The 72,089-nt window shown below is 33.0% G+C and overlaps 3 protein-coding genes across 3 annotated transcripts; 2 read left to right on the top strand and 1 right to left on the bottom strand.

The window, feature by feature from the left end:
- Positions 1 to 12,810: 12,810 nt before the first annotated feature.
- Positions 12,811 to 16,135, bottom strand: LOC114256126 (uncharacterized). The gene is made up of 4 exons (XM_028195722.2): positions 15,782 to 16,135; positions 14,831 to 15,637; positions 13,548 to 13,631; positions 12,811 to 13,439 (listed from the first exon to the last, which is right to left on the bottom strand). Exons 1-4 carry the CDS (start codon positions 15,896 to 15,898, stop codon positions 13,272 to 13,274), a joined length of 1,176 nt encoding a protein of 391 aa, XP_028051523.2. The 5' UTR covers positions 15,899 to 16,135; the 3' UTR covers positions 12,811 to 13,271.
- Positions 16,136 to 45,234: 29,099 nt separating this feature from the next.
- Positions 45,235 to 53,002, top strand: LOC114256127 (mitogen-activated protein kinase 9). Its single transcript, XM_028195723.2, has 11 exons — positions 45,235 to 45,725; positions 47,212 to 47,620; positions 47,715 to 47,842; positions 47,961 to 48,020; positions 48,526 to 48,675; positions 49,326 to 49,481; positions 49,613 to 49,753; positions 49,850 to 49,923; positions 51,003 to 51,104; positions 51,371 to 51,614; positions 52,581 to 53,002. Exons 1-11 carry the CDS (start codon positions 45,495 to 45,497, stop codon positions 52,647 to 52,649), a joined length of 1,764 nt encoding a protein of 587 aa, XP_028051524.1. The 5' UTR covers positions 45,235 to 45,494; the 3' UTR covers positions 52,650 to 53,002.
- A 6,840-nt stretch (positions 53,003 to 59,842) lies between these two features.
- Positions 59,843 to 63,133, top strand: LOC114256165 (double-stranded RNA-binding protein 4). Its single transcript, XM_028195774.2, has 6 exons — positions 59,843 to 60,172; positions 61,103 to 61,368; positions 61,744 to 61,954; positions 62,416 to 62,526; positions 62,615 to 62,646; positions 62,747 to 63,133. Exons 1-6 carry the CDS (start codon positions 60,148 to 60,150, stop codon positions 62,861 to 62,863), a joined length of 762 nt encoding a protein of 253 aa, XP_028051575.2. The 5' UTR covers positions 59,843 to 60,147; the 3' UTR covers positions 62,864 to 63,133.
- Positions 63,134 to 72,089: the final 8,956 nt, after the last annotated feature.

Genomic DNA, 72,089 nt, shown 5'->3' with positions numbered 1-72,089 from the left:
TTTGTTATTGAAAGTTTTTGTTGTGAACGTACACTTATTTGTATGACATGTATGTATATATGTATTGAACATTAGTTGATAGTAGAACAACAAACAATTTAGCAATTTTTTCTTAGCAAATGTAAAGCCATATATATTAGAAAATTAAAGTATTCGATGGTAATATAGCATTACAGATTGACAATGTAGGAATACAATAACATATATAAATTTACATTTATATTTTTTTATATATATTTATATATGTAGACATTGACACATATAAGATATCACAAAAGTAATATGTGAAATATTTTGTAACAAGATAACACAGGTAACAATGAGAAGTTAATTATTCATCATTAAATAGTTGATCATAATATAGATGTTTAGTGTTACATTTTTTTGTGTGTGCATAATTTTTTAATTAGATTATTAAATTCACATAAAAACTGAAAGGAATTTGTGAATAATTTGTGTAAAATTAGAAATTAGGGAAGAAAGATTTTTAAAAAAGAGAAGTTTATAATGTTTGATTTGGTTTATTTTTTCAAACTTTTATTTGGAATTTTTAGTTTTCATGTTTTTTTGTCTTTGACACTTTTTTTTTAATAACCATTTTTATTTTCTTTTTAGATTTACTTAATTTAATAATTTTTTAATTTTTAATTTTACTTTTAGATTTAGATTCACTTAATCTAAATATATTTAGAAAATAATTTGTTGTGTATTCTTTTTGGAAAAAAAATATTAATATTAAATAATAATAATAACAAAAATATATATAATAATAATAATAAATAGTACATGTTTGAATTTAAATTTTTTTTTATCAATATTTTACTTTTTAATTCTATTTAGATTATTAGATATTAGATTTTCATGTAGAAGTATAATTTAAATATAAAATATGAAGAAATTTCAGTATCTTTAATCACTAAAATTGAGAAAATAGTAGATATGAAAGACTGAAAACTAAAAAATAGATTTAAAAAATAAAATCAACGAAGGTGGTTTTTGTTTTAAATTTTTCCATCATACCTTGATTATTAAATTACCATGTAAAATATTATAGTTCATAAAATATAATTTAAATAAAAAGAAAGTGTATGAAGATAATCTACGAGTTTTTGAGAAGCAGCATAAATCTCTATTTTAAAAATGTATGCGCTTTCCTTTGTCTAGTTTCGAAAGAATGCATATAACTTTAAGATTCAACCAAAATTAATGATTTGATTTATGATGGACAATTGTAAATATTATGTATATCAGTATAGAAATAGATACAAGAAATAAAAAAGAGTAATTGTTATTTGTTCTTCAATCATCATCAATGTTAAAAATAGAGAGGCGCCTTTTTTCTCTCTTTTTTTTTTTTTTTTTGATAAGAAGAGAGATGGTTTGCTTATATTTATATAGGATTTTTGAAAATAGATATATCATTTCTAAGTGTTTAACTCCAGAAATAAAGAGATAGTTGGTTTATATAGGACTTTTCATAACTTTTAAAAAATATAATAGATTTGAAACGGTAAAATTAAGATTTTAAAAAAAAAAAGTAAAAAACATAACAGACTCTTCCACACTTTTATAATAGCATCAGATAGTCTCACTTGACCCCATTGTTTAAAATTTGAGAAAAATGATCGAAATAGAATTTGAATGAAAAGTAGAAGGTGAAAAATATAATCTTTTTATATATTTTTTTGCCCTTTAATGCCCTTTAATGCCCATAAAATGTGATCACTATGTCAGCACTGGGAGCTTCTATTTACACACACAATATACACTTTCTACACATCCCCCCTCACTACACTTTTTACACACTCCTTTCATTAAGTGTGTGTATAAATGGGGTTTAGTGTGTGTAAATAGAAGCTCTCGTCAGCACTAGCGAGTGGCAAAATAACTATATTGAAATAAAGGTTGAAGTACGGGAACTTTACCGATACAATTAAAAGATAATGGATTGAAGTTAAATTCAAATTAGAATTGAAAAGGAAAAAGTATAATTTACTCAAATTATTTTTATTATGATTGTTTTAATTTGAAAGGATAAAATTGAAATACTTCATTACCTTTGCTCTTAAAATTGAATTTATCTAATTACCCCCTTTTATTTGACCCTCTTGATCTTTCTCACATTTTTCTCTCTACCCTTATCTCGTCTCCAAACAATGGCAACATCGGTCTCTATTGCCACTCACTCTCTCTCTCTCTCTCTCTCTCTCTCTCTAAGATTGTCTGCTTTAGTGTCACCAATCTTATCTCGATTGTGTCTCTCTCTAGGGCTGGGCACAGAACCCACCCACCCGCACAAACCGCCCGACCCTACCCTACCCGCAGCCTTTTGGGCGGTTTCGATATAGGTAGGTGGGCGGGTGCGGGTCAAGAATTCTGCCAAAAATCGGGTTCGGGTCGGGTTGCGGTTCTGACCCTACCCGAACCGCAAACCGCGACCCGCGTTATATTATAATTTTTTTTTTTTTTATATTTATATATTAATATAATAATATTATATATATATAATATATTAAAAAATAAACCTTTATCTTATTTGCCCTACCCGTGAAAAGCAGAGCAGCCCAGCCCGTCTCTATTTCTCTCATCTCTCCCCCTTTTGTATTTTCCCTTCCCTTCCCTTCTTAGCTAGCAGGAGCAGCCGGCGATCTGCAGCACAGCAGCAGCAGCGGCGGCGAGGCGAGACGCCGGCGATCGGCAGCAGCACAGAAACCGGCGATCGGCAGCAGCAAATAACCGGCGATCGGCAGCAAGCAACACAGCCCGGTTCGCTCTCTCTCTCTCTCTCTGTCTCTTTTTCATTCGATTTTTGAAATTAGATGTGGATCTGCAGAAACTTGGGTGTGGATCTGGTTTGGTTTGGAAGTTTGATTAGATTTTTGAAACTTAGATGTGGATTTGGTTTGGTTTGGAAGTTTGATTTTTTAATAATTTATTGTGGATCTGCTTTGGTTTGGAAGTTTGATTAGATTTTTGAAATTAGATGTGGATCTGGTTTGGTTTGGAAGTTTGATTTTTTAGTCACTTTTTAATATTTTAAGAAAAAATTATATAAAAGTAAAAAAAATAATTTAATAATTTATTGTGACTTTTTAATTAAATTTTTTTTTTTTGATTCAAATGCTTGATTCAAATGCTTGGTGAAATTTACTAAATGTGAAGTTGGTGTAGATCAATTTTATCATACATCGATACTTTTTTCAAGGGCATATTCAATCAATAAAATTTCAAATTTAGAGAACTAGATGCCAAGGCTACCAAGCAAGGCAAACCTGTTTTCCTGAGAGACCATAAGAGCATACAAACAGGTAAACAAGGTCCTCGATCAAATTTAACAAGGTATCAAAACTTATGCACCAAGAAAGGTCAAATGAGTAATTTTTTTATTTTTGATGTTGCAAAATATTTCTTTCAAATGGCTCAAGACAAACATTAAAATTCTCAATAGGTTGTTCAAATATAAAATTCATCCAAAAACTATGCAACATATTGACCATTTTTCAAAGTCAAATTTCCAAGCATAACTGCACAAATTTGTAAGTTTATTGCCCATAATCTAAATGAAGAGAAAATATTAGCCTCACAAAGTGTAGATGCTATAAATTCTGAATTGTAAAATCAATTTGCATGTCCAAGCACATGATTCTCACTGTCACATGAAAAAATCAATGTTCTTGCCAAAAACATCATAGAATTGTTTGATTTATTACATTATTTTATGGCATGGTTATCGAATTAATATGTAATGTTTGAATTCATATATTCACAATTTATCAACTATTTCACCATTCAGCCACAGCTGGATTGTGACTCGTTAGTTCCTCATTTTCTCATGCACCAAATAAATAAATAATATTCTATCATCAAGAGCTCAAAAATAGAAAGCATAAGCTGGTTACAAGTGATCAGTTAAAAAGTCACAATAAATTATTAAATTATTTTATAAGACTCAAGTTTATAAGATTGTATTTATTTTATTTTCATGTTGAAAATAGCTGATGCTTTTGCTAGAATTGTTATGGTTTAGATTCAATTATTAATACCATCCATGACTTAATTGTTATCTCATACTTTTTAAATTTTTTATTACCAGTTTGAATGGATAAAGATAACAATGCTAGTTTTGAATCTACCGGAAGCCCTATTGTTCCACCAGAATCATCTAATTCTCAAACTAATGTTTTCCCATCTGAATCTAAGCCTCCTAAACCCCCGAACAAAAGAAAGAGTGAGAGTAGTGGTGGGAGAGCACCATCCTCGGTTTGGGACCATTTTGATAAGGTTATAGGAGAAGATGGGAAACGTAGAGCAGTGTGTAAGTATTGTTTTAAAGAGTATATGGCCGATTCTAGGACTCATGGGACTAGTAATTTGAGAAGTCATACCCCTAATTGCAAACAATTTCCAAACAATGATAAAGATGGGCAACAAACATTGAGTTTTAAATCAAAACAAAATGTCGAAGAGGGTGTTGAGGTTGTGGCAACAAGTTTTAGTTTTGAGGCTTGTAAAAGGGCTCTTGCCGAGATGGTGATTATTGATGAGTTACCTTTTCGATTTGTGGAGGGAGTTGGGTTTAAAAGATTTTGTAATGTTGCCGTTCCTAAATTCACACCAATCCCATCTCGTCATACCATAGCAAGAGAGGTGACAAACATATTCAACAACGAGAGGGATAAATTGAGGAGGTTGATGAAGGGTCGTAGAATTTGCATCACTACGGACACTTGGACTTCTATTCAAAATTTGTGTTACATGTGTCTAACGGCTCATTTCATTGATGATAATTGGAAACTACAAAAAAGAATCATAAACTTCCAACAAGTTGAAGATCACAAGGGGGAAACTTTGGGTAGAAAAATTGAGTTGTGCTTGCTTGAGTGGAACATTGATAGTATCTTCACTGTAACTGTTGATAATGCTAGTTCCAACAATCTTACCATTCAATACTTGAGAAGGAATACCAAAGATTGGAAGGGGACCATTTTGGAGCATGAGTTTTTGCATATGCGGTGTTGTGCACATATTCTAAACCTTGTTGTGAGTGATGGATTGAAAGAAATTGATGATTCTATTGCAAATATTAGACTTGCGGTTAGGTATGTGAGGTCTTCTCCTAATCGGCAAGATGCTTTTAAGAAGTGTGCGGCCTATCTAAAACTTGTGACTACTGCTCTTGTATGCCTAGATGTACCAACAAGGTGGAATTCCACATATTTAATGTTGGAGGCTGCTGAAAAGTTTGAGAAGGCTTTTAACCGTTTGAAGTATGAAGACTCCAATTTTGAAACTTACTTCAAGGATGTTGATGGTGGGATTAGGAGGATTCCAAATGAGGAGGATTGGAAAAAATGTAGGTTGTTTGTGAGATTTTTGAAACTATTCTACCTTGCAACAAAGAAATTTTCCGGGTCCCTTTTTGTTACTTCCAATGCATTTTATAAAGAGATGTTTAAAATTGAAAGCACAATTAATCAATTAATTTTGGACAATGATGATGTTTTGTGCACAATGGCTATGAGTATGAAGCAAAAGTTCAACAAATATTGGGGGGATGGAAATAAGATTAATTTGTTGTTGTATGTTGCTGTTGCTCTTGATCCTACAAAAAAGATAGCATACTTGGAGTTTTGTTTTACAAATATATTTCATGGAGAAAAGAGGAAGGTGGATGAGATGGTGAACAAAATTGTTTCTTGTTTGACTCGTTTGTACAACCATTATGCCACAATTTATTCATCAAATGAGAGTGTCTCGAGGGTGACTGAAGTGGAGACAATGGTGATTGATGAGGATGATTTGGATTCTCAAATGGAGTCCCAATTTAATTCATATTTGGAAGGGCGCTTCACTAGTGGAAGCAAATCGGAATTAGACAAGTACTTGGGCGAGGTTGAACATTTTGCAAAAAATCAGACATTTGAGATATTGGAATATTGGAAGAATAATGCAACAAAGTATAGAGTGTTATCTCAAATAGCAAAGGATGTGTTGGCCATGCCCATTTCTACCGTTGCTTCGGAGTCGGCTTTCAGTACCGGGGGACGTATCCTTGATCCATTCCGTAGTTCACTTGCCCCTTCCATGGTTGAAGCTCTTGTATGCACACAAAATTGGCTTAAAAGCAACCTTCCAATTTCTCTTCGACAAGCAATGGATGATGTTGAGGAATTTGAGCAATACGACTCGGGTAATATGTGAATATCTCTTCATTTTTAATTCTATTATTATTTTTACTATGCAAGTTTATTTATCTTCTTTTGTTGACTCATGCTTTTAGGTACTTTGGAGCCATGTTCCTCTTCAACCCCAAAGTCTAATGTAGATGCTATAATTGAACTTTAATGTTCATTTGGCTCATGTGTGAGATTTTTCTAATTAGTTGAGATCACCTTAATGTTTATTTATTCATATCTATTTATTTATATTTATTAATTTGGCTCCTTGGAATTTTTTTTGGCAGATTGTTGGATGAGATTGGACATTGGAAGATGGACCTAAAGAGTTTAGTGAAGCCTTGGATGGATACCACCTTTTCAAATTATTTTGGATGGAGTTTGTAGACAATGTTATTTTAGTTTGTAACTAATGTTTATTATTATTTTTTTTATTTTGGATGAATGTAAAATTAATTGGAGCACTAAATTTTAGGTAAGCTTGCTTTAGATTTTGGATGGATGGATGGATGAAAACTAATTTATTTTAGTTTCTAACTAGTTATTATTATTATTTTTGCATTTTGGATTAATAGGTAAGCTTTGGATTATGGATGGATGGAGATAACTAGTTGTTATTATTATTATTTTTACATTTTGGATGAATGTAAAATTTAGGTAAACTTTAGATTATGGATGGATGGAGATGACTAGTTATTATTATTATTTTTGTATTTTGGATGAATATAAAATTTAGGTAAGCTTTGGATTATGGATGGATGGAGATTGATTTTAGTGTGAATTTTAATGTTTTAGTTTGTAATTAGTTTTATCAATTATTTTTGTATTTTGGAAGAATGTAAAATTTATTATATCATTATATGGGCATTTATGTTATCATGAAATTTAATTTATAACTTTTCCATAAATAATAAAAAAAAATGCTTAAAAAGTAGCCCAACATGTCAAATTTGTTCAAATTAATATCATAACTAAGTCCAATTTAAAAAAAGCCCAAACCGCAAACCGAACCGCACCCGCCCGCACAACCAACTGACCCACCCGCACAACCCGCGAACCGCACCGCGGGCGGTTGCGGGTCTGTTTTCTTAAACCCGCATGTGTGCGGGTCGGGTCGGTTTTGACCCGCACCCGACCAAAACCGACCCGCGATCAGCCCTATCTCTCTCTACTGTGATATATCCTCTATCTTCACCTCTAAATTTCAAGCACTGCCTCTGCTCAATACCCACCACTGTTCTCTCTCTCTCTCTCTCTCTCTCTCTCTCTCTCTCTCTCTCTCTCTCACACACACACACACACACACACACACACACACACACACAATTTTAGTCATTATTGTTATGAAGAATGTTAGACCTATAATTTAAAACTCACACTGACATAGTTTGTGATAAAACAACAACAAATTAACCGAAGTGTTTGGTATTATTCCTCCAATGGACTAGTTTTGAATTTCTCTTTCTTCTTGTTTCTACAATTTTGGTCTTTAATGAGTTGGTCTGCAACACGTAATTTACTTCTTTGTAATTTACTTCTTACCTAACCAATAGCGTGTAAAAAAATAGAGATATGATGTGACCAAAAATATATTAAAAGTTAAAAATTGACTTTTAACCATATACTCAAATTGGCTCATAATTGCAAATTTCAAATTTTATAACTACCCTCTCAATTTTCAATTTTTAGTCTTGTATGTATGTTTGTGATGAAATGTAGAAAGATGGTGTTTGTTCCATGTGAGATCACGTACACATCATGCACTACAACGTTTTTAATTTAGGAGATCATGCATTACAACTTGAACCCCACATTTGTTATGTGTGTAAATATATTATAACCAAAAAAAAAAAAGTTACAAAATTAAACGGGTTAAAATTGAAGTTAAAATAAATAGTAAGAATCATTTATTTATTTATTTTCTAAAATCTCAAGTGAGTGTCACGTGATTTTTCATTTTTTTTTTAGCTCAAAATTCTAACGATAAGTTATGAAGAGATAATAATATTACAATAAAATTCAAAATATAAGATTTAGTTTATTCAAATTAAAATTACAATAAACAAAATTTTACTTAAACAAGTTAAGGGGCCAACAGTCTAATTTATTCTAATTTTCATGTACGGACAAAAGTGACAATTTGATTTTAAAATTGATATTATCATCAAGAATTCAATCAACAGAATAAAAGTAAACTTCAATCTTTAAAGAAAATTATCACAAACTAGTAAAATAAGCTATATACTTTTTTCTGATTGTCAGGCAGAAAGTTCATTGTATTTTATTTCAAAAATAAAAAAATAAATTATAATAAGGGTAAGTTACAAATACAACTCTTGATGTTTGCTTAAATTACAAATTGCTTCATGTAATTTAGAAAATTGTAAATACTCCCTTGTCAAAAAAATTTATTTAACAAAATTAACTAGTAGATGAAATTCATAGTTATTCTTCTCTATAACAATAAAATTATAGAAATTATTAATTGTAATATATTTCTAACATTATTAAAAGTCGTTAATTAATTTTATAATTTATTAATAAAAAAAATAATTTGTTATGAAATTAAAATTTTTAAAAACTAAAATATAATTTTTTAAATTATAAAAAATAATTTATATATCAAACTCCATAAAATATATTTGTAATTTACCATAATAATAATAATAATAATAATAAGGAATTGTGGGGGCAAGGCAAGGCAAGGCAACTACCACGAGCCAAGGTTCTTTCCTTGCCGTCTCGTACTTACGCTCGTTCTTATAGGTCTTCGGATCTATTTTTAGGCCCAATTTTAATAATCTGAATTGTTCATATTTTATGATTTATTCAGTATATCATACCTGTAAAAAATCAAGTTGATCGGATATCAGAAAGCATATGTTCGGAAAACTGTTTATTCAATTCTTTAAAAAATAATTTTTAGTTCAATTTTTCGAACACATACTTTCTGATATCGATCAACTTGATTTTTTACAAGTATGATATACTGAATAAATCATAAAATATGAACGATTCGAATTATTAAAATTGAGCCTAAAAGTAAATCCGAAGACCTGCAAAGACGGACGCAAGTACAAGAGCGACAAGGAAAGGATCCTCATTTAACTACCACCACCACCATAACGGTCCAATCAAAATGAGTTTTTTTCCTCAGCCTGCTATTGGTCCATTGGGAGGCGCGCCTATAATAACATCCTCCTTTTGTTGTATTGTTTGTGTTTTTATTGGAGGGGACCACCCAAACCGAATCCATCATAATGGTGTGTTTTTCTCTCTTTGACAGAAAATGTAATGAGTTTTAAATAATTTATTAAATTTTTTATAAAAGTGTAAAATTTACACAAATTGTATGTGTGGGTTTTATATTCTTATAAAAGGTTTAATAAAAAATTTGATAAATTATTTGAAATCCTTAACATAGTTTCTGTTCCTAATAAAATCCTCACACTTTCATTTAAAATATAAGAAAAAAAGATTTTCTCTGTCTGGATAGAAGCATATTGTTTAGGTTTATAAAGCTTAATATGGATCTATTTTAATAATTTGAATAATTTATTTTATTTAATATTTTATTTATATAAAAATATTATATCGATTCAACAATTATAACATGTTTTATTTAGAAAAATTTAGTTCAACATCTCTCTCCAATTTTTAGTAATGGGTCTCTCAGTCATATCCTCTCTTTCTCTCTCTCTCATTCTCTCTCCTTCACTAGAAAAGGCGCAATCGATAGTTTCAATAAGTGGGTCTCAATCGATAGTTTCAGTAAGTGGCTCTCTCTATCTCTCTATCTCTCCTCACTTTCTTTGTATTTTTGCAACCCATCCATCGATTCGTTTGTTTGAGTTCAAAAAATTTGGAAAAACTATTGATTCTAAGGCATTAAATTTTGTAACTTTCGTTTGTTTCGAATTTGGTTAGTGCTACATTGTTACTATTTTGTAGAACTGAATGTTGAGTCATATATGTGCTAGGGACAATATGGTTTTCATGTCTCTTCATGTTTATAGTATAGTTTCAGTTTCGGGAGGAATGTTTCTTTGATTGGTTGTGCTTTAGATGACCAATTTGTTCGTTTTTTACAATCATTGAAAGCATTGGAGGGAAATTGTGCTACAAGAATATAAACTTGCTTGTTTTAGCAAGAAAAAATTAGAAAAAAAAACTTAATTAGAACTCGATTCATAAAATAAAAAAAAAAAATTGAAATTTTCGCACCCAGTTGGTTTTGTGATGAAGAAACAATAGCAAACTATTTGAGTTTTCAGTTAAAAACAAAAAAAACAAATTGGTGATTAAGCAACCCAAAGTTGAAATTGCATAATGGGTGATCATGAACAACAATAAATTCACGGATGTAGCAGAATTTGGACGAGGGGATTGTGATGTGTGAGCAAATCAAGTTGAAAGTTGTGTGAGCAAATCAGATTGAATTTTCTCTAGACTGTGTGAATTTTCTTTAGTTGTGACCATTGTTTGTAATTTTGTGAATTTTCTCTAACTGTGTGAATTTTCTCTAACTGTATGAATTTTCTCTGCTGTGATCATTGTGTAAATTTTCTTTGGTTGTGGTCACTGTTTATAATTTTGTGAATTTACTCTAGCTGTGGTTACTGTATGAATTTTCTCTGACTATGGTCACTATGTAAATTTTCTCTAACACTGTGGGATTGTGATGTGTTTAGATAAATTTTAGTGAAAATGTCCAAAGAAATTCTAAACATAAATACACAAACACACTCAGAAAAATTCTAAGAGAATTCTGATGTATCCAGAGAAATTCCAAACATAAACACACTTAGCAAAAATTTTCTAGTTTCGAAATTTCTCTGGATCAAAATTTTTCTGAAAAAATGTTGAGGGACCTCAACTGCTATGAAAATATTGCATATCTTTTATTCTATAAAATTTTAATACCATGGACCTCAAAAAAAATTCTCTTCTTTTTTTTTATTGCGTTTATTACCTAAGAAAATAAATAAAAATTTTATTTTAAAAAATAAATTATTTATTTTTTAGTAACAAATACAATAAAATAAATAAGTTATGAGTAATCAAATTTACCTAATTTTTTTGGTAAATAAAATGCACAAAGTGCCCAATAACGAAATCGACCTGTAATGACCCAAACTGGAGCGAATTTGCCTCAATTTTTTAAAAATTTATTATTAGCATGTGCTTTCAGGATATAAGAAACTTACAAATAGTATAGAATATATATTTAGGAAATTATAAATAATAAAAAAAAAAACTCAGGTTTAACCCTTATAATAAAATAAAATTTTAATTTTATTAATTTAAATTTTAAACTACTGATTTTTTTTTTCCTTCGATCTAAATTATTTGTCTATTTTCATTAATTAAAACTAACAGGAAAAAAAAAAATATGTACACCTACATTAAGTTTTTAATAACTACAAATACAATTTTTTCGACAATTTTACTTAATGAAAATAAGATGATGGTTTAACTTAAAAACAAAGTAAAAGATTAAGATTTAAATTGACAAAATTAAAAATAGGCTCAAACGCTCTTCTTCTTTTTTTTTGTAATTTTCCTTAATTATTTTTAAAAGGTTTATTAATGAATCTCTTAAGATTATGAATTTAAGTAAGAATTTAGAAAATGAAATGAAATGAAAATATTGTAGAAAATGTGAATGAAAAATAAGTTAAAATTTTCTTCTATGTCATTTTCTTTTACAAATTCATGATCTAAACATAATGTAAGAATATTTATTGACAAAACTTAAAATAATCGTACATTCTTGAATTAATTATATTTGTAATCCACAAAATATAAATAATTTTAAAAATTGTATCAATTTAATTCCCAATATATATAATGATTGCAATTTGATTCTTTAATCTAACTTCGTCAATAGATGTTAAAATCATGAATAAATCTATAGTTTTGAAAACTAAAATAACACATCACATATTTTAAAGGCTAAAATTATAATTTTTTAAAGTGTGCTTTTACGTTAATAGCACAAATAACATATTTTAGAAACTAAAAAGTTTAATTTTTAAATTTCTCACATTTATCAGCGATTTTAACATTGCCGACTGACAAAATTAAATTGGGAGACCAAATTAAAACAATTTTCATATATTAATGACTACACTAACACAAAATAAAAATTAAAAATCAAAATGATACAAAACTTATACTTTAGGACTAAAAATATATATATCCTAACAAAGTGGCAAGGTAAACCCATATCAACTTCCAATAATGGGTCAATATATGGATATATCATATATTAGCACAATATTTATTAACAAAACTTTAAATAATAGTACATTCTTGAAATAATTATATTTGTAATCCACAAAATATAAATAATTTTAAAAACTGTATCAATTTAATTCTCAATATATAAAATGATTGCAATTTGATTCTTTAATCTAACTTCATCAATAGATGTTAAAATCATGAATAAATCTAAATCTATATTTTGGAAAACTAAAATAACACATACATATTTCGAGGACTAAAATTATAATTTTTTAAAGTGTGCTTTTACATTAATAGCACAAATAACATATTTCAGAGACTAAAAAGTTTAATTTTTAAATTTCTCACATTATCAGCGATTTTAACATTGTCAACTGACAAAATTAGATTGGGAGACCAAATTAAAACAATTTTCATAAATTAATCACTATATTAACACAAAATAAAAACTAGAAATCAAAATGATACAAAACTTACACTTTAGGACTACAAATATATATATATATATATATATATATATATCCTAACAAAGTCGTAAGGTAAACCCCATATCAACTTCCAATAATGGGCCAGTATATGGATATATCATATATTAGCACAAGACACAAAATATGATTTCTGGGCACTTACAAAAACAAATTACCAATTCATGCAACCCTTGAAAAGTTGTACAAAAACCACATTCCATTATCATCTTCATCATCACTCACATTTAGCTTTTCACTGCACTGCACTGCACTCCACTCCACTCCACTCCACATACACTCTCACAAGCACGTCCTTGTCCCAAAACGAAGCAATATTCTAAAAAATTGTTTGCAGCCCTGGTGGTTCTTGCTTAAAAATTTGTTATAAATTCTGGAGGAAAGGTTCCTGCACTTGACCTTGGACTGGAACATCTAATGGTGCGTTCAAATCCATAGCTGCAAGTTCTTCCAACTCTTGCAATGCCCCAAATGCAGCTTCACTGTTCACGTAGGGTTTCACCATATTGACCGTGTGTTTGATTCTAGATTGCTGCAAATAATGCAAATACAAATAAAGCATGGTTTGTGAATGCTATAGTCATTTGCAAAGTATGCTAAAACTAAACATATGCTAGTGACATTATAGTATTTAACTCACAAAATGTTCAACTTTGTTCTTGAGATCTTCATATGGCACTGACTGTTGAGTTGCAGCTGCTTGAATCCCGGTAATTGACGAATTCTAATATCCCAAAATGAGGCCACTCAATAAGAACATCAACCCACAAAAACAAAAGGCAACAAGTACCATTTTCTCCTAAACTAAAATCACTTTGACAACTTGTCATCCAACTCACAAATTTATTGCAAATTACAACATCAAATCATTGCAATTTCTCAATAAGGTCATGGTATAGCTAAAGATTTTACTTAAATTGCAGTTCATGCTATAAATTAGTGAAATTAAAATTATTAAAAAAAAAAAAAAAAAAAAGCAGTAAAGAGAAGTCAAAACTAGTAACGAAAATTCTATAATCCATCAAAAGGGGTGCATAATATGCAACCACTTTTATGGCCGGCCGACATTCTACAATGTCAAAAGTTGGGTTGCAAGTTGGCACGGTTAGTTAGACCCAATGTCGCCACAAATGGTCTTAAGGCCATATAACGACCTGCCAATGGGCCCGTTTGGTGCAAGTTTTTCTAAATTAAAAGTTGATAATTAAAAGATAAAAGCCAAAAGTATCCCTTTTCGAGCTACCATATAATTAGTTCATTTAAGCTATTATTGCCCAACAATTCCAATGACATGCTTGAAGTTGGTTAACACCCAACAAACATTACAACAATGTAGCCTTTGTTCTCGCTTATGACTCAAGATGACCTACTATTAGGCTAATCTACCTACCAAAAACATGTCAAAAAAATTCTTATTGCCGACTACCCCAACTTTTCAAAACCCATTAAGATAAGATCTCGTTTTAATATTTAGGCTCCGTTTGGGAAGATAGGTTGTGAAGATAGGTTGTGGGTTTTTTTTGACTATTTTAATTATAAAAGATAAAATAGGTTATTTTAGTCACAACAAACAAAACATCACATCCAATCCATAATCATTACACTCTTTTCTCAAAAAAAAAAAAAAAATCAAAAAGCTAAAAAACACTTCACAAACCAAACTTTTTAACCCAGGCTAAAATAGCCACACAAAAAAAAAAAAAAAAAAAAACCCAAAAAGCCAACCCACTTTCCAAACAAACCCGTAATTTAAGATTTAAAAAAACAAAACAAAACAAAATAAAATTTTAAGCTGCTGCTAGATTGCGAAGTGTACCATAAGTTTGTCCATAAGTTTCATTAGTTAGTCAATTAAATTAATTTAATAGCAATATCATATGCCAAGATAAATTTTAAAAAAATAAAACAATAATTTATGTTTACCTTCCTGGGCCGGCCCAAAGGTTTTCCGGTTAGTTGTCTAGGCATCTTAACCCCATCAGCTATGGGTCGCCGGCCCCGCCGCTTCCCCGGCAACACTCCAACATTAACTTTTCTCAGCCCATCAGCTCTAGGCCGCCGCCCCCGCTGCTCCCCCGGCACCACTCCACCACCAACAGCCACCACATCACCACCACCAACAGCCGCGGCGGCGCTAACATTCTTCGGCGGGCGGCCGCGTGGCCTGCCCAGCCCAATGGGCCCAGTTTTGGGTGGGCGCCCAGGCCTCCTCTTGAGCCCACCCTGACCCATCAAAAGGGACAAGGACTTGGGCCTGGGAGGCCTCCCACGGGCCCTATTACCCAATTCGGTCTTCGCAGACTTAGGTGGTCTACCCGGGCCTCTCCTAGCCATCGGTGTAGACCCATCAACAAGGCCCAAAGAAACCAACATCCGGCCCACACCAGAATTACTGGGCTGGGCCAGCATCTTGGGCTTGGGTGGACGACCGGGCCCTCTCTTGGGCCCAGAAGACAAAGCATTTTCATTTACATTACCAGTATCATCATCAGCAGGAGGAGGAGGAGGAGGAGGAGGAGAGAGAAGAGGATGAGGAACAGATCTGGGAAGCATGTAAGAGTGCTTGACCATGACGAGTTGACCCGTGTTCTTCAATCGCTTGAGTTGGTGAGTCAACAAGGTCGAGTGGGTCGCTGGTAGGTTCGAGTAGGCCTTCTCTATGTACTTTGCTATGGCTTGCCTACTCGATCCATCCTTCTCTTTCAACGCTGTTATCGCCTCTGTTATCATCTGTTACAATACCCACAAACCAAAATCAAAATCAAAACTCTTTTTTTTCTAGAGAGAGAAAATATATCTATATATATATATATATATATAGAGAGAGAGAGAGAGAGAGAGAGAGAGAAACAAGGGGGTTTTGAATTTTGGTACCTCGGCGTAAGGGGGATGGTTGATGGGAGCGTGGAGGGGAGTGGGGTTGGCAGCGGGAGCTATGTAGGCTGGTGGTTCTGCCGCCGCGGCCGGCGGTGGATAAGATGTTGGGTCCATGGAGAGAGAGAGAGAGAGAGAGAGTGGAGAACTTTAGTGAGAGAAAAAAAAATAATGGTTGAGAATTTGAGAAGAGAGAGAAGGGCAAAAGGTTTTGGTGGTCTTTACGCTTTGTTGTACTGAAAACGAGATTAGGATGAGTTAAATAAAAATAAAAAAAAGGAAAAAAAAAACTTAAAAAAAAAAATGAATATAAGGATAAAAGGCAAGAGGGGAGTGTGGCCGAAAAATGCTAACAGGAGCATCCGTATCAAATTGGTTAAAATTACTTTTTAGTTAAATTAAGTTATTTGGAGTGTTTTAAATAAACGTATTTTTTTATTTTTTTGAATTAAAAAATTGAGGAAGAAAATATAAATATTTGGATTAATTTTTTGATTTTTTATTAAAAAAATGTGTAATAAAAAATTATAAAAATTGATTTGTAGGAGAAAATTAGAATTGGGAGTTATGCAGTCGTAATTGTTAACTTTTGGTGAATATTGTTAATTTTTTTACTTTTTAAGTAACTTTTTGGCTTTTTAATTTTTCCTGAGCATGTCAAACTTGGCCAAGTTTCGTCGGGGAAGTTGATTTGTAGATTTTTTTGGTTAAAATAGTCACAAAAAATAAAATAAGTTTTTTAACCTAATAAAATAAAACATCATATCTAACCCATAATTATTACATTTTTTCTCTCACAAAAAAATTTAAAAAGTCAAAAAAGCCAAAATATTTAAAAAAAATCAAAAAGTCAAAAAGTCAATCTACTTCCCAAACAGAGCTTTAGTGATACAGTTTATCAAAAATGGACTGCATCAATCTCGTTACTGTTCATCATTAATATATGAGTGATATAGTACCTCGCTACAATAAGCGAGGTACTGTTCATTGCTAGTTATGTGTTATCGGATGTCCGCCCAGAAGTTCGATCGGTTAATCGGTCAACGGCAAATTTTTTTTTTAATTTTTTAATTTTTTTTTTATTCATTCCTCCAATTTTACCTTTTATAAAACATAAGAATTGTTTGATTCATAATTCATCAATTTAATTATTAAAAAAAATAACAAAATATTTTAATAGGATTGAGTTAAAATAGAGAATTTGATGCAGTAGGGTGACTAGCTAAAATAGAAAAATGGCTTTTTGAGTTGTAATTTGACTAAAATTTTGGAGAGCCTGATACTGATGTTCTAAATCTTAGAAATTTTACTAAGGGTTTGTTTGGGGAAGTGGGCTGGCTTTTTAATTTTTTTACTTTTTTGGCTAATTTAGTCTGAGTTTAAAAAATCTCGTTTGGAAAAAGTTTTTGGCTATTTTAGCTTCTTTTTTTTAGAGGAATAATGTAATGATTATAGGTTAGATGTGATGTTTTGCCTTATTAAGCTAAAAAACCTATTTTGGAGGTGTTTGGAAAGTTTGGTTTTTGTTTTTTTTTACTAAAAGACAAATTGGTTACAAAACCAAAAAAAATCAATCCAAACAAAATATCACATCAAATCTTATAATCATTTTATTTTTTATCTCACAAACATCACATCCAACCACAAAAAAATCCAACTATCTTCCCAAACACAAAAAAAAAAAATTCTCCAATAATATCCAACAACTAAAAAAACCTACAAAAAAACAACTTCCCAAACATCTACTTTGTTTTTTGTGACTAAAATAGCCAAAAAAGCCACTTGGCTTCCCAAACGAATGCTAAGGTTGCGTTTGGTTTAGTTTTAGAATTGTGATTTGAGTTTTGACAATAGAAAATTTGTTTGATTTTTTTTTTGAACCAAAAAAATTTGTTTGATTATGAGTTTTGAAAAGTATTTTGAACAGGGTTTTTGAATTTTAAATTTTGAAAAGAGCGGATTGGGTCTACAGGACGTCCGACTAGTTGATCGAAACAGTACTCTTTTTTTTCTTTGTTTTTTTTTTTGCAATTGCAACATCTTATTTGAAAATATATATATATATATATTTGTTTTAGATATTTTTTTATTATAGAAATTTTTTTATAGATCTTTTATAAAAATAATTTAACAATTCCATCACTAACGGTGTGTTTGGTAACGTTTACGTTTTCAGTTTATATTTACAAAAACTTTATAAACTGGTTTTTGTTTATTTTTTGTTTATTTTTAGAAAAACATAAACTACAAACGCGTTTGGTAATTGACAAAATGTTTAAAAAAATTGAAAAATATAAAAAAGAGTGAGAAATGGCAAGTGGTAGCAAATGGCGGCGGAAGACGGTGGTGGAAAGTGGTGACGGTGGGCGGTGGGTAGCTGGTGGTGGTGGGTGGTGGCGGGTGGGTGGTGGCGGTGGCGGTGGCGATGGCAGGTGGTGGTGGCAGGTAGGTGGCGGATGGCGGGTGGTGGTGGGTGGTGGCAGGTGGATGGTGGTGGCGAGTAGGTGGCGGGTGGGTGGGTGACGATGGTGGGTGGTAGCGAGTGGATGGTGGTGGTGGTGGTAGTGGTGGGTGGTGGTGGCAGGTGGGTGGCGGATGGCGGGTGGTGGTGGGTGGTGAGGGTAGGTTGGTGGTTGCGAGTGGGTGGTGATGGTGGTGGCGGGTGGTGGGTGGCGGATGGCGGATGGCGGGTGGGTGGTGGGTGGTGATGGTGGGTGGTAACGAGTGGGTGGTGGTGGTAGTGGCGGGTGGTGGGTGATGGTGGCAGGTAGGTGACGGATGGCGGGTAGGTGGTGGTGGTAGGTGGGTGGGTGACGGTTGCGGGTGGTAGGTGGTAGCGAGTGTATGGTGGTGGTGGTGGCAGGTAGGTGGTGGGTGATGGTGGTGGTGGGTGGTGGTGGCGGGTGGGTGGCAGGTGGCTGGTGGTGGTGGTGGGTGGCTGGTGGTGATGGCATGTGGGTGGTGAGTAGTGGTGGCAAGTAGGTGGCGGGTGGTGGTGGTGGCGAGCGGTGGATGGTAGTAGATGGTGGCGGGTGGATGGCAGGTGGGTGGTGGTGACGAGGGATGGGTGGTGGTGGTGAGTGGGTGGCAGGTGGGTAGTGGCTAGTGGGTGGTGGTAGCAGGTAGTGATGGGAGGTGAGGGATGGGTGGTGGGTGGTGGTGGCGGAAGACGGTGGTGGAAAATGGTGGCGGGTGGTGGTTAGTATTGGGTGGTAAAAAAAAAAACTCAAAACTCAAAACGGAAACACACTTTTTGTGTTTTCAGTTTTTGGCCAAATTTATAAACTGAGATTACTGATTTATAAATCAAAAATTTTAGCAAACAAGTTTTTATTTGAGTTTTTTAAATTTTTATAAATATAAACAGAAAACTGAAAACGTAAGTGTTACCAAACGACACCTAACCATTTTCAACATTATATCATCAAAACAAATATACTTTCACTTAAGCTCCGTTTGGGGAGTGGGTTGACTTTTTGGCTATTTTAACCTAGGGCTAAAAAGCCTGATTTCAAGGGTTATTTTGGGAAGATGGTTATAATCAGCTTTTTAGTGAAAAGCTGCTCAGCTTTTTTGTGAGAGAGGAAATGAGTTATAATCTAGGAAGTGGATTATAACCCACTTCCCAAAATAGGGAAAGGACTTTTGACTTTTTTGTGAGAGAAAGAATGAAATGATTATGGGTTGGATGTGATGTTTTGTCTTATTGGGCTAAAAAGCCTATTTTGTTTTTTATGGCTATTTTAGCCAAAAAGCCTCTAAACTAACTTCCCAAACGGAGCTTTAGGCCCCGTTTGGGAACATGCTAATTTAGTAATTTTTTGGTTATTTGACTAAAATATGAGCTAAAAAAAACTAGTATGTTTGGGATGACTTTTTGACTTTTTACGAAAAGATGTGCAAAACGTAGAGAGAAAAGAGAATATTTAACTTTTTGGTATGGATTGTTGGCTTTTTGGCTAATTTAGGTCAAGTTTGGCATATTGTAAAAAAACCAAAAAAGTCAAAAAGTTACTCAAAAAGTTAAAAAGTTAACACAATTCACCAAAAGTCAACAATTACGGCTGCACAACTCTCAATCCTAATTTTTCCCTACAAATCAATTTTTACAATTTTTTATTACATATTTTTCCATAAAAAGTCAAAAAGTTAACCCAAAAATTCATATTTTCTTCCTCAATTTTTTAGTCCAAAAAGACAAAAAGTGCACTTATTTAGGACACCCTAAACAATCCCTAGTAACTTTTTGACTTTTTGACTAAAATAAAAGGTTCCCAAACGAGGCCTTAACCTCTTCACTAACAATTCACACATAATCTATTCACTAACCATCCCATCATTAACAATCCTATCCAATCTAATCCGCCAAACGAACATGGCCATAACTCAAAACTCAATTTAAAATTATTTTTAAAACTCAGAACCAAACACATAATTCGAAACTCCACAGCACTTTCGTAACTTTACATTCAAATTATAACCGAACACATAACAAAAAAAACTAAAATATTTAAAAATATTTTTATAAAATAAAATAAAATATTTAAAATAAAAATATATATATATATATAATATTATAAAATAAAAAGATAATTCTTTAATATTTAAAAAAATACAGCACAAAAATGTATGAAATATAGTGCACATTAAAATAAATAAATAAATATCCTAAAAAAATAAAAGTAAGAAAAATTTTAAATATTTATAAAAAATAAATCCAAAAAATTTTAAAAGGCAACACTCAAAACATGATTCTAAAAATAATTTTAAAAAACAAAATAATATATTTTTTTAATTTTTTTTTTTTAAATAGGGTTTTGAAAAGAGTTTTGATTTTGAGTTTTAAAAATAATTTTGAATTGAATTTTAATTTGTGTGTTTGGTTATGAGTTTTAAAATTAATTTTTGAATTGAGTTTTAAGTAATTTTGAGTTGCGTGTTTAGTTATGAATTTGAAAAAGTGTTTTAAAAATTTTGAGTATAGAATCATGATTCCACACTCAAACTAAACACAACCTAAAAATTTTACCAAATATCTTATATAGATATGAGATTTATACCATATGAATGTCACAGATCTGATAAAACGTTTAGAGTTTCTAATATCAGTCGAGTGTGGGCTCCTCACCTGGTCACTCATAAAAATTGATATCTATAAGGATTTACAATTGACATTTAAATTTGTAAGATGGATCGAAATGATATTTAAATATAAGAAATGATTTTTTTGAATATAAAAAATAAAAATAAAAATTGTAGAACAGGAAATGTTTTTTACTTGTTTCAAAATATCTTTTATTAATTTCAAAACTATTTAAAGTTTTTTTTATATATGGAAAAATGCATAGAAATTATGGTATCAAATAAATATTTCAAGATAGTGGGATATTCTCCAAAATAATAATAATAATAATAATATTTGCAAAATCATGGAATCATGAGTTAAGAAGACCCAATTATCTTTGCTAATTTAAAGAGTAAGTATTAATATAGCCAAGAACATTCTAGAGGCGATTTCCGGTGACTCAAGAGAGGAACTTCCGGAGTTATTAAGGTTTCTCACAGAGGCGGTTTGCGGCGCTCTGTTACAGGGCCTCCGTCTCTTTCTTGATCACCTCTTTCTTCGGATATCCACCTTGTGAGGAGGGGGCTTTGCTAAGGTATGTTCTGACACCGATTATGCTTTAAGCCATCTTTGGCTTCATTTCTTCTGGTGTTAACCTGAGATCCCCCTCTCCTTAGTTCAAATCTTTACTTACTTCACAGCTCTACTTTATTAGTGCTGATTTAGTCGCTCCCTGTCACGACCCAGACCCGCCCCTATAGGTTTAGCGTCGTAATCGGCCAGTAATCCGAGATTACCAAAGGCCTTCCTGTATAAACAAAATAATTGGGGCTTGCGGAAGCAATGAACAAAACACTAATAGTCCAACGAGCTGTGCATCTATATGAACAAATAATCACATGCAAAAGCGTTAATTTACCCACTTACATTACATAACATATAACACAATATCTTATACAAAAAAAAAACAAATGTACGGGTCAAAAATGTATAACATAACCGAAAGCTTGCTAACGGCCTTCCAGGCCTAGCCCCAACTCGGAGGCACCCAAAACACTTGGTAGCTTCAAAACAGTGGCTCGGTAAAAACCCTCCTACACCTGCCCTCCAGAACGCTCACCTATAAATATATATATATATAAACAGTGAGTTAGAGCCTAGTGAATAACATTAAAGTAAAAGGGTTAGTGAACGAATTCCAAATATATCATATCCGTAAAACAAATCATAACACAATCATTTATATCAGTCTCATATCAGAACATAACATAATGGTACATCTCATAGAACATATTACATATCATCTTCCGACTAGAGTAATCGGTTCTGGATACCGATTAAACACATATCACCACAATGAAGTGGCTAACGAGATCTCATATTCACATTTATGTCATGGATCCGCATTTACATGTCGTCCCCCATGACTTGGGACTATCTATGGATGCCATAGTAGATTTCAAACATGGGACATTCGTTCACGTAACAATATCATTTCAGAGATCATAACATATCATAACTCGTTTGGAACATAATTCATATCACCATATCTTTACATAAATGTTACTCATAGTGGGCTTCCAGAAACGGTTGGTCAGTCTTTGAGTCTTGACCTACAAACATAAATGTACATGGCACAAAACATGTCTCATTATTACTCATTCATGTGGCCATATATGGCTTAACTTTCTCACTTTAATTTCCCATTCATTTCATGCTACATAACTTGTTCATATTGCCCATATACTCGGATTCGACACATATTTTCTAATTCATTTACTTATGTTGTTTCTTAGCTTATTAATCTTTAACGACTCATAAATCATGCCTAAGAATGCCTATAAAGAGATAGGAGTGAAGATATGTACTTAAAACATCTTTTGAAAACATGCTGAAAATAAATTGGTGACTAGAGCCAGCAAAAGGCAAAAACAGAGCTCGCTTGAGCCAGAACTCCTTCGCTCGAGCCAATTTTTGCAGAGTTCAAAATTCTGAGAGCTCGTAATGTTGGCTCGAGCCACCACTTCTTCGCTCGAGCCAACTGTAAATTTCTGGGCACCAAGCTTAACAAAAATGGCTTCCAAACCACCTTCAAACCTTGGGGTCTTGCATGGTTTGATCAAATACATAAAATAGCTTTAGAAAACTTCAATATTGTGACAACCATCACTACTGTTTACTGATAACGCCACTGATTACTGCTAAACTGAGACGGATCATGATAAGTAATTGAATTGATTGAAATTCTGAGCGAATTGATTGAGTGTGTTAGTTTAAATGCATGTCTATCTGTTTGACTGTTAAATGATATGTTCATATGTTATGTTTTAAACTACAAATTGAAGGCCTTATTGGCGGCCGAATCTGAAATTGATTAGTGATTTATGTTAATTAGCATTTATGTGATTTTATGGTATATTTAATTGAAATGTGATTTGGTATGATTAAATTAGATTTAATAATGTTAAATTACATAAGTTGGCTTTATTTACCAAAATGCCATGCCAGTGGGCCATCTCACAAAACATTTGAGACTAAATTCATATATCTTCCTCAGCCATTTCCTTATACACAACCGACTAAGAGAGAGAGAGAGAGAGAAATTGAGTTCATCTAGGCATTTAGCTTGGAGACTTGGAGATTTTGAAGTGAGATTGCATATTTGACCTTTCATTCTTGTAATTAAGGAACCTAGGTAAGGATTTCATCCTTTTAATTGTGAAATCAAGTTGGTTCTTGCTTTATTCATGTAGATAGGAGCCTAAGGTCATAAATTGGTTTAAGATTGTTGAATTGAGGCTTAGATCATGCATGCATGTGCATCTCTTCAAGTATAGAGTTGTTTTCATGGAAATTATTGCATGCATGTCCATATTTGGGTTATAGTCCATGAATTCATCATGTTTGGAAGTGAATTAACTCATTTGATCATGCTTTGGAAGCTTTGAAGTTGATTAAATTCATGCATGGGTTGAATTTGTATTGTTTTTCATATTCTTGAAGTTTATTTAGAAATGGTGTTTAATTGACTCACCCTTGGACTTTGATTTTACAAATTGATCTTCAAAACATGTTATATTATGGGTTTAAAGTGTTTTTTCAGAAAATAGATCCAAGAGGTTGAGTTTTGATACATTAAAGTTGAGTTTTGAGCTTGAGGTTCAAATCTGGAAATTCCAGATTTTGGACTCACGCTCGAGCGAGGAACTCAACGCTCGAGCGTACGCCTTGTGTTCATGCAGTTCGCTCGAGCGAGGAAAGTGGCGCTCGAGCGTGAAATGCGTGTATCCAGTACTTTGCATGTGTTTACAGCCCGCTCGAGCGAGAGAGTTCACGCTCGAGCAAGGACTTGTGTCTCACGCTCGAGCGTGGATCGGGCATCCATCGAGCGTGATTTTTGTGCATCCAGTACTTTTACTGTAGCCTACAGTCCGCTCGAGCGACGGAAGTCACGCTCAAGCGGAGATCCTTTGTCTGCATGTCCGCTCGAGCGTAGAAAGCCACGCTCAAGCGAGACCCCTGTTTTCTGAAAATTCTGAAAAGTGTTTTAAAGTGCATCTTTGCATCCTCATTCTATCCTAGGCATTCCTAGGCCTAGTTTAAGGCATCTTAATGAGAATATTGATGTAGAACCATACCGAGGCAAATTAGGGATTTAGTTATTATTTCCCAACTGTGTAACTTAGTGTGTGTTCGATCTGTAACTGTGTAGGATTGGCATCCGAGGACGCTCTAGCTGCTTATAGCCCAGTGCTCTGTGAGTAACAATGTTGTAAATATATGTTCAATTGAGATTATTTTCTGAACAAATGACTGTACTGCTTTATGAAATGACACTGTTTACTGAATGAATGTTTGTCCTATTTGTGAACTGTATTCGTGGCATCCATAGCAATTTACTGTTACTGAACTGTTACTGCTACTGTTATAGAGATCTCTGTCGGTTCCCATATTGGAACCACTACTGTTTGCTGATATGATGGCCATCAACTGACTGTTCGGTCTGTTAAGACCTATTGGATGTACCACATATAACTATTATAGTTTCTGAATGACTGTTATGGCATGAATTATGAGCCACAAACTGAATGATTGATATACTGATAAATGACTGTTTTCAATACTGAAAGGACATTCATTCTTAACCTCTTTACGCATATGTTATTCACTGGGCTTTAGCTTACTGTTTATATATATATATATATGTAGGTGTTCAGGCACCGGACCGGAGTTAGGAGCGTCGGATTAGCTCTTGTTTTGTCAAGCCAACCACCGTGCCTCACTGCGAGGTTTCAAGTCCTTCAAGCTAGGACTTTTTGGGGTGTTTTAGTTTTCCTCCTTTGTATCTGGTTTTGTAACATTGTATAGACTGAATGATATGTGTACCTGTACTGTACTGTTATGGTAGGGATTTGGTCCCTAACCTGAATATCTGTATATGATGTATATACATACTGTTTTGTTTCGAATGTGAACATGTTTTAAAAGTCTTTTTATATACAGACTGTCACAGCTTATTGGATATCTTTTAATTATTGTTTTAGCTTCCGCCAACCCCTGTACTCTGTATTATTGTTTTACTGTTAAGTAGGCTTTCGGTAATTCCGGATTACTGGCCGGTTACGGTGCTAAACCCATAGGGGCGGGTTTGGGTCGTGACAAATACAAGACCCTTGAAACATCTTTTATTCAAAAACTCATCAATTCTTGAAAGTTTTGAATCCAAATTCCTTTATGCAATATTTCAACTCTTTTTATGGTTTTCATAACATGTAATTGGTGATCAAGAAACTCATGGATTTTTGAAACATAGACAGGATTAAAGCTCACATGCATGCAAGGACTTTAATACTCAAACTCAAAATGATAAAATTCAAAAATGATCTACCATGAATACTCATGAAAGCCATCTACATGTTCAAAGACCCATTTTCTTGCATTCTCATGAAAGTAGCTCAAAACTTGATGAAATCATCATGCATAGAGGAATAGCTACAGAAATTAAACATAGAATCCTTACCCAAGGCTTTAATTTCATAAATGTGAGATGAACCCTCATAGTTTCTTCAATCTCTAGCACAAAAACAAGCTTCTCTCTCTAGAATGAGCTATCTCTCTCTCTAGCTCAAGAAATGGATGAACTTAATGAAGCCAAATGAATGATATAACATTCCCAACTCATCAGAATATACACAACACACACCTCACTTTGAGCACATTACACGCGCACATACATGCAAAATTCTAACACACACACACAAAAGTTTTAATCCCCCACCACAAAATGTCTCAGCACATCATACACTTAATCACATCTTGGATCATTAATAGGATTAGATTAGGTACCAATCATCAATCATTTAAACCAAACACAAGTAACCTTAATTAGTCAAGGTTAGCACAAAATTCAATTATTCAAAAATAGTTCCAATTAAAGCTTAATTTAATCACATGCGATTTTACTAAACTAAATTAGTTTTTAACAAAACTTCTCAGATGGTTCCAAAAATTCTAATTAGTCAATCCATGTGCTCAATTTCAGTTTCTGAGACCGTTTAGGCTATCAAATTCATATCAAAGCATAAATAATTTCATATCAAAGCATAAATCATGATAGATATTACTACGAGTAGCAGATTAGAGGCCCAAATAACATACAAAATACATAATAAACACATAACTTTTTTTTAACCACTTAATTAACATCCTTAATTATGGATTAGTAGTTAATTACGGACCGGGGTTGTTACACTCCCAAACCTGCAACCTGCTCTTGTTTTCGTAAATCAATTCAGAGACTCATATTCTATGTCCTGATCTTTAATGGTGGGAATGGGTTGTTTTGATTTGTTGTTTTAATTTTTATATTTGTTTCATCAAATTGCTCTTGGATGCCCTTTTGTTGTGATTGCGTTTTTAGTTATCCTATGTGTTGTGATTCCTTTTGGGTATAGCTTTATTTTCCTTGGCTCTGTTGAGTGGTTTGCAATATGTTGAAAAAAGGCTTCCTCATCAACTCTAAGCCGGCCTCTAGACGGTTTTCGAAAAAAGAAAAAGGCCAAGGTATTTTTATGGATGCAGACCTTCATCATGACAATTTGAGATGTCTGTTGACACATGATCTGTTTTCTCATTTAGACCCCTTGAAGTAGCTCTTATCAAGGATACTCTTGATGAGGATTTTAATTTTGATTGGGGCTCGGTTTTGCGGAATTTTAACAAATAAGATTTAGATGGCTTCGATGCCAAGCTCTTTGATTATGTCCCTCCCCCACAGCAACGTACAATAATGCCTTGGTCTTCGTTCAGTGATGGTAATAATAGGAGGATTGGAGGAGGTATATCAAGTGGCAGTGGGTTTGGAGAGTGTACATCGAGTGGCAGTCGGATTGGAAAGGGTAGATCGAGTGGCAGCCGGATTGGAAAGGGTAGATCGAGTGGCAGTGGGATTGGAGAGGGTACATCGACTGGCAATGGGAATGGAGGGGGAACATCCCATGGTGTTAAGTTTAAAAAGGATGGCCCGCATTAGAAAAAAGTGCAATTGGGCAAGAACTTCCTCCTTATTGATCGTAATTTGCGTCAAAATCTTCAAACTATTGATGCATTTCAGTTCCTACACCCACAGAGCTTGTCAGTTGTTAAGGTTCAACCTAAAAGGCCCTTTGAGACAGACATGCAAGTTGACATGTTGGATGTTCCCAATATTTGAGGTTCAGCCTAGCACAACTTTTTCTTGTGATGACCCACCTCCCTCGGCGTCGTTTCCAGTGTCTCAAGCTCCTGAAGAGCACTTGCCAACACAACACTACTTGGAGGAGCAATTGCTAGCACAAGGCTCCCCGGAAGAGCAATTGCCAGTATTGAACTTTAATCCAATTGTACATTTTTGTGTGGGCGGCTCTAAGCGAGTTCAAGCTCCTTGACTTACGCGAGTTCACACTCTTAGACATTGCTTTTCCCGTCCAAAGGAACCAAATGCATTGTCCGCTACTGTTGGAGACTTGCTTTATGGCCCAATTCACAGCATACACAAGCGAGTATTGCGAATTGAAGATAGTGTCAACAACCCAAGCCTCTTTTGATAACCTTCACGCCGAGATTTTTAATCAATCATTTTGGCTTGTGCTCACTTTGTATACTTTAGTTCGGTGTTTGTTGTCTTTGCAGAGTTGTTGATTTTACATGCCATTTTAGGGTTATATGTGTTTGCTAGTTGTGGACATGGCTTTTAGTCTTTGTCGTCTACTGTTTTTGATTTCACTGGGTTTCTTCTGTAAGCTTGTACTTGATGTAATTTTCTGTTATTCCTCTTTTAATATATATCCTGTTTGCCTTGTCCTCAAAAAAAAAAAAAAAAAAAAAAAAAAAAAAAAAAACACTATCTTTGCTTACCTCTTCATTTTATCTTTCCTCTACAACTCTAGCAACCACTACTTGTTGTTGGCCAGCTCCTCTTCGTTACCCTTAACATATCCTTTACTCCACCTTACAACCGCAACCCTATTCCCCTACCATTTCGCCTTCTTTTTACGCTTTCACCATTGCCACTATTCCGCCTTGTTTTCATGCTTTCACCAACCACTATCAATCCCTTCTGTCACGACCCCATTCCGCCCCTAGTAGAATGGTACCGTGATGGCCAGTAATCTGAGATTACCAAAGGTCAATTTACAAAGATTCACACACAATCAGAGTATAAATATATGGGGCCCACATGTGTGGAAGCAAATTTAAATCTAAATAGTCCATAAGAGCTGTGCATAGATCAAATGAAATGACATACATCTTAACATGGTTTACAACTTGGATACAAATAAAATAAAGTACATATTACATCTTGATCAAAAGGCTTCTCGAGCCGACATATACAAAAGAGGCGAATTAAAACTAAGAAACATAATCTTCAACAGGTTAGCAAAATGAATCCAAAACAACTTGCAAATAACATCTAGGCGTCGCCGCCTTCTTGCTTGCCACCTACATATATATAAGGAGAATGTGAGCTTGGATACTCAGTGAATGATATTAGTAATAAAGGGTTAAATGAATGATATCCGAGATCTTTATCAAAACAATACATATTATAGCTTGTACAAAATCAAAGGATGAACCAAGTTCATCAATCAAATCTTTCAAATCTTCTTGGGATGTTTAATAACATCTACATAGTACATGGGGGATGACATTCCGGACAAACTCACGCGGTAAACCGTCGGTGACAAGACAAGGAGATATCCCAAACAAGGATGCTAGTTGCATTATAGTCCCCTAGCACTAAGGACTTTCAAAACAAGGGCACCAGTTGCATTATAGTCCCCTAGCACTAAGGACTTTCAAGGAATGTTATCAAAACAAATATAATACTTGATACAAAAACTAGGGATAATCATTCATGCTTGATCAAATACTTTTTCAAAACGAAGCAAAGCTTTATCAAAACTTTATAACATAGCTTTATTAAAAATACCACTCACTAGCTCTTCGGGTGTAGGGATTAAGGCAAAGGATCCAAGACCTACAAATACATAATAAAAGTCCACTGAATGCACTTCAAGAAGACAGGAAGGAATGCTCAAAGATGGCTATGTAATGCATCCTTAAAACAAGCTTTACATGAATAAAAATGATCCCGGCATTTCTTTCTAAAACCAAGTCAAGACAAAACAAAACATATGCTAGGAGTAAAAACACTGTTTTTCATCTAGGGAAAACATGCTGGGAGTAAAAACACTATTTTTTATCTAGGGAAAACATGCTGGGTACCAATCAGGTCTTGGAATGGATGCACATAAATGATCTAGGCAAAAATGACCTAGCTGGGTGAACTTAGGAGGTCTTGGCCGAGATGTGGTTACCTGGGCTTCGGTGTGCAGCTGCCTGCCGAGGTGTTACAAGGTGCCGGCAAGGGTGTACCATGGTCGGCCTAGGTGTGAAGTGGTTAGCCTAGGTGTGCATGCAAGATAAACTAAGGTGCAAGTGATCATTCAAGGTTGGCCAAGGTGAGATACGATGCTTGGCCTAGGTGTGAGATCTAGGCAAGAGTGGTTTCAGTGACCACACCTAGGGATATGAGGTCTAGAAATCTGGGTTTCCCTCTTGATGAACATGAAGAACATGAAGAACATGAATGCTAAAATCATAACTTTTTTATTCAAAATCTGAGATTTCATGAGATGAGTTTGAAAACATGGACCTGGGTACCCATACTTGAAGATCTTATGAAAACAAACACAAAAATATGGATCTTGATACAAACTTTCGGATCTTGATACAAACTTTCGGATCAAAACATGGTTTTCTTTCAAGAACACAAGAACATCATTTTCTCTTTCTAAAACAAACTTTAAATCAATGCATGGCTCATGAATCATGGTAGATCATGCAATGTGATCGGATCAATATAAAGAACAACAAGAGTAGATCAAGAATCTAATCTCAAAACACGAATCCAACGGTTCAAGGTGTGAAGATCAAGCTTGGAAATCTAGTTCTCTCTCTAAGAACTTCTTCTTCCCTCTTCTTAGAGCTTCTCTCTCTACAAAGGCAAAGATATGACAAATGATGTGGGTTTCTCTACTGCCAGCTGACTTAACCCTCTACTGGGACATGTGGCACTACCGGATTGGGTTTTCTAAAAAAGGTGACTGAATGACAAGACAAGAGCATGACAAAGGGTGTACAACAAGCAAGGTAACATGGACACTCCGGCAGGTAATGATCTTGGGTTAGGACATAGGCTTCGGCAAGTAAGGTCTCAATGATCTCAGCTAGGAAGGATAACACTTGACCTAGCTGTGCCACACTTCGGTCTAAATGTGTCACACCTCGGTCTAGGTCATACTAGTCCCGGAACAAGATCACTAGGTGCAAGGATCAAAGATCTAGGACGCCTAGATGATAACATCTCGGCCTAGATGATACACATCTCGGCCTATGTGATGCACACCTCGGCCTAGATGATGACATCTCGGCCAATATGCCAGGGTGAAGGTGGAAGTCAACCAAAGTGGTTCCAAGATGGTCCTAGGTGTAAAAGGCTCAAAGGTGTGACCTAGGCTTGGCATGACATAGGCTTGGCATGACCTAGGCTTAAAATGACCTAGGCTTGGCATGACCTAGGCTTAACATGACCTAGGCTTGAGACAGCAATGAAGGAATAAAGCATACACACAACACTTAGGCAAATCACATAAGCACAAGACAAGACAAGGATCTTTACTTAGGCAAAACAAGTCAAAGTCTACAAATGCAAGCTTAACAAGACAAAATCATGCAAATGCACATGAACATGACTAAGACATGAATGTGGGTTATTACACCTTCTCAATCCTTCTTCTTACCGTCCGCTGCTATCAAATTTTAAAAATAAAAAAATAATAATAATAAAAACCAAACACTAAAAGATAAGAGAGAGAGAGAGAGAGAGAGAGATGAGTTTGTGGTTGCTAAAGCGATATCTAGTTGTTGAGGTGCATGATAGGCAACACATAAAGTGGTTGTAATGATAGTAATAAGGAGAAACTGCGAGAATGTGAGACAAAGAAATAAAGAGAGGGGTTGTAAAGAGATAGGGTTGCGATGGTTAGACAAATAAGGGAAAAAAGCTGGTGGTAACCAACAAGGGTGAGTGGAAGAGATGTTGCTACTACCAGAAAGAGGTACCAACAATATGAGGGTCTTAAGGAGGGGAGAAGGGAAGAAATAAAGGAGACAGAGATAATGAGAGGGATATTTTTGTAATTTAACAAATATTCCTACTTATTTGGGATTATTTTACATCTTTTCAAATTTGTTGTTATTTCTTTTTGTTTTTCTTCCATCAACTTGTAATTATTTTTATTCGTGTCTTTTTTCTATGGTTTTTCCTTTACATATTTCTAAAACACCTTTTCTTTTTTTTTTTCTTTCTTCTCAATCTTGATATTAAATTAAAATAATGCTCCAAAATGGCTTCTACATTCTTAATGTGCATTTACTATTGTGTTAATTTCTGTAAATTTTAATTTTTAATCTACTCATTAAAGATGCATTTATTATTTGAATATCTTTACATATTTAAAATTTATATACAATACTTTATACTTAATACTAGGGGTGGCCATGGTTCAATGGTTAGGACTTGGCCTAATAATCTTAGGCCCCGTTTGTTTTCAGAGGTAGAATGGAGGCGATTCATAGTGAGGGGATTAATAGTGAAGGGATTGAGTAAAATTGTGTTAGTTTTGATGATAGTTGTTAGTGTAGGAATTGTTAAATTATTTTTATATAAAATAATAAAAAATATAAAAAATTAAACATTAATGTTTAAAAAAAAATTCACAATATGTAAAAAATAAAAAAATTTATAATCCTCTCACTATTTTTCTAATATCACTTCCACCTCCTCCATCCCAATCCCTTTTCCAATCTCTATCTTAATCCCCTCTTCTATCCTAATCTATTTTCCAACTCTATAAACAAACACAACACAAATAACCCCACCTTCATCCTAATCCCCTCCAATCCATTACACCCCAAAACAAACGGGGCCTTAAGGTTTTGTGCATTATGCCAACGGTTAGGTGTGTACTCAATCTTTCTCCTTCCAAACACACATTAATATATACTAATTGGGCCTCTCTTTTTTTTAACTTTATAATTAATACTTTACATTTTTTATGTATGAAAAAAAATTATTATTTAAGATTTAACAAATTTCTATATTAAATGAATAATAAGTTTAAGAACCCATAAATCAAACACATAAAGTAGATGAATGGATAAGATTTTGTAAAAATGAGTCACACCAATAAATCTTGTAAAAATTTGCCTATTTATTTATTTATTTTTGTGTCTAATTATGTGTTTAACATTGTTGCTAGGGACACAAAGTTGCTGTTTATCTTTTTATGGGGTTCTCTGGGATGTGCTTATGAGAGCAGGTAAATGAAATAAAAGACCATTAATTACTCTTTGTTATTTATGAGCATGACCCTAATTTATTTAATCTAACGTTTTTTAATTAAAGAAAATACACTTAAGTTGTAAAATCCACTTTTGTACAAAAAATGTAATGGTTTAAAATTAAACTATTTTCCTAACTCAGTTGCAAATATATTATTTTTTATTTTAATAATTTTTATTTTGTTTAGTATATAGATTTGTTACATTGACTTAGAAATATCATTTTACAGTCAAGTTTGGAATAGAATTTCTAAACTTATGTGATAGAGTTGTCTAATTTTATAATTAATTTTTATGTAGATGAATTGTTAATAAACCGTTGGCCAACGTGCGAGAATTTGAGGGGTTTGTAACTTGTAAGGTTTATCATGGATTTCGTTTTAATAATTCAAACCATTCGATAATTATAACATTTTTGTTTTATTATGTTTCTCTTTACAAAATAGGTAGTTTATTTTCAAAAATATATTTGTCATCAATTTTTTTAAAAAATAAATGCGATAAAATGAAAAATTAGAATTATTAGATCAAATTAATTTTTTTCATGAATAACATACATTAAGTATCTTACTAAATGGCTCAAATTATCGAAATAGAATCCATAATAACAATTCTCTCAAATTAAAATATGAACTTGTGAGACATAACAAAATCAGCAGCTCGCAAGAAGGATACTATGGGTCATTTGACATAATATTTTGGGCTAAAATAGTCATATAAAATAAAATAGATTATTTAATTAAATAAAACAAAATATCACATCTAATTCATAATTATTTTATTATTGTTATCATAAAAATTAAAAAAATAAAAAAATCTATCCAAATAATTTTTTTTTAATTCAAATTAAAATAATTAAAAAATTAACTCACATCTCAAACGAGGGCCATAAATAAAAGTGAGCCCAAATCTTTAACAACATGTGTGATCATTTTTAAACTTATCTCTCTAAAATAAAGAAGCAAAATTTTAACTAAAAGTTACACACAAAAAAAAGAATAAAGGGTTTTATTAAAGATACTCTTATAGAAGTTTCCACTCTACCCATAAATTTTGGGGCAAATTACATATACACCCCTCCAGATTTGACAAAATTACAGATACCCCCCTGAGGTTTGAGAAATTACGAATTCCCCCCTGAATGCTATATTTGCATAAGAAATTAGGGGGTAATTTGTTATGAAATATAAACCTCAGGGGGTAAATTGTTATGAAAATACAAACCTCAGGGGGCGGGATGTAATTTCCGAAACCTCAGGGGGGTATCTGTAATTTAACCAAACCTGGAGGGGTGTATATGTAATTTGCCCTAAATTTTGTAAGGGTAAAATATCGTTATGAGTGCTAACCCTATATAGCCTCTAATTAAGCTATGCACCAAAATTTTCTTCATGTACAGCAACAAACGACAATTTTGGGTCCTACCAAGTAACCAAACCCATTGAAAAAAGAATTATTATTATTTAATGGGAAACTACTGCATGTCTTCTTTTGAAAGAGGATAATTTTATTTAGCAATTATATATTTTAATTAAAAAAATTAAAAAATTATTATAACATTTTAATTAAAAATTAAAAAAAATTCTATAAGTTATTATATTATTTTTTAAATTTTTTTTTACATATTTTTTTATAAAAAATTAAAAAAATTATTAAAATAACATGTTCCCAAACAAGACCTTACAATCTTTTATATAATTTCAAAAGTTCTAAAGTACTACTTTCTCGCAAGTGCTTCCTTTCTTCTTCTCTTTTTCATTTTCTTTCTAATGTATAATTATTAGCGACTACCATCAATTAGGATTTAATGATAACCATCGACAACGACTCCTTGCTTCGTCTTTACTGATGGTAAAAGAGATGAGTTTCTGACGATATTCTTCATATAAATCTACGCAAATATGGCCAAGATCACAAGGTGCAACTCATCAGAATATTTAGATTTAGAGCAAATCTGCATCAGATTTAACCAAATCTAAATAAAAAATTATTGTCGAAGTACAATCCTCTCTCTATGTTTGTCTTCCTTCTTCGATCTCTTAGTTTTTATTTTTCTCTATTACACACTTCTTTTCTTGTTTTAATGAAAAAAAATTTAAATTCTGATTTTTGATTTTTAGTTACATTACAAGCAGTGAAACTGTAAAATTCTACAGTTTTGAAAATACGTTTCTATTTTTTCCTTTATGACTCTATCTGTTTTTTTGCTTCTTCTCTTTATTAAAATATCAACAATTTTTTTTTTTTTAGCAAATATTGAGAAATCGAAAGGTTACAAGCCCTTAGAAACTACTAATCTGATATCTCCCCCATTTGTGCGACGTGAAATTGTGTTTTGATAAATAACAAACAAACAAACTGATAATTTTATAGTTTTGAAATTGCAAATTTATGCAGTTTGATGAGCAATATATTCAAACATTAAATTTTTACATATTTGTGAATTGAAAATTATGTGATTTGTATAATAAAGAGTTTATTTTTATTTTATTTTTTGTTATTTTGTGGTGTTGAAGAGGATGTAGTTAAATTTTGTTATGTTTTCACTGTAATTTATCCTTCTTATTTTTTTTTGTGATGTTTTGAATATTCCAGTGAGTCTTTGGCAATAAACTCGACATCCAGTGACGCTCTGGATATTCTATTGACTTTCGGTGCTGTTTAGAACACTCTAGTGACTTTTTGGCAATACTCCAACACAATTAAACATTCCGACAAGCCTCCAACACCTTTCATCAAACGAATGTTCAGCGATGATCCGACGATGATGGGATATGGCAGAGTCTTTAAATTTTAAAATAATAATTAAAAATATACAAAACTAATTAGAGTAAATAATTTGTTTTTAAATTAAATGAGTTTTAAATTGTTGAAATAGAATCTCCCAGTCAATGACCCTTATTTAATAAGGGGCTAGATTAGATCTAGTTTAATGAATATACTAGGCCATGTTGTTTGAATAAGTGAGACCGATCGTAGGCTCTATTTTGATAATTTAGATTATTTATTTTTTTAGATTATATTGTTTAAATTATGCATGAAATTTTTTAAATCAATATAACAACTGTAGCTATGGTATTTTTATGATTAATCATTTTTTGAAGAGAAATATAAAAATATTATATAATTATAAGTATCAAATTAATTAATTTTTTTTTATAAATAACCTACATTATGACTTACAAATAAATAATTTAAATAGTTTAGTAAAGTTCAAACAACACGATCCATTTTAGTACCTTCTATTAATAAATAGCTCAGAATTGATGCCCTCCCAAAAATATTTGCTAGAATAGTGTTAGGTTTTTCCTCGGACGTTGTTATGTTCCATGTGGCACGTTTTGTATTGGTTGATCTTATCACTAGTATAAAGAAAAAAACATATACAAATTGATGTTTTGTGGGCCACGTATACCAGAAGCAAAATGATGAGACCATGTCATGATCACACAATTGAGAACATGTCATGATCATACAATTTTATATTTTATTATAACAAAAAAATTATATAAAATAGAAAAAGAAATTTTAATATCTTTGAAAAGTGTGTATTATATATATATTTTTAATTATGATTAATTTTTTTTATTTAATTATGATTTTTCTTTAATTATAACTTATAAAATTTTTAATTATTCTTTATATTATGTTTAATTATGTATTAAAAAATATATAATTATATATATTGTTTAATTATAAGGTATATATGATATATATAGTTTGAGTGAGGGGGTGTGTAAGAAAACATAGTTGACATTTTCCTTGTTATGTAAATAACGACAACATACTTGATTCTTATAGCACGCTCGGGTTTTTCATGTCCGGGTCGGATCCAATGAACGGCCAACCCAATGGACGCATTAGAAATTAGAATTGCTATGCCTTTTTTTATTTATTTATATATATTTTTATATTGCTACTTCTAAAAGACATGACAAATAGAGTAGTTATGCAACTTCTTCCTTTTCTTTTTTCTTTTTGTTTTATTTCTTATTTTCATTTTTTTTTGTAGCTTAGAAGTAGAGTGAGGTTTTGTTTAAGAATAGCCAAAAAAAGACTTTTTTTTGGGGGGGGGGGGGGGGACTTAAGTCAAATTTTGTTAGAATTGTGTCATTTTTTTACAGGTCTATCTATCTAGCGTAAAATAATCCAAAAAAATAAAATTTATTTTAAAAAATCTAAAAAAGTGCATTAAAGACAAAAAAAAAGAAAAAGAAAAAAAGAAATAGATTTTTTATTTTTTTTCCTCATAGTCAATCAATGCACTTTTTTCATTTTTTATAATTTGTATAGTCTATTAGAACCTAGAAGTAAATTTTTTTGACTTCTTTGTTAAATACACTAAAGAAGGAAAAAAACTAACAAAAATTTGCTAAATTGCTTTTGTCCTTATATAGGTGTCTTTTGTGAACATTCTTCTATAATATTCCCTTACTTTAAAAAAGAAAAAGTTAAATTATACGCAACTGTTACAAGAAATAATTTTTTTACTTTCCATCAACAACATAACAGTTAAATCAATAACAATTAGATAATTAATGCATAGTTAATAATTAATCTATTTATGCATTAAGATGAGTTACGCTAATAGTTTTTAAGATTACTGTCCATCTTGACAGTTCTTTATTTTTAAAGTCTGTTTGTTTGTTTTTTTTTTTTCAAGTTTACATATAGAATATTTTTCATTGGGTAAATTATACTTTATCCCCATTATGTTTAATCACTTTCTCATTTTGGCTTTTAAAGTTTATTATTTTCATTTTGGCCTTTTACGTTTTAAATTTTTCTCAGTTTACTCCTCAGGCTAATTTATGTTCAAAATTAAACAGAAAATATTATAATAACCGTCACATAATACAAAAAAATATATTATTATATTAGAATTTAAGTTTATATCAGATATATGAGTTATATATAATAAAATATTTTTGTGCCACTTGATTATTATTGTGTTAGTTTCTGTCTAATTTTTAACAGAAATTAACTATAGGAGTAAATTAAGAAAAACTTGAAATATAAAGGGCCAAAATAAAAAAAAAAAAGTTTTAAAGACCAAAGTAAAAAAATACCAAACGTAAAAAAGACAAAGTATAATTTACCCATTTTTTATTTTTGTAGTTTCATCAATAGAGAAATTATGAAAATTTTGGTAGATAATTTTTTTTTTTAATTCATGAAGGTGTTTGGAGCTTTATCCAGATTAATTCCTCATATTAGGTGGTTTGGGATATTCTAAATAAGTGTACTTTTGATTTTTTATAAAAAAATGTGTAAAAAAGTAAAAAAAAAAAGATAGAAAGTAGAGAGGAGATATTAATTGATGTGACCCAAATAAATATATGTATGCAAAAAAGTACACTTTTTTAATGCATGCCAAACAAGCACGTCTGTTGTCAAACATATATATATATATATATATATATCATGTAACTATCCAATTTTTTATTTTTATTTTTATTTTTTAGTTTGTAGGTATGATGTAATTATCAAATTAAACTTTGAGAATGAGCTCATGGAGAAATGGAGAAATTTTGGATATGTTATATACAATTATAGGTTATGCTTCGTTCGACAACTTTTAATTTTAGTCAAAAAGTCATTATATGTTATCACATCACTCTCTTTATTTTTTATACATCTTTTCGTAAAAATTTTAAAAGTTACTAAAATAATCTATTTCCAAACAAGGATAGCTAAAAATTTTCTAAACTAATTATAAAAAAATAGGGTAAATTGAACTTTGTCCCTTTTATGTTTGATCATTTTTTTTCTTTGGCACTTAAAGCTTTTTTTTTCTCCCTACTGCTTTGGCCTTTTATGTTTTAATTTTTTTTTTAATTTACTCTTAAAACTAATTTACATTTAAAATTAGATAAAAAGTGACACATTAACAGTCACTTGACATAATTTTTTTTATTAGATATAATTTATACTTTTGATACAAACTCAAATTTAAATAAAATAATATATTTTTATGCCATATGACACTTAATATGATATTTTTTGTCAATTTTAAATAAAAATTAATTTGAAAGTAAATGAAAAAAATTAAAAACATAAAGAATCAAAGTAAAAAATTAATCAAATATAAAAAGGAGAAAATATAATTTATCAAAAGAGAGACAAAAAGAAGAAGAGAGATTTAAACCAAACCAGCAACCCGGTCCAGTGTATAACAATTCGGGCTGGACAATACCAACGCGTCTAACAAGCGAGTCGCGCGGCTTGAGTTGATTTTAAAACGGAAAATGAGTGAAAGCACTAATTAGTGTTATTATTAATGATGTGACGGTAGGTTTTATCATGAATAATTTGATGTTTTAGCCTTGTTGTATTTTTATTTATTTTTATTGAGTGCCATGTCATTAGTGGTCTTTTTAGAGTTTCAAAATTAGTGATCTCTATCATTATTGTTTTAAAACAGCTCATAATCAGTACGTTTGTTTTAATTTTATGAATTTAATTTTTTGAAAATTAAAATTTTAAATTTTTATTTTTAGTGAATATTTTTAAAATTGAAGTAATTTTTTTACCTTTTTAAATATACCTTATATGTATCTAAATAATAAAATATTAATGAAAAAATATTTTTAAAAATTAATAAATATACAAAAATATAAAAAATATACTGATTTTTTTTTGAATAAATTATAAATACATCCTTCGAAGTTTTCTTAAAAAATTACAAATATTCCCCTATTATAATTTTTTATTTAACATAATTAATTAAAAAAATAAAATTCATAATTGCTCTCCTATATAATAATAAAATTACCTAAATTATTAACTGAAACATATTTTTAACATCATTAAAACTGTTAATTGATTTGATAATTTATTAATAAAAGGGGCGATTTGTTATGAAATTAGAAACCTCAGGGGGTAGAATGTAATTTTCATAACCACAGTGGGCAATTCGGATTTTAATCAAATTTCAAGGGATGTATTTGTAATTTGCCTTTTTTTTAAAATATATTTTTGGTATTTAGTGAATTTTTTTACAAAAAATTTCACAAATATTATATATTTTTTAAGTGTATTTATGTTAGGTGTGTCTAAAAATTAAAAAAATTGCTTAAAATATTAAAAAAATATTGAAAACAAAAAAATACGAAAAATAAAAGAGTAAATTTTTTTAAAAAGTACTTTCTGAAAACCAAAACCAAACAAGTTGAATGTAACGTACCAAAAATAAATTTATTTTATGAATTTAATTTTTTGAAAATTGAGTTTTTTATTTTTCGTTTTTTATTTTTGTTTTTAATGAATATTTTTAAAATTTGAAACAATTTTTTTACGTTTTTAGATACACCTAATTTAGATGTATTTAAATAGTGAAATATTTGTGAAAAAATATTTTAAAAAATTAATAAATATACAAAAATACGAAAAATGTATTGAATTTCCATTTTAAAAAAAAATTATTTTTGGTATTTAGTAATTTTTTTTAAAAAAAAATCACAAATATTATACTTTTTAAGTGTATTTATGATAGGTGTATCTAAAAATTAAAAAAAATGCTTAAAATATTAATCAAATTCATTGAAAAAAAAAGTATAATTTTTTAAAAAGTATTTTTTGAAAATCAAAACTAAACAAGCTGAATGTAATGTACCAAAAATACATTTATAATTTTAACATAATCAAACGATTTATCTTAAAATTTAAAAAAATATAAACTCCCAGTAAATTTATTATTTTAACATAATCATATATATATATATATATATATATTTTTCAGTAAAATTGGAAATATCGAATTTAATACAAATGATGCAAAAATATAAAGGTAAACAAATAAAATGAGTACATTACATTGTTTTCTCATGAAATTTAAAAAGATTATAATAAATTTCATAATTTTAACATAATTAATTACTATGAATTCTTTTAAAACATAAATTTACATAACACTTAACTCATTTTTTATTAATAATTCTTTCATCATATAAATAGAAGAATAATATTGCCATTTCTCTTATACTGAAATGTATATATTTTCCTTTTTTATCATTGTATTTTCACATTATTTGTATTAGTTTAGAAAGTTTTAATCTTATTAAAAGAAAAGTCAATTTAATTATACCGAAATTGTGATATCATTTGTAAAAACTAACAAATTACTTAAGTTAATTGTTATGTGAATTAAATTTTTAAGAGAATTCAACATAATTATACCAAATTTATAAAACTTAGGCCCATTTGGTTTGTAGTAATTTTTTTTGGCTAAAAAAACAAATTACAAAAAGTTAAAAAATCAAAATGTCATATCATACACTTGGAGATAACAAAAATAAGCTACTTAGTGACCTATTAGCTTATTTTTATCATATTATCTCTCTACTTTTCTACACATTTTTTCATAGTAAATAATAAAATCAACTTATAAACCATACCTGTGTGTGTCAATTTCCGACCATACTGCCAAACTAGTACTCAGCTGTAGAACACCGACAGAATAGATTAAGCCCGAACAGCCTGTCAAAGAAAGATAAGAATCCCGCAGTGGTTCGTCCACCTGGGGGCACTCCGACGATCAAGTCAGTAAAATATCTCTCAAAGATAACCAATAGTGCTTAACTCACTAGACAGGGCATAAAAGACATACCTTAGACCCATGAGGGTACCTCTCGTTTATAGCTATCACAAACCTAGTCCCAATAGAAGCCTAGCTTCAATGGACTTAGGATTACTGCTAATCTTGGACTCCCAATAGGATTAAGATAAACTCTCTAAGAGTCTTATCTTTACCCAAACTGAAGTCCTCTCTCATTCTAAGATTCTTATCCCTTATCCGCTTATCCTGGATTCCGGTATTCTCACCGATAACCTCGGCCTAGCCGAGATGATCTCAGTGTCATGGCCAGGACACGTGGCATTTCGACTGGCACTTCAGTGACACCTCGACCACGTGTTGTCATTCAAAAATTATGCCCCACAATTGCCCCCTAGGTTCTATTACCTCAGCATCCTGAGGTGATGGAACCTATATCATTCATTCTTTTAATCATGATCCCGGTTTAACTTCAGCTTGTAAATTTTTCTTAAAATTTCAAAAAGTGTTTAACATATCCTCAGTTTAACTTCAACTTGTAAATTTTTAAAATTTCAACAAGTGTTAAACATGTCATCGGTTTAACTTCAATTTATAAATTTTTCTTAAAATTTCAACAAATGTTAAACATGACATCGGTTTAACTTCAACTTGTAAATTTTTCTCAAAATTTCAACAAGTGTTAAACATATCATCGGTTTAACTTCAACTTGTAAATTTTTCTTAAAAATTTCAACAAGTGTTAAACCGATCTTGGCTTGAAAATTCAAACTCCCAAGCATCATTCTCCAGCTCTCTACATGGCTTCCACATAGTCCTTTGTAGATCTTATATAAAAAGTTTTTAACTTAGGCTGAGCTTTTCTCTTTTCGGACTTAATCATCTAGGCTGAGATCTTGTTTTCTAGGATTCTCCATGCCTGACCTCCCGCGAAGGCCGGTGAGAATGTCCTTTGGTCCCGCCATGTTGAGGGACTGCAGGAACCATTTTTTGCCTCCCTTTCTGGGCACCTTTCTTGGCCGCTAGAATCGGCGTATCTTGTAACGGTAATGGTGGCTGCATGACGTTGTTTTGCATCAGGAAATTGACGACCGTTTGCAGGTCCGCCAATTTGTTCGCCATTCCCTTCACCTCGTCGTCCCTCCGCAGGAATCTTTTTTTCCACACCTGGAGGTCGTCTTCGTTATAGTACCCACCTCGGTCTGATTTTTTTGGCACGTCGCCCTCCTGGCCGACGTCCTTTTCTCCGTGATTCTTATCACGAGTCTTTTCGTTACAGTTGTCTTCTTCGACGTCAAGGTCTACATGTTTCCCATTTCCAGTAGAGATGTCGTTCCCAACCTTCTCTTTCTGTCCGTTGCTGGCTATCTATTCTCCTTTCTTTCCCACAGACGGCGCCAAATTGTGTGTGTCAATTTCCGACCACAGTGCCAAACCAGCACTCAGATGTAGAACACCGGCATAATAGATTAAGCCCGAACAACCTGTCAAAGAAAGATAAGAATCCCGCAGTGGTTCGTCCATCCGGGGGACACTCCGACGATCGAGTCAGTAAAATATCTCTTAAAGATAACCAATAGTGCTTAACTCACTAGATAGAGCATAAAAGACATACCTTATACCCATGAGGGTGTCTCTCTTTTATAGCCAATACAAACTTAGTCCCAATAGAAGCCTAGCTTCAATGGACTTAAGATTACTGCTAATTTTGGACTCCCAGTAGGATTAGGATAAACTCTCTAAGAGTCTTATCTTTACCCAAACTGAAGTCCTCTCTAATTCTAGGATTCTTGTCCCTTATTCACTTATCTTGGATTCCGGCATTTTCACCGATAACCACGGCCTAGCCGAGATGATCTCGGTATCACGACCAAGACACGTGGTACCTCGACCGGCACTTCGGTGACACCTCGACCACGTGTTGTCATTCAAAAATTATGCCCCAACAATACCCAAAACAACTTTAATTACTTTGGCTTGTAGCAATTGTTTCATTTTTTTTTTTTTGAATTTTTAAAAAGTTTTTTTTTTTTTTTCCTTCTAATTTTTATTTTGGTAAGTAAGATATTTGGAGTCAACTTATACGTATCAAATTAGGTTCATATTGTTCGAATAAACTTTTTGAAATAGAGTTTTATATCTTGCGATCTGTGACTTCAAGAGTTTTTATTAATAAAGAGAGTTAAGCACGAGACTTTAGATGGAGAAAATCCCAAGTTTCAATCGCCAAATCCTTGGGGTTATTATTAAAAAAGTTAAATTGCGAAATGGGCACTTAGGAGTTGTTTAGGGTGTCTTAAATAAGTGAATTTTTTTTCTTTTTGAACTAAAAAATTGAGAAAAAAAATATGAATATTTGGGTTAATTTTTTAATTTTTGTTGAAAAATTGTGTATTATAAATTTGTATAAATAAGTGTATAAGAGAAGTTAGTGAGGGAATAAGACGTACAAACGGAAGTGTAAGAGGTAGCGTGTAGCGTGGTAGAGGGTAGGGGTAGGAGATTGATGCTCTCCTTTTCGGGCATATATTGGACTATGCTGTTCGGCCCATGGGGACCCACTATGGGTCCCGTTTTGCTAATCTGAACCGTTCAATGTGTAGAAATCGTCGAGTGCTATACACTTGTAAAAAATCACGCTGATTGGATATCAATAGCTATCTGATCGTGTTAGTTTTACTTATCAACTGTTAGCTATAACACCATCTATTTTTTATACAAAATTGATTTGATCATGTAGTTACTGATTTCCGATCAACATGATTTTTTACAAGCATATAGTTCTGAACGAGTTTACATATTAACGGTTCGGATTATCAAAATGGGACCCGTGGTGGGTCTCCACGGGGCCAACATTTCCGTCAAACTTAGTGATTTTATATATGTAATTTTTTTTTTCCTCACACGGTACTAAAGGGTAAATTCAGCCCAGAAAATTGTGTAAATTTTGTTTGATTAAAAAAATATTTATATTAATTTTAATATTTTTTATTTATGAATAGTGATAACTTTTTGACCTTTTTTTTTTATAACTTTTTGACTTTTGACTTTTTTGAAACATCCCAAACCTGGCCTTAGTAAGTGTTTGGCATTTACTAAAATATATATATATATATATATTTGTGCATACATTTATTTATTTAAATCACATCAATTAACATCTATCAACATTTATCAATATTTCTTCTTTACTTTTTTATCAACTTTCTCTACTTTTCTACATATTTTTTTATAAAAAATTAAAAAATACACTTACTTAACAAATTCCAAATCACCTTTGTTGTATTCTCTCCATGAGGTGTTTTGGATATATATTTTTAATTTTTTTAACCAAAAAAGTCATAAAAAAAAGCCACAAAAAGTTAGGGTGTGTTTGGTTTGATTTTGAGAGAGTGATTTTCAAAACAAGTTTTAGAGAGAGAGTTTATAATTTTTTTTGATTTGTTTGGTTGTATATTTTAAAAGTAATTTTGGAGTTTGAGAGTTTGTGATAATTTGATATTTTGTTATAATTGAGTGAATGTGTGTGAGAGAAAAAATGATTGAGAAGGAAAGAGAAAAAAGAAAAAGTGATTGATTGATGTGTAAGAAAGAAAAAGTCATTTTGAATTTTTTTTTTAAAAACTCATCTCTCAAAGCTAAACTAAACATATCCTTAATTTTTTTAGTAAAAAAAAAAAAAAACTAAACTAAAAAAGGCCAAAATAATAAAAAAATCACCGCTAAGTTTGTAGATGATCGTTATAATTACCCAAAACAAAAACATAAGATTTATGCTTCATATCTCCACTGGGGGTCGACCCCTAGTGAGGTGTCGGTCCCGGATTAGTGAAAAAAAAAAAAAAAAATTTTTTTCTTTTAAAATTTTCAATCAGTGGAGGCGCCCCCACGTCACTGGGCACGACCCCCACAGGGGTATGCAGCGCTGTTGAAAACATAAAAACATAACAGATCCAAGTCGATGAAGAAGATTTACACGCTGACCAAAGCGTTCCATGATATCATACATGTGTAGAGAGAGAAACTAGAGAGAGAGAGAGAGAGCGAGCGAGCAATGCTGAGAGCGATTGGGTGAGATTGAAGGGGTTAATCCATAGGGAAGCGATAATTAAGGTATAGAAGTGGCGTGTACATGTTGATGGATGTAAATGGGGAGTGGAACATTCGTGGATGGTGTTCGTCGCTGGTTTCAACGTCGTCCTTCTTCGCCACAACCAAACAACACTCAAAACCTCAATAATAGCCAACCGTTGGTCTCCGGATTTCAAGGAGAGGACCACCTCAACGTTGTTGAAGACTTTGATTTCTCTGGCTTGAAGATCATCAAAGTCCCCAAACGCATCAATTTTCATCCCACCTCTATGGATCCTCAGAAAAAGGTCTCTTTCTCTCTTTCTCTCTCCCTCTCTAGTATCTGTGTATTGTGTTTTCTCTGGGAATTTGATTTGATTGAAATTCATTTGCTTTATTGGGTTGTACAGTAATCAAATGTTAAAAAGGCTCTTTTTTTTTTTTTTTTTAATTTTTAACTAGTTTTATTGATTCAAATGGTGTATTATTCTTATTCAGGTGCTAATACCATTCGTTGATCTGCTGTTATTTTTTGATAGTCTTCCATTTTTTTTTTTTAAACATTTTTTCTGTCTCCATCGAGAAAGTTTTTTTTTTCCCCTCCTGTAACAGTGAATGGAATACATTTAGTCACATGTTCGTTTTTTTTTTTTTTTTGAAGAGTAGTCACATGTTTGGTTGATTAAAAGAAATGATCATTCCATAGGGAAGGGATTGCAAAATTACTTGACCAAATTGTACTTGACCTAACCTGATTCTAATAGAAAAGGTTTGGGAGAGCATTGATAGGATAGGGTGAAGTGTGGAGTTGTATCGCTAAATAGTTGAGTTTAAAATCAAGAATTTGTGCATGAAACCCGAAAAAATCTGACCCGTTACCACTCCATTCCATCTCACTTCAGTGAATCAAGTACAGCATTATGCCATCGCTGGGAGCCATTGATTTGCTAATCCAGTTACCTTCCCTTTTTATTTTATTAATTTCATATTGCCCTGCTGTTTCCTTGATATAAGAAATGTATTTGGCTATGATGCACATATACTTCTAGATGAGGGTTGTGTCTGTATTGGATACCAATACTCTTTGGATACTCAAACGTATCTGGTACTTTCCTAAACACATCCATAATATGAATTTAAAATTTATTTGTTTATATTAATTTTGAGAGAGATTTGATGCTTTTCAGTTTCGAATACATGTATCCAAAATATTATGAAATTGAGATTATAATAATTGCATAGTATTAGGAGGGTATAATTATTTGGATAAATACAAGAATAGTTTTTCAAAACTTTGCCAACTTCTTCGGCAAGAAGAAAATAGTGAGATTAAAGTAATATGCTACTTTGTCAGAAGGTAAATTTCACTTCATCCTGTGGTTTGACTCAATTGCAGATGATCCCTTGTTGTTTGAAAATAAACACATAACCTCAGTGGTTTGTAGACTAAAACACACGACTAACATATATTAATAGCCTTATAAAATGACATAAATACCCTCATTTTCTTCCTCTATTCTTAACTAAATTCCTCTCTCTAAATATATATGCATACTGTGACAAGCATATCTATACTCTTATATAAAAAAGCACAACTTTTTGAAGCGTTGCCATAGTTTTTTGTACACCTAAAATACCCCTGATCGAATAACTATTTTGCTCTTTCCTTTTAAACCACTGTAAGTGAGATAGTGGGTGAAAAAATAGGTGTATAGATAATTTTTCAGATCCTAACTGCTCCAAACTCAAGTAACTGCCATGATTGTTTTTTTCTAACGTGTCATTTTTACTCAGACCACTCTGGATACAGAATTCTTCACAGAGTATGGGGAGGCAAGCAGGTACCAAGTTCAGGAAGTTGTTGGCAAAGGGAGTTATGGAATTGTTGGTTCCGCCACTGATACCCACACTGGGGAGAGGGTTGCAATCAAGAAGATCAATGATGTCTTTGATCATGTCTCTGATGCCACAAGGATCCTCAGAGAAATCAAGCTCCTTCGACTGCTCCGTCATCCGGATATTGTAGAAATAAAGCATATCATGCTTCCTCCTTCTCGAAGAGAATTTAAAGACATATATGTTGTATTTGAGTTGATGGAATCTGACCTTCATCAAGTGATTAAGGCGAATGATGATCTTACTCCTGAACATTATCAGTTTTTCTTGTATCAGCTTCTTCGTGGCCTAAAATTTATACATACTGGTATGTACTATTCAGGGATATCATAGTCATTGTAGTATTTTCCTTGCATTTCTATGTCTTCATTGATCATTGATCTACACCTTGTTTGCTTCAGCAAATGTGTTTCATCGAGATTTAAAACCAAAAAATATACTTGCTAATGCGGATTGCAAGTTGAAGATTTGCGATTTTGGGCTTGCTCGTGTATCCTTTAATGAAGCTCCATCAGCTATTTTCTGGACTGTACGTTTTAAAACCTATGGCTCATTTAATTTCATTCTTTTATTGTCTAACTCTTGATTATGTAGACTTCTCATCTAACCTTGTGTAATTAAATTTTGTTTTTTAAAATATTTCAAAGGACTATGTTGCTACTCGATGGTATCGTGCTCCTGAACTCTGTGGTTCTTTTTTCTCCAAAGTAAGTAGGCTGTATCATTGATACCTTAGCAATTTTTTGCTGGTTTTACATCCTTCAATTTCCAAGTCTTATAATATGGCCCAAACGTTTAATAGAATTGCTATTAATGTTTTTGAGCTCTGAACTGCACATCATAATTGTGATGTTGGATAGTTCTTTTATGCAGCTGTTTGTTTAATATCTCCCCTATTTGTGTTGTTCTTTTACTTTTATTCTGGTTGTGTCACTGTCACATCTGATTGGTTTATGAGTCCTGCTTTATTGAGATTTATCCTCATTACAGAATACTAGTGTGTGTGTGTGTGTTTTTTTTTTCCTTTGTATTAATATGTACGTTTATTTTTCATTTTCATAATGTTGATGGTAATTCTTTTGCTTCTGAGCTCAAGTGTCTTTGTGAGTTAAGAGTGTGTGCAAAATACATTTTTAATTTAATGGATTTCTGTTTATCTCTTATTTTGTTAAACTATAAATCCATGTCACTAAGATATTTGTGTTCTCGCAGTATACGCCTGCAATTGATGTATGGAGCATTGGATGCATTTTTGCAGAAATGCTTACAGGAAAACCATTGTTTCCTGGGAAAAATGTGGTGCACCAGTTAGATCTCATGACTGATTTCCTTGGAACTCCTGCTCCAGAATCCATTGCTAGGGTTAGTTGTATAATTTCAGTATTTTGCTTCTAAGATGCCTTCAGGAACTGGAAATGATTTTATTGTTGTGCTCTTAGCGACATGATATAATGAAAAGCTTTAGGTAGCGTTTGGTAGAGTTTTAGAATTATGATTTGAGAATAGAGTTGTATTTTGAGTTTGTGAGTTTTGGAATTATGATTTGAGTGTGAAAACTTGTTTGGTTATGAGTTTTGAAAAAAGCTTTGAATTGAGTTTGAAATTTTTGATATGACATATGATATTTAATTCAAAAACTTACAACTCATAACTAAACACACAACTCAAAATTCTATTCAAAGCTCATAAAAAATTTTAAAAAAATTCCGAATATATGTTTTATTTTAAATATGAAAGTAACAGGTGCAAAAAAAATAAAAATAAAAATAAAAATAAACACTGTCCCGGTCAACTGGCTGGACGACCGGCCAGACGTCCAGGGGGACGTCCGGGAGGATGACCGGGTAGACATGTTTTCAACAGTGGGTGTGGAATCAATTTTTGAAAACTCTAACCAAACACCACACTCAAACCAAGGGGTGAAATTAAAGTTAGAAAGCTCTACCAAACAGAGCCTTTGTTTTATCTACTTTTCACCTTGTAAATGATTGTTGATTCCTTGGCAATGGCAGATTAGGAATGAAAAAGCAAGAAGATATCTAAGTAGCATGCGTAAAAAATCCCCAGTTCCATTTTCACAGAAGTTCCCCAATGCAGATCCATTAGCTCTTCGCCTTCTGGAACGCTTGATAGCATTTGATCCTAAAGATCGACCATCTGCTGAAGACGTGATATTTCTCAACTCAAATATTTTACCACTTAAAACTATTGCTAATTAATACTATTGATATAAAGGGAATCTCTGTATTCTGTCTAATATATTCAATGGTCTTTTTTTTTCTTTTTTTCTTTTTTTCAGGCATTAACGGATCCTTACTTTACTGGTTTGGCAAATGCGGACCGTGAACCAGCATCTGCTCAACCCATATCAAAACTAGAGTTTGAATTTGAAAGGAGAAAACTAACAAAAGATGATGTTAGAGAGTTGATTTATCGAGAGGTATGCCTTACAACTTGATACCTGTTGCTTTGGTAAAAGGGGGCATCTGTTCAATCAATCATTAGACTTATATTGGATCTTGTCTGGAGTGAACAGATTTTAGAATATCATCCCCAGATGCTCCAGGAGTATCTTCGTGGTGGAGATCAGACTAGCTTCATGTACCCAAGGTCAGGCACTCATTTATGTTCTTTGTACAAACTTGTTAGTATCTGTATAGAAAGTGAACTACTGTAAGTTATTTATTGTTTCAATGTTTGGTACAATTTAGTTAATGCTGCATTTATTTTTTTTGGGTACCATATTTTAGTTTGCTACTGATATTTACTGGCGTTTTGAGAAATGAAAACTATTCAAACCATTAGTTATTGAATCTTATTTCAATAGAGTGAAGATATTTGCTCGTTATTTGTGTGTTTGTTATACCCAATTGCTTTTTCTGTCTTTTACACTTTTACTGGCCCCTCGACTTTCTTAGAGAAATAGTGTTGCAGCAAGCTCATGTCGTAATGTTTCTCATGTAAGGGCTCCAACGCTTCTAAGCTTTGATCCCAAGTCTGATGATTGAGGACCCTCCCTTCTTTCTCTGTTATGGTTTGTCGTTGTGATTGGTGGGGATACTGATAGTAATCTTAATTAAATAAACAGTGCCAAAGAAATGTTGTTAACCATTGTTGAGTTTTGTCTCATCCTTTTCGCTTGCTTAAAGGCTAAAGTCATACTCATACTATGATAATTGAATGCTAAACCAATTAGCTTCATTTCGTATGTGGTACTTTTTATGTTTTTTCCGCTTTTGAATAAAAAAGCTTTATGAAGGAGAGACTGGAAAACGCCTGAAAAGTGAACTCTCAATTGAACCCATTTTAAAAATGACTAAGAATCCTGACCACCAAACGATTGACCAAAAATCATAGAAAATGAAATCCCTTATGAATGCATGCTATACACTTCGTTTAATCTGTGTAATAGAGTATTGGAAACAAAAGCTTTTTCCCTTTGTGTGAGCCTTCAAGATTTTTCAATATTTGAAAGCTAAATAAAATCAATAAAAATATTCAAAGGATTTCCATTAAGTATTCAATGAATTTTGCTAATATATAATTCAGTATGCATGTTATTTATATAATTATTTTTAAAATTTTTAAGTGGGTCACCTTTTTTTTGTTTTTTTTAAAAACTAAAGCACTTATGTTCTAAAATTTGCTGAGTTTCTCACCCGCCTTAAAATTGTTTTATGTCATTTTAGTGGTATTGATCGATTTAAGCGACAGTTTGCCCATCTTGAGGAGCATTATGGTAAAGGTGAAAAGAGTACTCCACTTCAAAGGCAGCATGCTTCATTGCCTAGGTAAGGTGTTGAACATAAAAATGCACATTTTTGTACAAGTATTATTGATTGCACATAACGTTAACAATCTCAATTAATTAATTAGTTTTTCCCATTTATTTTCCTAACAATCCAAAAGATTTCTTTGTGTTTGCTGAACCTGATTTGTGCAATTCTGATCGCTATCATAGTAAGCTAGTCTGCATATTTGGTTTATCTTGTGAGCTTCTAGTTCCACTAGTTTGATGGTATCTTTATATCCATCACCTTCTCTTTTCTTTCTTCAGAGAACGGGTTTGTGGGCAGAAGGATGAAACGATTTCCCAAAATGATGATCTTGAGAAGCGAACTGCGGCATCTGTTGCTACAACTATTCAGAGTTCTCCCAAAGAATCCGAGGAATCAGAAAATGCAAATACAAATGCACAAAGTGGACTAAACAAGCCGAACTACAGTGCTCGTACCCTATTAAAGAGTGCTAGTATTAGTGGTTCCAAGTGTGTAGTTGTCCAAGCAAAAAAAGATTCAAAGGTATTCTTCAGATGTTTGCAGTTTTTTGTTCATTTTGTGAAGCATCATCATTCATTGAAGTTGATGTTTGCATATTAATTAATAAAATCACTTTTCACTGGTTGGAATGTTTGATTTGAAATAATAGTATGATGTGTAGAAATGGACCACCTTGTGTGTGATGCCAAGTAACAATTACATGAGGCAAGGATGTCTTTTTAAAATCAAGTCAACTTATTATGGTTTGGTTTACATTCTAAATAAGTCCATTTTGTGTGTCATGAAACTGAAAGTTTATACCTTATTAGGGCCTTGGAAAATGGCTTATTTTTTCTTGATGATTGCATTCTGCTAATTTTGTTCCCTAATGTTTCTTAAAAGGATTGTTTTTATGCCCTTCCAATTGCTATAGGGAGCCAAACGGAAGCATCATTTTGATGAACATCTACATACCCATTATTTATCCATATAACAACACCAAACCCCTCCCGAACCTAAAAATAGAATGGAACAGAAATCGCTCAATTGGAGTTGTATAGAACAGGAACTTTTTGGGCAAAATGAGAAGAATGCAGCTCCTTTTTGCTTGATGGTGAAAGAAGGATAGGCTTTTTCTGAAGCCAGAGAGGATTCTTTGGTTGCATTGAAGAGTGGATTTTATTTTTTTTTGGGCGTAAAAGCAAGGGCAGACCTTTTTTTTAGAGAGCATTTTATTTTGTGCTTGCATTAGAGCTGTTGAATAAGCTTGGTGTAGGTGGTGGCACCCCCTTGTTACTTTATTGTGTATAAAATTTTATTTACTTGCCAAAAGAAAGGGAAAATTGACAACACAATAACTAAAAAGGAAAAACAAAAATATGGGACTAGTTGTCATTTTTCCGTGCACTTTTTCATTTGTTCTTAGCACTTTTTGATGTTATCCTCTACATTTATTTGTTAAATTGTTTGTTTTTTTCGATTGTTTATCCATCTATTTGTCCATTGCAGGAAGAACCAATTGCTGAGCATGAGGAGGTTGATGAGTTGACACAAAAGTTAGCAGCCATCAATTCGTGATTTTATACTTTGCTCTAATATCTCAAATTGCTTCAGATATGGCTTCATTTGGTGCCCTGCTCCAATTTTCCCACATTACCAGAGTTTTAATGAGGACCTACATCAAATTTCTTCTCTTTGTTTTTCAGGTAGAAAAAAGCTAACAACATAGGACTCTTGTTATTGTTCCCGTTTGTTTGTTTAATTGCAATACTAGGAAGAACAGATACTTCCCACTTATCTATCTCCATTTGTGGCTCGGAGATGTAGGAATTATTGTAATTTTGTTTCATGACAATGAAATTGATGAACAAATTGATATGACAAAAACAGAATGATGATTGTATACATGATTGAGGTAAGATTTGTTAAAATTCTTGTTTGGCACCCATTTTCATGGTTTCATGTTATCTTGCTAATGTAGGGTATATGTGTTCTTAATGAAAGAGTTGTTTTAATTATTTTACACTTATTTATATTTATTTATTTACGTTTATCCGGGGAGAGGGAAGGGGTGCCTGGGGATTGATCGGGGTCAATGGTACAAAAACATAATTCATGATATTCAACAGGTACCTTGACAAAGCAATGAATGCTTTCGTTTTTTTGTATCACTTGTCTATTGGTATTTTTGGTAATATTTTTTGAGCTACTTGGATAATATTTTTCCCAAGAACATCTCTGACAATAACTAGCCATTTCGCTAGCCATATTGTCTATTCTCGCCTAGCCATTATTGTGCTAAGAGATCCATGGATGGATCAACGGTGTTCAACCAAGCTCGGCTTGTTAATAGCGCGGGGTTGGGATCCTTTGTTCAAGTGTTTTTTTTTTTTAAAATCTCAACTCCCTATTCTAGTGCGAGGAAATTTGGGACAAAGAGTTCTGTGTCATGTAAATAGTACGTGGGACAATAGACAGAAAATTGAGACAAAAGATACCAATTTATTCCATCGATCTAATGTGCTTCTGAATACATTCAATTTATTTAAAATTTTAATTTAATTTATTATTATTAATTTTTTTTTGTATACACCCACTCAATCAACCTTGGTTCGCCAAACAAAACAAAGTTGTTTAACCTTAGTTCGCAGAACATCATTAGATTGTTAAGTCACTTTTTTGTCGAAACATATCAAATATATTTATCCGCTTTTGTTCAAACATATCAAGAATGTTTGGGCTTGATTGTCTCAACAGATTTCGAATTAAAATAGAGAACTTATTAAATTTATTATGTTAAAAGATACATACATATATATATATATATATATAGAAATAATTTAAATGTCCAATTTTTAGATTCATTCTATAGGCCTAATAATATGTAAGTGATATGATTAGTTGATGATTAGAGATATATGACAGAAAGTATTACATTTAATATCCTAATTGATTGTCACATCCCTAGACTTAAAAATTGGGTCTCATTTTTTAGAATAATGCTACATCCACTAATTGATATACCATTACGGCATGTTTGATTGAATGGATTAAAGTATGAGATTGAGATTATTAATCTGTGGGCCCAATTATCCTATGTTTGATTTAATATTTTGGTTTATGATTATTAATCTAATGAATAATTAATCCAACAAATTTGTAGGATTATTTGTAATGGGGTAGGGGTGAGATTATTAATCCAATGGATAATTAATGCATTTGGATAGTGACTATCACACTAAGGGTGTGTTTGTTTGGACGGACTGGATAAAAAGAGGGATTATAATCCACCGAACTATTAGCTGGGTTTGTATCCTATATTTGTTTAGTCATGAGATTAGATGTTTGGATTGGACTATTTTTAGTGAATCCAATGTTTGTTTGAGATATTATGGAAAAGGATAAATGCTCAAATGACTATTTTATCCTTTTCAATTATTTACTAAGTAATAGTAATATTAAACATAACTTTAATATTTTAATTATTTTTAGCTAGATTAAATAAAAATTTATTTTATTTTATTTTTTGCACAATTAAATAAATTTATTTAAAAAAAATTAAATATAAATAAAAATATATGTTATTTTTTAATTAAAATTTTTAATAAATTTATTTTAAATAATAATAATAATTAAATAATGAAATAAAATAAAACATCTATTAAAATTTAAATAATAAAATTAAATAAAATATAAACAAAATTTTAAAATAAAACATCAATAAAATATCTATAAAAAAATATTTTAAAAAATTAAATAAATAAAACAAAAATAAAAATTAAATTAAATTATTTTATTTTTAAGTTGAGACATTTAAATTTTTTTGAATTTTACTAAATATAATACATAATTAAATACTAGAGGGCAAAAACATAATTTTATTGTCTAATCCCATGGGATGAGTTATCCCAGGGTTTCTATCACACCCCTCATGGGATAAGATAGTCCCATATTTGTGGGACTAATAGTCCGGAGTAAAATTTTTCAAACAAACAATGGACTATTAGTCCGGTGGGACTAATAGTCCAATCCCACACCCTAGTCCTTCAAAACAAAAACACTATAATTTGATAAGATTATTAATAGCTCACTATTAGTCTTGTGAATCAAACATGATTTTAGAGTACTAACCTATGATGTGACATAATTTTGAAAGTTTTGGTTATTTGTACTTTGTATAATGAATGGGGGCTCATACTTTTGAAGTAACAATATCATAGCATATGTTGGTACACTAATTAGTATATTAATTGGTAGCACCATCGTATTTTTTTTTTAATCTTGAATAGCAATGCTTATATATATATATACACTAGCAGTTGGCACACGCAATGCATGCGCAACTTAAATAAGTAAAAATAAAATAGAATATTTATCATATATATTGTGTCTGATTCAAGTGTAAGAGTACTATTTATCCACAATTCGATCCTCATGCCCATTACTTGTCTAATGATTTTTTTTAATGACAAAATGAACACTTGGCATTAAAGTAGAGGATGGTTTCATGCTAAGATGTTCCCTTTATTAATAACTAGTAGCCGGGCACAAACGATGCGTGTGCAAACTCGTTTGGAATTATAACGTGAAATTTACATTAAATTTTCTAATAATGCACATATAAATCACATGTATAACTATGTATAATGTAACATTTGATATTAAGATATTTGATAAATAAAATATATGTATGCTAAAATTTGTTCAATTTTTTTTAAAAAAAAGTAATATTTACTAATCTTAACTACAGAAAACCTTACAACAAAAATTCATATAAAATTTTAATTTGGTAAGATAAGACCGAAGATCTTACAAATCTTGCAAAAAAAATATATAAGATACATGTAAAAATTAATTTACAAATAATGTACATTGATTAAATTAGAATTTTACGTTGTTAAAATGAGCCACAATTGTATACATGCGTACTTTGACTAATAGAGTATAATAATAATTTTTGATTTCTAATTGGCTTATTATATATAAAGGCACAAAATGTAAATATTATTAAATTTTTTTATAAATGAAACTAAAAAATTTAAAAATTACATTTTGACATAGATTAACATAGTCCAAATCAAATGGAAAAAAAAATCCCAAACTTTTTAAGTTTAAGTCTAAACAATTACACACATTTTATGCTTCACAGTTTTTTAAATATATATATATATATATATATATATATATAAATGAATATAAACTTACAATATAAGTTTTTTTTCTTTTTTTTTTCCATAAGGAACTTGATATAACATAATGGATCTTTTTATTTTCTATGAAAAGTATAATTAATAGTAATACACCAAAAAATATAAAAATACAAATTCAAGACTCTCAAAACACTTACAATTATGTAAATTTAAGAATACTGAAGAACACTAAATTTTTTAAATACACCCACAAAATTTAAAACACAACTATAAAAGTTATTTGTTCCGACCATCACAAACTCCTTAAGTTAACATAAAAAAAAAAAATTATAAATTTGATTTTTTTAAGCTTAGAAAAAGAAATTACATATTTGTTTAAGCCCAAATAGAATTATTTTACAATTATTCAAGTTTCAAGCATTACAAACCCAACGCTCATATAGAATATTTACAATCAAACAAATAGGTGTCGATAGAAAATCAACCGAGAAATTGTTTATTCTGAACAACACAAAGTCAAAAGTAACCTGCAAAAAATACAAACGAAGGAAAGTCAATTTTTTCTCCAAGAAATCTAAGAACATAGTTTTTTTTTTCTTTTACTTTTTAATGAAGAAAATAAAAAATGTAATTAATAATGGTACACACAAAATGCCAAAACACAAACCCATACTCTTGGAACACTCACAGAGATTTGATATACACAAAAAAAATAATTAACTATTAATATAAATAATAAAAAACCCCAAAACTTTTTTTTTAAAAAAAATTAAGACTATTATTTTTTTAAATAAAACAAATTTTATGAATATTGAATTGTTTTTAAAAAACACACACAAAATTACACAAATAAACAAACCAATTTTTTGAAAGCATAAATTATAAACGCACAAACACAAATGTTGATATAAACCAAGAAAAATAATAATTGATTTTTTTTTAACCTAATAACACAATGAAACATTTTATTTTGTTACTTTTTTTTTTTTATAGAAAGTAAAACTAACAGTATTACACCAAAAAAAAAAATATAAAAATAAAAATTGAAGAACTCATTTTATATGATTTTTTTAAGAGCACTGGGTTTTATTTTAAATAACATACACACAAAATTAAGTGAACAAACAAATCCAATTTTAAAAACTGAATTTATACACAACCCCCCCCCAAAAAAAAACAAAAAAACAAAAAAACAAAAACAAAAGCTTTAAAAAGTTAACTGTGAAAAAAAACCCCCCAAACTTTTTAAGTGTAATCTACGTCTAAATAATTGCACACATTTTATACTTCGCAAATTTTTATATATATATAAAAAAAATTTGAATATAAACTTGTACTATATGTTTTTTTTCCCCAAAGGAACTTGGTAACATAATGGATTTTTTTTATTTTTATTTTCTATGAAAAGTATAATTAATAGTAATACACAAAAAAATAAAAAAATACAAATTGAAAACTCTCAGAACACTTACAGTTATATAGAATTTAAGAACACTGAAGAACACTAAATTTTTTAAACACATCCAGAAAATTTTAAACGCTTAATTTTTTTATTTTTTTTTAACAAACAAATGACACCAATAATTCTTAAAACACTTACAGATAAAGAGATTTAATATACACTTAACAGTTTAAAAAAATTAAAACAAAGAAGTTGAACACTATTAAAATAACAAACAAATAAATCAAACCCAAACAATTGCATCAAAACACAAATGATGTACATAACATTATATATAAAATTGTTGTATACATTAACTTGAATCCAAAATAAACAAAACTGTGAATTTTCAATTTAGAGATGTGAAGGGGCTAAAAAGAGAAATGACCACCGTCGTCTTGGAAGAGGGTAACATCGTCTTTGACTTTGGAGTTGCCCTTGAGGACGACTACGGCTTTCTTGGCGGCAGCGAGAGAAGGAAATGGATTGGGGGTGAATTTGAGGAGGGAGAGGGGTGGAATGAAAAGAAGAGAGATGGGTTTTTGTTACGAGGGGTTGGGAAAGAGAATAATGGGTGAAGAAGAGTATGGGATGGAGTAGTTGAAAGAAGTTACTAAACGTGGGAAGTTATTCAATATGGGAAGTTATATTTTGTGAGTTATTAATTTATGATTTTATCCTTAATTATAAATTGCTATGAATTTAAAAATAGTATAATTATTGAAGAAGTTAAGGTTGTTTTAGGAAAATTAGTAAAAAACTATGAGAGCATGGCGTTATGACACCAAAGTAGTTGTTGGGAATTTCTATTTCCGTACACCAAATTACCTTAGTGCACACACTTAATGAATCTTTTTTATATTACATTTTTGTCCTACAATAAAAATACCAAAATACCCTCATCTTTCCAATAGAAACCCTAAGTTATCGCCGTTACTGCCTATCTCCAGCCCCTTGCCTCCGGTCGCTGTCCCTTCACAGCTTCCCTTCCTTATTGCCGCCCCCATCAACCACCACATCCACCGCCAACAACAACCCAAACGTCGTTGTCCTAACCCCAATATCACCATACACACCATTGTTGCCGTCGTTGTCGCCGTCGCCGCCGTCAAATCGTCTTTTCTCCTCCTCCGACGACCTTTTCTATCCCTCTTTCCCATCTCCCGTTGCTCATCATCGTTGGGATCTTGCTATTTTTGGTTGCCATCGCAATCGCGACACCTTCGCACTGGCATCCTTCGCATCATCTTTCCCACTCCATTTCAATTTCTGCAACCACTGAAACTGTCATAGCCAGCCTCCTCTCTCATCTCTTTTTCTTCTCTTCAAATCCTAGATCTGGGATTTTCAGATCTCTCTCTTTGTTAGTAATGGTGGTTAGGACTGCTATTGATTATCGGGGGTAGAGATTGGGCTGCAATGGTAGAGGAAGACGGGTAGCCAAAGGTGGCGGTTGAGGATAATCAGAGGTGGCAGAGACTGGTGATAATGGTGGTGTGAAGAAGGAAGAAGATGAGGGCATTTTTGGTGGAATAAGTTGTGTATTAAGTAAAAAATGAGATTTCAAATTCACTAAGGGTGTGTTTTGAGAAATGATATTCACAAAGAACATTTGATGTGTGAAAATAGAATTTCCTGTAGTTGTTGTCTTTTAATAATAGTATAGATATAGATATATACTCTAGCGGTTGGCACACGTAATGCGTGTGCAATTTAAATAAATAAAAATAAAATAGAATATTTATTATATATATATATATATTGTGTTTAATTCAAATGATAAAAGTCTTCTTTATTATACTATTTGCTTATAGTTCGAGTCTCATATCCATTAGTTGTCTAATGTTTTTTTATTTTTTTTTAATGACAAAATAGACACTTGCTATTAAAGTGGACGATACACTTGTTATTAAAGTGAAGGATGGTTTCAGGACACCAATTAAGGTGTTCCCTTTATTAATAGTATAGATATATATTTGTTGCTAGAATTTGAACTTTTAACCAAGAAGTCAAAAATTACTATAATTTATTACATCACTCTCTCTATTTCTTTTTATATCTTTTTATAAAAAGTTAAAAAATTAATAAAATAACTTATTCCCAACCCAAGCCTTCCCATGAATTAAGTGTAAATAATACAACAATGATTGTACATATTTCAAGTGTAAATAATACAAGCAGCATAATTTCTTTCTAACTCATGTATTGTTAATTTTGTATAATAAACATAAATAATGAGTGTAAAAAAATAAAAAATTAAAAAAAAATTAGAAGCTCCCCACAAAAGTGGAATCCATTCCTGCAAATTCTGTTCCAAGTGTCAGAAGTCAAAACTACACCACAATACACACAAATGACATGACCCCATCTTCAGAAACTCATTTCTTCTTCTTCTTCTTCTTCTTCTTCTTCTTCTTCTTCTTCTTCTCTCTCTCCTCTCTGCAAGTTCTAACTCACTCCTGGCAGTGGCTTTAATGACTACAAAATGGCACCTCCTCAATCCAAAACCTGTTAGTATTTTTACCTCACCACCTTTCTTTCTATGTCATTATATTAGATTTGAACTTTGGCTTGTTACAAAATTAGCTATCATATTTTATTTAATTTTTTTTTTCTCTATATAATTTACTATTGTTTGTGTTCTGTTCTTTTTATTACGCTATATTGGTTTGGATGGAAATGTTTTCTAATTTTTTTCTTCTTATTTTTTGAAATTTGGCATAATAAAAAATGAAAATCAACAAAAAAGACAAGTTTATTTGAAAATCAACAAAATTAGCTAATATCATAGTTTTCAAATTATTTGGCAAAATACTGCAGTTTCTAAATTGCATCTTAAGTCATTGTTTCAAATAAAATCGCAAGTTGAAGGTGCGCTTGTTTCAAATAAAAATACGGCAGTTCCTTCAACCCACGATTTCAATCTATGGTTTGCCATTGAATTTGTTGTTGAACCCTGATTTCAGCTTTGCAATACTCCAAACAAAAGTCAGATTAGCTTTCCCTTTGAACATTTTGACATCTTGGTCCTCATCTAATATATTTTATATATAAACAAGTAAGTTGAAATTCTTATGTTTGAGAGTAAAACAAGGGGCTAAGAACAAACTACAAATTCTACATGAACAAAAAACTACAAATTCGATTATCAATACTCACTGGTTCTACTTGTTTGATCTACTACTTGAGACTGTTACATTTCTATTTGGGACATTTTCTCTGATTATGATCTTGTTGCCCACATATTCCATAAGTCTGGTTAGGTTAACGTACTTCAAATTAGTTAATTATTTATTGGCGATCATGATTTTGCAAATAATTTGCCTTTGATATTGGTTTAAAATCAAAACTCACTTACTTTTCATTCTATAAAACTATCTTTTTTCCCCTCTTCTAATTGAGATCATGTGGCAAAACACTTATATTCAAGGTTTGTTTAGTTATGCCAGACCACTTGATGCATAAGAACCGGTTGCAAGAGTATACTCAGAAATCAGCCTTACAACTACCTGTTTATCAAACTATCAATGAAGGGTTTCCACACGCACCCAAGTTCAGATCAACCGTGTTGGTTAATGGGGAAAAGTACACGTCTGTGCATACGTTTTCTCAAAGAAAGGAAGCGGAACAGGAGGTGGCGAAATATGTGTTAGAGCGTGTAATGAAAAGGGAAGAAGTTGAAGTATTCCCTCTTATTCATCAGGAGGTTTGTCACAAAAAAGATAAGTTGGATTACAATCATGATGTATGCAAATTTTGGATGGTATAGGGTGTTTGGATGCATAATCACAAATTTATTGGCTCGTAATCTGATTTTATTTTTTTATTTTTTACAAGACAATACTTCAACTTCTCTAATCGCATTTAGCAATTTCAATCTGAGTTAATTACAACTTATTCATTTACCTTGATCAGTTTCAACAAAACAAGGACATTACTTGTACCCAATTTTAGACGTTAATCTTTTGTGTTATTTACTCCATGCTGATATGAACTCTGTTTTGTTAATTTTCAGTGATCTTTTTTCTCTGCTTTTTTGGGTGGATATGTTTATGGAGAGTCCTCTTTATTTTTTTTCCAGGAGATTTTGTTTTGCAAGTCAATACTGCATGAGTTTGCTGTCAAGATGAACCTGAATATACCCAAATATACAACTAGCCATGCACAAGGACTACAGCTAGTCTATGTCTCTTCATTGGTTTTTGATGGTAAAACTTTTACCGGTGAAGTCGCCGGAAGCAAGAAAGTGGCAGAGCAGTTGGTGGCACGTGCTTCCATTCAATCACTCCTCGGTATCTCAGAATAGACTTTTACTTGTCATCTCTGCACACATCTTACTAAGAGAATCTTTCTCTTATTATTCGGCCTGAAAGTCCTACTTGACTTTTATTCAACCCAAGCCCGTATACCAAGTTAGAATAGGCCTTGGACTGGGCTTGAGCCTAGGTGTTGAATCCCGGCCCGACCAAATGGCCTTGCTCTTTGGCCCATGCACGATGTGTGTCGGGCCCACGAGCTTGGTAAAAAATAGGAAAAAATAAGAAAAGGGAAAAAAAAATAATGAAAAGCTTAAAGTAGCCCCGTACCTTAACCTATTGGGCTTGCTTGCAGCCTGGCCTGACGCACTAGCCGTTCTAGGCCCGCCGGCTTAACCCCATGGGCAAGCTTGGGCACCAATTTTGCAAGCTGAGCGGGCCCAGCTTGATGCTGACCCTTCTCATACATGTGTTACAATTTGGAATGTATGTTATAGGATCCAATTCAGGGACTGTTCTCCGTCAAATTATCAAGGCTAAGGGAAAACATAATGCTTCGTTACAAATAGCAAACGATTCCGCCTTCTTGCCTATAACCGTTAAGCAAGGTAACGGTCTGATCTGTACGAGTAAATGAATCTACATAGGTTGAATTATGTTTGTAACTGATAATTTTAGGAATGTTTTTATTTTCAGAAAACTCTTCACAACAATTAACTAACATTCTGGTAAGTCATCATCAACTTGAATGAGAGAATTTAGTTTGCGACCTTGAATAAAACCGAGTATCTAATTTTTTATTTTTATTTTTTGATTCTATTGCTGCAGCATTCGGATGTTGGCTCCTTCTCTGAAGACACAATTATTGATTCTAGCTGCATTAGAAAGCGCAGACTCGAAATCAGTAATTGGGAACAGAAAAAAATGCGCTGTCTTGATCAGTAATTCGACACATGAATTAATGTATTGTTAAACATAATACATATGAGTTTATTACTCGTGTTTTTCTAGGAAATCGTTTTGAAAGTTAGGATGTCGGGGTGAATTAATGGTCACCCTGTACTGGGAATAGTTTGCCTTACTGTAGGCAAATGAGACAGACAATGTCTTTGTCTATCATCTATAATCTTCAGTGGCACTTTCCAAATTGACAATTTGCAGTTATTGTTTGTTAATCTCTGTTTGCTTTATACTTAACAGGAAAAAAAAAAAAACCACCCACAAACTTAAAAAGCTGCAATTTCAACGAATACAACCAATTGTGTTGTTTATGCTTATATACAGCCAGTTGACAGTGCGTGTTTTTTAATCAGTAAAAAGAATTTCGAGAAATTACAAAAACAATCTTAGGTTCGAGTCTTGTAACAAAATAAATTTTTTAATTTTGTCAATTTAATTTTTAATATTTTGATTTATTTTTATTCTAAGAATTTGTTTATTTTTGTTAAGTAAAATTAATGAAAAAAAATAATATTTTAGTTATTGTACTCAATGTAAGTGCATGAAAAAATATAATTTTTTATTGAGTTTAATGACTAAAATATTATTTTTTTCGTCAATTTTCCTTAACAATAATAGACAAATAGCTTAGATTGAAAACAAATCTAAATTGAGAAAATTAAAAATTTAGGATTTATTTTATTATAAGGCTCAAACTTTGGAGTTTTTATTTATTTATTTGTTTATTTTTATAATTTTTCCAAAGAATTTTTATAACTCAAAAATTGGAAACTAATCTAGTTTTCAGAAAATAGTTTTTAGACACTACAACATTTTCTTAGTTTAGTGACATTTGAAAGTGCCACAAAACTATTCTTCTAATGACATTTTTTGATCTTGTGGCATTTTAAACAAGTGCCACTTCTATCGGTGCCACGGTAGATATTTGCAAGTGTCACTGCACCATCATGGCTAAAAACTTTCAATGACATTTTAATGTCATGGTAGATATTATTTGTGGTACTATCAAGCGCCATTAAAGCCATTAAAAAAAGAGTTAGTGACACTTATAAGTGTCATTACACCATCAAGACTAAAACCTTTCAGTGACATTTTAATGTCATGGTAGGCACTATTCGTGACGCTATCAAGTGCCATTCATGACGATAATTCGTTGTAGAACGATTTGATCCGCTCTTGCAGAGACTCGAACCGCCAACCTCTCGCACCATAAACTTTATACACCACACTCTTTCCACTACACCTCTATAGCACCATATGATTATATATGCAACATATATTATTTATATAGTACATACATCTATATTAATATAAAAGTATATGTATAAACATAATTATTTTATTGAACATAATTTATGTAAAATAAACTATTTACTAGTAAAATAAAAAAAGACCATTTTTGGCGACTAAAAATATTTTTTGGTCGCCAATTCTATACTTTTGGCTACTAATTATTTTTTAGTTGCTAAAAAATTTAACTTTTGCTGACCAAAATCGGATTTGGTCACTGAAGATGAACTTTCAGCTACCAAAATTTTGGTCGCCAAAAAATTTAATTCCCGCCTTAGGATTTTAGTTCTCCCGCGCTAAAAATAATCACTTTTGGCGACTAAACTTATTTTTTAGTCGCCAATTATAAACTTTTGGCTACTAAAATTTTTTTAGTCACCAAAAAATTTTACTTTTGGCTACTAAAATTTTTTTAGTCGGTAAAACCCATATAATCAGTGACCAAACTTTTTTTTGGTCAAGAAATTTAGTCGCCGAATATGCTTTTTCCTGTAGTGTATATTGAGTTTAATTTATTTATTTTTAATCATTTACTACATTGTAAAAATTTTAAAAATATATTGGTATTTTTAAAAAATGTGCCACTAAATATCATTTTTTGTGGCATTTTCTAAAAAAATGCCACTAGTGTAGTGCCACTAAAGTATGTTTTTGTTGTAGTGAGGAAACTCTACCTTTTTTTTTTCCTTTCGTATTTTAATGTTTTCAATGAATTTTTTTAATATTTTAAATTTTTTTTTTAAAAATTTTTAGACACACCTTACATAAATACACTTAAAAAGTACAATATTTGTGAAAAAAATCTTTAAAAAATACACTACATACCAGAAAATACAAAAAATAATAAAATGAAAATTCAATGCATTTTCGTATTTTTTTGTATTTATTAATTTTTTAAAATACTTTTTCACAAATATTTTACTATTTTAGATACGTCTAAATAAAGTGCATCTAAAAAAATAAAAAATTACTTAAAATTTTAAATATATTTACTAAAAACAAAAAAAACACGAAAAAATAAAAAATTCAATTTTCAAAAAATCGAATTCAAAAAACTGAAACCAAACATGCTGATTAAGATTCAAGATAATTAGAATTAAACAAAAATCAAAACTACAACAAGACAATATAATAAGAAGGACAAATTACACAAATAGTTCCTATAGTTCGGGACTCGTGTCACTTTGGTCTCTGACTTTTCAATTGTGACACATTTGATCCTGAATTTTGAATCTTGTTATAAAAAAGGACAATTGAAGATACCATTATTTAATTTCAAAGGTAAAATCGTCAATTTAATAAAATATAAACTAATTTGACAAAAATAAAAGTCAAAAAATATTTTTAATTTTTTAAAAATTATTTTTATCCACCAATGATAACATTATGTAAAATTGATAAAAATTAATAAAAATTACGTGATTAATTTTTTATTATTAATTTTATATGATCATTATCCAAACACATAATAAAAATTAATTTGGTAAAAAAAATAAATAAATGTCTAAAAGATTTATCCATTTTACATAATTTTATTTTTAGTGCATAGAAATAATTTTTAAAAGTTTGACATTTATTTTTGTCAAATTAGTTTATATTTTATCAAATTGACAATTTTACTCTTGAAAAATCTAATGATATCTTCAATTGTCCTTATTTGGAACAAGATTCAAAATTAAGGGTCAAATGTGTCACAATTGAAAAGTCAGGGACCAAAGTGATGCAAGCCCCAAGCTATAGGGACTATTAGTGTTGACATAGGTGGGCCTATAGGAGCTTTTGGCCCATTACTCAGAACCCAATACTTAATTCAAACACTAAAGCCCAACACTGCTGAAGCTCAACATGGCATTAAGGGCCAATGACATCTAAACACATGGCAAACGAAGAACCAGCCACATCAGCAGACAAAAATCCTGCAAAGTTATTGCACCACACATCAGCCATTAACGAGTTTTCCTGTGGCATTTATTGCGATAACCCTTCACGTCGGAACGGAACAACCTCACCATGAACAAGGCAAGCTAGGACATAGACTTTCGGCCAACATGACGGCTCGGAGTGGATAAGGAAATGATGAGCAAAGGATATAAGTAGGCTTCTAAGACAAAGAAAAGGTTAAGTTCTCTATCTCTGTTTTTCCACTACATCTCCATCATCCACACCTCTCTAACTTGTTCGTCGGACGGTTTACTTGGGGACTCCCCGTTACCCGTTGAACTCTTGTGCAGGTCCCCCCGAGGGTTTGGTATCTCGGGCATCAGTTTGGAAAGCGTGGATCAAGCCGACCCGATTCGTCTGGAATTTCTCGTAACATCAGTTGGCACCGTCTGTGGGAAACCTTTCGCCCCGTGCGCCAGTTGTGCTCATTGCCGCCGGAGACCCCAATAACCCCTACCTGCCACCCACCAAGGTGGATTGTCACAACTAGATCCATGGCTTCTCACCACAATGTTGCCGACCACAAAGCCGACCCCACTAACCCAAACAACCCACCGCAGTACATGGAAGGACCTAACATCGTTAAGGCCAGGCCTCGATCGGGCACTTACCGACTTCAGGAAATGGAAGGTCGAGACCTCCCACACCCATGGAACGTCGAGCACTTGAAGCGTTATTTTCAGTAAAATGCCATGTTCCCTTTCTGTATTAATCAATTGCTGTATGTTCTTTTTTGACAATCTACACACGTGTTTGTTTTTGTACTTTTCACACATGGTGTAAATTTATGATCAATGGGTTATGCCTTAAATGACAACGATCTCATATCTCAGTTATCTGCGTGGTATTTCAATAACGCCTTGCTAAATTAAGTTACTTAAAGCCTCAGCCCGACTGAGCACGAAGGGCTCAGCCAAATTGAGTTACTCAAAGCCTCAGCCCGACTGAGCATGAAGGGCTCAGCTAGACTGAGTTACTTATAGATTAGTGGCTATACTTAATTAAAAATTCAGGTCCATACTTTTACATCTCTTAACATTCTTTACACTTTTAACTTTTCATTTTTAATTCAGTTACAATCTACACGCCTAGTTGCCCAAACCAATCTCTCATTTCTCAACACTTTTACACCATGATTTAAAGTTTCACACTTAAAGGCTTTTACATTTCAACATTTTCATTGTTAACATTCTTTGCATCATGGTTTTCTCCCAAGTTAGACTGGTTTCCCATTTCTCACCTTTTACCATGATTTATGCACAAGTCTTATTCTCATGTCCATTCTCATTATTTTCAAATCTACAAGAAATAAAGACAACAGTACGAAAAGCACAACTCATTATTTTATTTGCAAACTTACACATTGTTCACTACAGAAATTACACACACAAAAAAAAAAAAAAACAACAAAAATTTTATTTACAAACCACAACACGCAAAACACAAAAATTTTACATCAATCACTCGTCCTCGCTAGAGGCCAGGTCCTCCTCCTCGATCCCCTCGTCCAGGGGGGTCTGGGCAACGTCGTCTTCATCAATTTTCACTTGGCTAAAGTCCAAGTCTGGGAACAGCTCTTCCACTTTGCGTTTGAAGGTCTTCCAGCCGCTGTCCCAGAACTCAGCCATTTCATGCTTGTAGAAGTCCGACCGCTGGAAGCTCTGGATCACTTCTTCTTCACGCCTACTTCCAGTGGCCGTTCTCGACGGCCCAGCTCCCCCATCTCCCTCCCTTGCCATACTCCTGGCGATTGCGGCATCGATTGCTATCTAAAAGTCAGCAGACTCCTTGAATTGTTCCACCGCCGCCTTGCACAGGTCGGGATACCCTGCCTTCTCAACCGCCAGTCTAGCCTGCTCGTCCCCCAGCGCCTTCTCCAACTCCGCGATCTTTTAACCTGTTTCTTCTTTTTCCTTGATTGACTGAGCGCCTAGATCTTCATTACAGACCATGGCCTCATCCCACATTTCGTTGGCAATGGTGCAGGCTTTCTGGGCCTCCTCAAGCTTCTTCTGCTTGCCAGCCAACTGGAACTCGAGTGATACCACCTTGCGGCATTCTATCTCCAGCTCTAACTTGGTTGCAAGCAGCTTAGCATTAGCACGGTCTGCTGAATAGCCCTGCACTATCGCCAACACTTCCATCTTCTTGGCCTTCTGGGCATACTCCAGCCCCCTAGCACACGCACTCTGCACGACTTTCCTCCAGCCTCCAGTTTCCATCCTCAAACTTTCCAGCTGGGCCTTCACTTCCTCTAGCTTTGTCTTCAGTGGCTGGACCTCCTCTTTTACACGCGTCGCCTTGCTCAACAAGGCTCCTGCCAAAGTCGTCGCCTCTATTTGGGCCGAATAGAGCTCCCTTAGCAGTTCGACCTTTGTAAAACTCGCCATCGAGCGCACTGCCGCATCCTTCACCACGCCCAAGAGCCGATCTGAGGCAATCTTGGCTTCGCCCCCTTCTCCCTCCAATCGACCAGACATCGCTCGGGCATGGTATATGGCGGTCTCCCCTGCTTCTCCTTGAGGTACAGAGCCTCCCTTGGTTGATTGCTCCATCCCCTGTTCGGACCTAGTCGCGCCATTCTCCACTTGGGTGCCAGGGCCCATGGGATTCCCCATCCCATCTCTTGTTTCCTCCAGCTCCACCTCTGGGGTGACCTCTGCCATCCCCTCCTTCATCTTTTTCAACGCTGGCCCCTCCTCACCTTTGTCCACCCTCTTCTTCTTCTTCCTCTTCAACACAGCCTCCACTTCCTTGTTGCCTCTTTCCTTTAATGGATCCACTGGGGGCGGTAGTGGCTCAAAACCGCCCAAGTCCTTTTCCCCTAGCGGCTTAGGGCGCGGTCGGATTCTTTCCCTTGCGACCGATTTCGGCGGACGGCCTAACTGTGACTCTTTGTACTTATCGGCCTTGGCAAAGATCATCTTATCCTCCGCCTCTCGTGCCTTCCTCCTCACCTCAAATTCTGCTGGCGCGAGGTCCCCCCCGGTCGGCTACGGTCCCAGCCCCGAGGCAAATAAGGCAGAGGGTTGAACGAGGTCGTCCCACTTGACGCCTTCCTTCTCCCTCCACGCCTTCACCTTCTTCACCCTCTCCTCTGCCGCTGCCTCCAACCTTGGCTCCACCGACTTGGTTGGCACTCTCCATACTGTGCGCACTCTCACTCTCGCATTTACTGACATGTAGAACCACCGTGGCCTCCACCCCTTCACTGACGACAGCAACCCCGCCACCAGACTCTTACCCGCCGCCGCCTGTAAGGTCACCTAAGTTTCTTGCTGGCGCGAAGCCTTGTAGCAAGCAAAAAACTCATTCACTGTCATCGCAACTCCCTCGTTCGCTTGTGGCCACGTACTCACATAGGCCAATCATATTTTCCACGCATTCGGCATTAGCTGACCCGGCGCCACCTCCAACCGATTTAGTACATCCACTACTATCTGCGGGAGCAGCAACCTCAACCCCCCCTTCAATGCCTCTTCGTAGAGAGAAAACTCCCCCGGTCAGGCATCGGATGGCCTCTCCTTCGATGTCGGCAGCTTTAACTCTATTTCTGCGGGAATCTGATACTTCTCGCGCATACCCTCCAACTCCTCCGCGGTAAAGGTCGATTTGTTGGCCTTCGTGTGCTAGTGATCTAGCTTTACCTGACTGATTGGCTTCGCAGCCACTATCAGCGTGGACGAGCGGGGTCGTCCCGCCGGCTTCCCCTCACTCCCTACTTATTTCTCCGCCCTGTATTGCTCCGTCAGCTCCTCTGCGTCGTCGTCCCCCAATGAATCCAATCTCATGGTGGGCACATCATCTCGAGCCATCTCTCCTATATGCCTGCGTATAGTTTCAGACACTGGTATAAGGAAATTCACAAGGTGTTGCAAATGTGTATCACTCGACATAAACGAGTTGACTTCTAGGGCGTTCTAGTTTTTTGTAATAAGATAGTTAAAGCGGATAACCCCAAACTCCCAAGGCTTCCCTGTATTTCAAGGGTCAAGATTAACTTTTGCCAGTTTGAAAATTTTCAAATATTTTTCCAAAACCGCCTTTTCAACGCCCTCTATTAACCTATTCCTTCGTTTCTTGCCCAACGCCTAACCTACCCAATTTACGGAATTCTACCACGTGTACGGCCACGATCCACTGTCCCTTTCCCTTACCCCGCCTATTCCACTTCACAACACCATGTGCCCCGTCGCTCCTCGAGCCCCGCGCACCGCCACTCCCTCTTCTCACTCAGCCACCCCTCGCGGTCGACCCTCCTCTCAGTCACCCTTCTCACTCGGCTACCCCTTGCGGTTGGCCCTCCTCTCAGTCGCCCTTCTCACTCGGCCACCCCTCGCGGTCGGCCCTCCTCTCAGTTGATCTTCTCACTTGGTCACCCTTCGTGGTCGGTTCTCCTCTTAGTCGACCTTCTCGCTCGATCCTCCTTTGCGTTCGGCCCGCTTCCTCAACGGTCCTCTCTCCGACAACCTCTCACAACCCCTATTTTCTTTCTTATTCCCTTCGTTGGACTAAAGCTTCACTTGGAAATGGGGGACTACTGACATAGGTGGGCCTATAGGAGCTTTTGGCCCATTGCTCAGAACCCAATACATAATTCAAACACTAAAGCCCAACATTGCTGAAGCTCAACGTGGCATTAAGGGCCAATGACATCTAAACACGTGGCAAACGAAGAACCAGCCACATCAACAGACAAAGATCCTGCAAAGTTATTGCATCACACATCAGCCATTAATGAGTTTCCCTGCGACATTTATTGCGATAACCCTTCATGTCGGAACAGAACAGCCTCACCATGAATAAGGCAAGCTAGGACATAGACTTTCGGCCAACATGACGGCTCAAAGTGGACAAGGAAATGATGAGCAAAGGATATAAGCAGGCTTCTAAGACAAAGAAAAAGGTTAAGTTCTCTATCTCTGTTTTTCCACTACATCTCCACCATCCACACCTCTCTAACTTGTTCGTTGGAGGGTTCACTGGGGGACTCCCCGTTACCCGTTGAACTCTTGTGCAGGTCCCTCCGAGGGTTTGGTATCTCGGGCATCAGTTTGGGAAGCGTGGATCAAACCGACTCGATCTGTCTGGAATTCCCCGTAACATCAAGTGTAATTCACCCTAATAAGAATTAAACAAATATCAGAAGTACATTAACATTCAACATAATAAAAATTAGACAAAATTAGATTCTAAATTTCATCTAATTATAATAAAATCCAAAACTTCTTCACTGTCGTCAAAGCCAGTTGATCATTGCTATGTCCAAGTCATTATCATTTGTGTCCACAACACAATGAAGTTTTGGAACATGTTAGGCCAAGTCATTATCATTAGGCCCCGTTTGTTTTCAGCAAATAGAATAGAGGGGATTCATAGTGAGGGGATTGTTAGTGAGGGGATTAATAGTGAGGAATTGTTAAATTATTTTTATATAAAATAATAAAACAAATAAAAAAATATAAAAAATTAAACATTAATATTTAAAAAAAATTCCCAATATATAAAAAATAAAAAAATTTCTAATCTCCTCACTATTTTTCTAATACCATCTCTACCTCCTCCTTACTAATCTCCCTTCCAAGGCCTTTACTAATACCAAGGGATTAGTAATCCCCTCCCCATCTCTCAAAACAAACAACCCATATAGTAGTCCCACCTCACTATCAATCTCAATCCCCTCCCTATAACCCCAAACAAATGGGGCCTTAGTGTCCACAATACAATGAAATTTTGGAAGAGTTAGACGTTGCGCCTGAGTAAGCTCTCATTCATGGAGATTGAAGCCAAAGACATTGATCAAACCACTAGGGTTTTCAAAGTTCTTGCTCTTCTTCTCGTTAATTTTTTTTTTGAGAGGTAAAAAAATCATCAATTTGTATTAATTGGCATTGACGAAAAGCCCCAAATAGTTTTTTGAACTGGAATTCAATAATAAGTTGTACCACAACATTTCCAAAACTCCGATTATTATTTTCTA

The sequence above is a fragment of the Camellia sinensis genome, chromosome 15, assembly GCF_055761805.1.
Source record: "Camellia sinensis isolate YWXY chromosome 15, ASM5576180v1, whole genome shotgun sequence".
Taxonomy (NCBI): domain Eukaryota; kingdom Viridiplantae; phylum Streptophyta; class Magnoliopsida; order Ericales; family Theaceae; genus Camellia; species Camellia sinensis.
This window is presented reverse-complemented; position numbering and strand designations above follow the sequence as displayed.

Coding starts and splice junctions, on each gene's coding strand:
- LOC114256165 (XM_028195774.2), top strand. CDS start 60,148: ATGGCACCTCCTCAATCCAAAACCT. Junction 60,173..61,102: donor ACCTCCTCAATCCAAAACCT/GTTAGTATTTTT, acceptor AGGTTTGTTTAG/TTATGCCAGACCACTTGATG. Junction 61,955..62,415: donor TTCCATTCAATCACTCCTCG/GTATCTCAGAAT, acceptor TGTATGTTATAG/GATCCAATTCAGGGACTGTT.
- LOC114256126 (XM_028195722.2), bottom strand. CDS start 15,898: ATGGACCCAACATCTTATCCACCGCCGGCCGCGGCGGCAGAACCACCA. Junction 15,638..15,781: donor ACCATCCCCCTTACGCCGAG/GTACCAAAATTC, acceptor GTATTGTAACAG/ATGATAACAGAGGCGATAAC. Junction 13,440..13,547: donor AGAACAAAGTTGAACATTTT/GTGAGTTAAATA, acceptor CATTATTTGCAG/CAATCTAGAATCAAACACAC.
- LOC114256127 (XM_028195723.2), top strand. CDS start 45,495: ATGGGGAGTGGAACATTCGTGGATGGTGTTCGTCGCTGGTTTCAACGT. Junction 49,754..49,849: donor GAGAGTTGATTTATCGAGAG/GTATGCCTTACA, acceptor TGGAGTGAACAG/ATTTTAGAATATCATCCCCA. Junction 49,924..51,002: donor ACTAGCTTCATGTACCCAAG/GTCAGGCACTCA, acceptor ATGTCATTTTAG/TGGTATTGATCGATTTAAGC.